This window comes from Balaenoptera acutorostrata, chromosome X, assembly GCF_949987535.1.
Source record: "Balaenoptera acutorostrata chromosome X, mBalAcu1.1, whole genome shotgun sequence".
NCBI lineage: Eukaryota > Metazoa > Chordata > Mammalia > Artiodactyla > Balaenopteridae > Balaenoptera > Balaenoptera acutorostrata.
This window is the reverse complement of record NC_080085.1, coordinates 114,273,389-114,345,477: the sequence shown is the minus strand read 5'-3', so window position 1 is coordinate 114,345,477 and position 72,089 is coordinate 114,273,389. Positions and strand designations below refer to the sequence as shown.

The following is a 72,089-nucleotide window of genomic DNA, read 5'->3' as shown; positions in this document are numbered from 1 at the left end:
TTTGATTGGGTCTGAGATAGGTTCATCTTTTATTCAATTCTTCTTTGTGGACAATTGTGAAAGAGCAAAAGACTGGTGACTCATTGACAGAGATGCAGGACAAGATATCTAAGGCCATCAGACCATTATCCTTCCTTTGACCTCCTTCATTAGGGCATCTTTCACATCCTTGTTTCTCAGAATGTAAATGAGTGGGTTCTGCATGGGTTTTACCGCCCCGTACAACAATGTAACGATATTATCCTCATCCTGGGAAGATTGAGAGTGTGGGCGCATATACACTAAGATTGCTCTCCCATAGTAAATTATGACCACAGTCAAGTGGGAGCCACAGGTAGAAAAGGCCTTGTGTCTGGCCTCTACAGAGTGGATCTTCAGGACAGCCACAGCAATACGGAAATAAGAGAGCACAATGCGCCCAAAAGGCAGGAACAGTACTACTACACCACTAGCAAACATTAGGATCTCCTTTACTAGTATCTGAGAGCCAGTGAGTTTGAAGATTACTTGGAGCTCACATTGTGGCCACAAAATTGGATTTGTGTGACTAGGACAGGAATCACAGCCATGAAGAAAGCACTGGCCCAAACTCCTGCCACCATCCAGATACAAACATTGTTGTGCAGGTGTTCTGAGATGGCAATACACCTGTCATGGCCATAACAGTAAGAAGGAAACACTCCATCACTCCCAAGTAAAGAGAGACCGTCATTTGGAAAAAGTAGTCACTATAGGATATAGTGGGAGAGTCCTTCCAGCAGTTCACCAGAACCATGGGTGTGGAGCTTGTAGACTAGCAGATATCTAAGAAGGATAATTGGCTGAGAAAGAAGTACATGGGGGGTGTGAAGATGGGAATCAATCCGGATAATGACAATGATCAGAATATACCCACCAAGGTGACAGATTAGATGAACAACATTGCCCAGAAGAAGGAGCTGAGATGCAGGCTGTCTGGAGAGCCCCATCAGAATGAATTCCATCACATTTGGATTATTTTCTTCAGTTGGGGAAATCATCATCCTTTCTATGTAGAGAAAAAGGAGGAAAGTATGACAAACGTGATGTAATGCTAAGAAGGCACTGGAAAAAGGGCAAGGCTGAATGATGAGGAAGAACTTCACTTCACCAGAGGGAGAAAAAAAATACAGTTTATGCCACTCTATAATCCTTTGGATCTTCTCATAGCTGTGGTTAGGTCAATGAGGCCTTGTTTTTAGCTCCTCATCCTCTCACTCAGCATTCAAACCTGAAGAGGCAGAACCACACCCTCCTTATAATTTGTATTACAAGGGAGTATTTTGTATAGAGATTTGTTTTGGGTGGCTATCCTTGATTTCATGTCTGTAATGAGTGTTTTCATGGTGAAGTGCAGCTCTTCAAAGGAACTTCTATACTTACTAAGGCATTTACTTGGCCCAGAATGATGATAGAAGCCATCAGACACAAGGGCAGGTATCTTAAACCCTAAACAGAACATTTCCCTTGCCTTTGCCTAGGTAACAAAATCAAAATTATTTTGCTTACAGTCAGATTTCAGGTCTTGAACATCTCTTGTCTTTTTTTTTTTAACATCTTTATTGGAGTATAATTGCTTTACAATGGTGTGTTGGTTTCTGCTCTATAACAAAGTGAATCAGCTATACGTATACATATATCCCTATATCTCCTCCTTCTTATGTCTCCCTCCCACCCTCCCTATCCCACCCCTCTAGGTGGTCACACAGCACTGAGCTGATCTCCCTGTGCTATGCAGCTGCTTCCCACTAGCTATCTTTTTTACATTTGGTAGTGTATATATGTCCATGCCACTCTCTCACTTCGTCCCATCTCACCCTTCCCCCTCCCCAAGCCCTCAAGTCCATTCTCTACATCTGCGTCTTTATTCCTGTCCTGCCCCTAGGTTCAACAGAACGATTTTTTAATTTTTAGATTCCATATATATGTGTTAGCATACGGTATTTGTTTTTCTCTTTCTGGCTTACCTCACTCTGTATGACAGACTCTAGGTCCATCCACCTCACTACAAATAACTCAATTTTGTTTCTTTTTATGGCTGCATCTCTTGTCTTTAGAGAAAAATTTCTTAGGTACAAGAGGGTAAAAGATACAGTAGAAATTAAAGATCTGATAATAGAATTCAAGGAATTTGAAAAAGGACTTGATCATGAAGAGAAGTCAAGAATGTGCCAAGGGCAGCTCTGTGCCAATTTTGGGTTTTGCTTTTTGCGAAATTGCATGCAACTCTTACCCAGGATAATTGTATTCTCCTGTAACTGAGTTATAACTGAAAGAACCAGAGTAAATCATAGGAAAGAATACTGAAGTAAGGGCATTTTAGTTTTGGTTTGACTATTTACTTGCTGTGTGACCCAACTGAGCTGCAGTTTCATTACCTATATAGAATGAGGAAAAATATATGCCTTTCCTATGTCACAGAAATATTAAGTCCCAACAAGACAATGGATTGGGAAATGCTGTGACAATTAAAAATGTATGAAAACATAAGTGATTATTGTTTCTGGAAGAGGGAATACAACCAAGATGTCCCCTTATCCAACCTTCTTGTCTCTTTTCAAGGTGTAAGGGAGACTAGGAATTCAGTAGTTGCATTTATAAACACCTTAGGTATAGGAAGCTTTTTCCTACTGAGGATAACTTACTCAACTCCCACATATCAGTCAGGGGCCATACATAAGTAAAAAGTAACTTCAAAATTTTTAATGGTTTTGTTTGTGAAGAAAAGAAGATGATTTTAAAATATTCAATGTAACTTTTTCTTTGTGAACTTAAATACACTTATTTTAAAATTTATTTATTTATTGAAATATAGTTGATTTACAATATTATATTAGTTGCAGGTGTACAACATAGTGATTCAATATTTTTATAGCTTATACTCCATTTAAAGTTATTAGAAAACAATAGTTATGTTTCCCTGTGCTGTACAACATATCCTTGTTGCTTATCTATTTTATACACAGTAGTTTGTATCTCTTAATCCCATACCATTATCTTGCTCCTCTCTCCTTCCCTCTCTCCACTGGTAACCACCAGTTTGTTCTCTATATCTGTGAGTCTGCTTCTCTTGTGTTATATACATTCATTTTATTTTTTAGATTCCACATATCAATGATAACATAGAGTATTTGTCTTTCTCTGTCTGACTTATTTCACTAAGCCTAATATCCTCTAGGTCCAGCCAAGTTGTTGCAAATTGCAGAATTTCATTCTTTTTGTTGGATGATTAATATTCCATTGTATGTATATACCACATCTTTATCTATTCGTCTGTTGATGTACACTTAAGTTGCTTCCATTATTTACAGTCTTGGATACTGTAAATAATGCTGCTATGAACACTGGGGTGCATGTATCTTCTCAGATTAGTGTTTTCATAAAAACACCTATTTTTTTTTAAAGAGGAAGCTTAATCCTCCTTTATATAACACTTGATGCACAAAAAACATAATTTAAAACACACATTAATCTAAGTTGTTTGCATAGCTAGAAATGTGGTTTTCTAAATCTCCTAAATACTGATATCTATACTTACATTTATGTATATTATTAAAAGTAAGGCCAATTTATTCAATAACTTGATGAAACTAAGGATATTAAACATAAAACTAATGTTAAGTTTGTAGTTCAGGGTAATGACTGAGAGATAGGAAGTGAGAGATGAAAATGAGGAATGGAGAAAAGAAGGCAGAGAGAAGAGAGAACATCAATGTTAAGAATGAGGTATAGAAGAGAATAATTTTGTTGTGGTATAGGAGGGTAGAACTATAACTGGAAGACAGTTAAAGAGAGGCAGATTTCAGCTGAGTAGGAGGACAGATTTTCTGTCTAGATCAGCGATCCCCAACCGTTTTGGCACCAGGGATTAGTTTCGTGGAAGGCAATTTTTCCACGGACTGGGGGGTGGGGGATGGTTTCGGGATGATTCAAGTGCGTTACATTTATTGTGCACTTTATTTCTATTATTATTACACTGTAATATATAATGAAATAATTATACAACTCACCATAATGCAGAATCAGTGGAAACCCTGAGCTTGTTTTCCTGCAACTTGATGGTCCCATCTGGGGGTGATGGCGGACAGTGACACCTGAAGTGTGTTGCTTATGTCCAGTCTACTCCGTGATCTCGTTTTGGTTGCTGTCACTGCAGAAAACCCTGCTTCACAAAGATAGGATGCTGGAAATGGAAGCAGGCTTTTCAGTGCTTTTGTGGCAATCTCAGGATATTCCACCTTGACTTTGATCCAGAACGTATGGAGATTTGAAGTTGTCTCAAACATACTTTTAAGGTCACCATCATTTGTGATCTCAAGCAGTTGATCCTCTTCTAGTGTGGACAAAGTCGATTCACCTGGCTTATTCACAAATGGGTCACGGATCCATTCCTTTCTAGTTCGGGGGTCTTTTGTGGTTGGGAAGTAATGCTCAAACTCTTGAAAGCTGAGATAGGTGATCGTGCACCAGCTGGGAGAAAGAAGGCCCTGGCTCAGTCTCTTCCAAAATCTCTGCTAATGTTTGAAACATGTCAAAAATCCCAATGTTCATTCATCGCCCCCATAATTCCAGTTTGGCTTTGAATGCAGCCACTTTATCTGCAGATTTGAACACAGTTGTAGTTCTTCCCTGAAGTGACAGATTGAGTTCACTGAGCAGGTTGAATATGTCACACAAGTAAGCAAGTTTTGCGACCTATTCTGTGTCACTGAAGTGTGCTGCCAGTGATGACTGTTTTTCTAAAAGAAATCTGTGCAGTGGCTCTTGTAACTCAAAAACTCTGGCCAGTGATCTACCTTTAGAAAGCCATCTTCTGCAAATAAGAGATGACATGTGTGCCCTGCGTCCATCTCCTCACAGAGCTGCGCAAACAGATGTGAGTTAAGGGCATGTACTTTAATGTGGCTGATAATTTTAATCACATCCTGCAAAACGTTGTTGAGTTGACATTTTTCAGCTAGCCAGTATTTTTCTATGGATGACACAGTGCGTAGGCTCACATTCAGAAGCGACCTCTTTGACCTGAGTAGTGAAACCAGAAAGCCGTCCAGTCATGGCAGCCACTCCGTCCATGCATATACCGACAGAAATGACTAATTCAGTTTTCTTGATATATAATCATTCAAAGACTTGAATAGTTCTGTAGCTGTGGTGTTGGTTGGCAACAAAATTGCACATAACATATCCTCATGCACATCCTCCTGAAAAATATATCACACAAAAACAAGCATTGTTGCCTCGTTGTCAACATCAGTAGACTTGTCAACCTGGATTGCATACCACAGTGACTCATTAATCTTCTCTAACAAGTGTGCCTCAGTATCCTCTGCTATTTCATCAATTCGTCTAGTTATGGTGCTAGCCGAAAGAGGAACACATGCCACCTTTTGAACTGCATCCTCTCCTAAAAGTTCACGACAAATGTCCTTAGCAGCAGGCAGGATCAGCTCTTCACCAATAGTAAAGGGCTTCTTAGCTTTAGCAATGTGGTTAGCCACTAAGAATGATGCTCTCAGTGCAGACACATTTGATAAAGTGGTGGCCTTCAATAATTGCTTCTGTTCTTTGTGTTCATGTTTTTTCTTTTGAAAAACTCCAGAGACTTGTCTTTTAATGCAGGGTGTTTGGTCTCCATGTGGTGAAGCAGTTTTGAAGGTTTCATGGCTTCGTTGGATAGCCAGTCACTACATATTATACAAGGTGGGCTTGGAGAATGTGAATCACCTGTTGCAATGAACTCATAATTTAGGTAGGACTCTTGGTATTTTCTTTTCAATGCAGCTTTCTTTTTTTTGGCAGTCTTAGCGTCTTCTGCTGTCTCATCATTGGGTCTTTCCCTCTTTTCAAAGAAGCTCTCCAGTGACATTTGTTTTTTATTCATTTTGGCTAGGGTTAGCTTGTGGGCTTAGCAAAACTGTGACTGAGACAAGTGCACAGTGCGGGAAAGAGGTGAGGACGGAAGTGGTAAATAAAATAATGGGCGGGCCACGCATGGACTAAAATAAGTGTCAGATTCTGACTGAAAGCTCGCCACCAGATGCAGCTGTACAATTGAAGTACATCAACTCATTTGTCACTATATTTGCCACCAGATGCAGCTTAATTTTCACTTGCCACTCATTGATAGGGTTTTGATATGACTCTGCCAGCAATTGATTTATTATGGTCTCTGTGCAGACAAACCTCTCTGCTAATGATCATCTGTATTTGCAGCCACTCCCCAGCGCTAGCATCACCGCCTCAGCTCCACCTCAGATCATCAGGCATTAGATTCTCATAAGGAGCGCACAACCTAGATCCCTCGCATGCGCTGTTCACAGTAGGGTTTGCGCTCCTATGAGAATCTAATGCCGCCGCTGATCTGACAAGAGGTGGAGTTCAGGTGGTAATGCGAGCGATGGGGAGTGGCTGTAAATACAGATGAAGCTTCGCTTGCTCGCCTGCTGCTCACCTCCTGCTGTACGGCCCAGCTCCTAACAGGCCACAGACCAGTACAAGTCCATGGCCTGGGGGTTGGGGACCCCTGGTCTAGATAACTAGAGTTATCTAATTTGATGGAATAAGCAGGTTCATGAATTAGTGAGCTCACTCCCTCACTGATGCAACACTCAATTTCAGCCTGGTTATCAGTACAGTAGGGGCATCTCCCATATTAGGCCATAGCCTGAACTAGGCCCAGTCTATACAACTGTGAGAATCTATAATGCCATAGTTATGAGAGAGAAGAAAGAAACAAGGGCATAGAGAAGACAGGAGAGAGAAGAGACAGATCTAGGAGAGGGACAGATCCAGGGAGTTAAACTAGGGGAATACGGAGGAAGAGAGTAAGCAAAGAGAGATGGAAAGCGAGAGAAAGAACCGTGCCCTCAAAGGGCTGCAGGGCACTGATTAAGTAACTTCCTCTCCTCACCAAGCTTCTAACTAGGGTTATCTTTACTACTTAGCTTCATTTCCACCCTTCCTGTTAACTCAATGCTGCTTTTTTTAAAAAAACACTTTATTGAGGTATGATCACTATACAAAAAGCTGTACATATTTAATATATACAACTTGATGAGTTTGGAATAAGTATATACCTGTGAAGCCATCACCACAATCTAAGCCATAAATATATCTATCACCTCCAAGAGTTTTTTCCTTCCCTCTTTATTATTATTATTATCAATTAGTATTTGTGATAAGAACACAAATTCTACTCTCTCAGTAAAGTTTTAAGTATAAAATACACTATAACTTCTATGCTGTACAGTAGATCTCTAGGAATGATGATCCAGCAATCTCAGTTCTGGGTGTATATCCAAAGGAATTTAAATCAGTATCTTGAAGAGATAGCTGCACTCCCATTTTCATTGCATCATTATTCACAATAGTCAAAACATGAAAGGAACCTAAATGTCCACTGGTGGATAAATTGATAAAGAAAATGTCATATGTACACATGATGGAATATTATTCAGCCTTGATAAAGAAGGAAATCCTGCCACTTGCGACAACATGGATGAACTTGGAGGGCATTATGCTAAGCAAAATAAGCCAGACTAGGAAGACAAATACTAGGTGATAATACTTATATGAGGAATCTAAAATAGTCAAACTCATTGAAGCAGAGAGTAGAATGGTGGTTGCCAGGGACGGGGGGCAGGGAAGGAGAAATGAGGAGGTATTAGTCAAAGGGTACAAAGTTTCAGCTATACAAGATTAGTAAGTCAACTCAGAGCTTCGATTTCCATCACACAACTGTACCTACTAGAAAGTGACCCAATGGACTACTAAGGACCAAATCCAGTGTTCTTTCTCTGTCTTTAATTTCATCTAACACTTCTTACCATTCCCACCTCTTGAAATTTTTTCTTCCTTTATCTTCTAAGATCCATTTCTCTCAATTCACCTCTCACCTCTCTGATTATCCTTTTACCATGTTAGCTTCTTCTTCTTTCTAACTTCTAAATGTATGTATTTCTAAAGTTTCTGTAGCATTCAAGGTAAGCTAGCTTGCTCTATAGCAACAAACAACCCTCAAATTTTGGGTGGCTTGAAACAACGAAAGTTTACTTCTTGCTCATGCTACTTTTTCATCTGTGGTGGGTCTCTGCTCATTGAAGTCACCCAGGGACCCAGACTTACTGAGGAGTCTCCTTTATGTATGCTTTAATGATTGCTGAGGCAGGAAAAAAGAGGCATATTGAATTGTGCATTGCCTCTTTAAGCTTCTGCCTGGAAGTCACTTTTACTCATGTTTAGTTGGCTAAACAATCATATGGCAATGATGTCATGTATCTGGAAGGAAATGAGAACTGGATTACTTGTGAAAGACTCTAATGACTACCATATATTCCTTCCTAATTTCTGTAACTTTATTCTGTCCATGGATAGTCATATCTAGTTTTATGACTTCCTCTAACTCTTTGTACTCATGACTCCAAAAGCTTATAGCTAGAGGCCAGATAGCTTTTTTTTAGCCCAAGAGTCACATGTCCATTTGGCTTCTGAAGCCCCAGACTATTGGAAACTAAAATTTAAAAAATTAAAATGTACTTGTCATCATCCTATTTAAAACTGTCATTGTTACTTCCCTACTTGTACTAATGGCATCTGAATTTTCCCAATAAAGCAGGTTGAGAAACTTAGTCATCATCCCTCTTTCCTTAAGTTTCCCATATCAGCCACTAACGTATCACCAAACTGCACTGTCTCTTTAATGTGGCTTTTCTGCTCCATCCCTGATAGAGATTCCCTTGTCAAAGTCTTTTCTGTACCTTTTGCATGGACTCTGTCAATAGGTTCCAAAATAGTTTTTTATCCTTTTCATCTGTCCTGGACATTTTTGCCAGAGTAATCTTATATTTTGATTATATCACTCCTTTATCCAAAACCCTTGTTTCATTCTCCACTGCCTATGAAATCAAGTCATAACTTCTTAGCCTGACATTCAGTACCTTTCATTATCCTTCATTATTTGTCCTCAACCTAACTTTCTTTCAGTTATATTCACTGATCCTTGGTTTTCCCTTTGTTTATTTGCTCCCTATGATGTATGTACTCAATGTCCTACACCAAAACTCTCTGCCCAGGACTAAGAGGGTTCCTGGAATGGAGGACTTCAAGTGCCCAAACCTGGGGAATCCAGGCAAACTAGGATGAGTTGGCCTCCATAGATTTTCCACACTCACCATTCCCCAGACATACCACTTTCTATGACTTTGGTCACACACCTCTGACCAGAATGGCTAACCATCCTATTCTCTCCATTAAAATTCTAGACATTTATTGATCAATCTCTTCCAAGAATCCTTTCTCCCAATTCAGAATTAATATTTTCCTCTAGTGTTCTCTCACAGTATTTTTGGTTTTTTCTTCCTCTGTTATAGTACATATCACTCTTTTCAATAAATTGTAGCTAATTGAGTATATATAGTACATGTTTATCTCCCTCTCTATGTTGTAAGCTTTTTGAGGGCAGAAACCATGTATCATTTATTTCCTTACCTGGTATAATGCTTTGTCCACAATAGGGGTCAATAAATACTTGTTTGACAGAAATTAGGGAGCAAAAAGAAAGATGAGGGCAAGGAAAGAAAGAAATGTGAGCACAGAGGGGGTACAGAGGGAGGAAGAGGGAGGAAGAAAGGGGAGATAGGAAAATCTCATACACGTCGAGCTCTTTTTTCCTGAGGTGATAGCAGATCCGTTCCTTTCCTACTGGTATGTCACCCAAACATTTTTCCTAATAACCATCCCCAAATAATCTATAATCTAGTTTAGTAATTGGTTTTCGTTACTTCAGTAAGATTACCTAGTCCTATTTACTGTTTACCTCTGCTGGAAACATCAATTACTTACTGTTCTCTACCCGCCAACATTATACAACTGTCTATTCCCAATTTCCAGAGGCTCTTACCTCCATATCACTTTTAGCTTGTTACTATTAATCCACCCATGGTAAGCATCCGTCACCCCACCCTCTCTAACCCTAAAGCTTTAACCAGTACTAACACAAGAAAGTTTGGGTTACATCACTTCTGCCACTACCATCAGTTCCAACCCACTCATAACTTATTTCTGGGCCATGTGATACTAGGATACTCTCCTTTAAGATTACATTTGCAGAGTGAAATGTTGGGGGTAAAACACTAAGGATAGAGAATTTGTTCTTACATTTTAATATCCTTAGCCTCTGTGTGCTTAATTCGGGGAAGTAAGTGGGAGGCAAGGAGGAGTGTATACTGAGAAACCATTGGTTATAGACACTTTTTTTGGCCTTGATCCACCTCATGGTTCCCCTCTACTGAGCTAAACTCTTCTTCTATTTAAGTAACTTAAATTTAACAAATGAATTTTGAGCATCTGTAATGTACATTCTGTGCTACCTGTTGTGTTCTTATAGGACTCTGCGTATACTTCTATTAGAGCACTCTGTGTATTAAGCTGCAGCTGTTTGTTCAGTTTGGTTTCCTCACTAGACTGAGAGAGAGATTATGTTTTTTAAAGTGTATCCAGTGCTTAGTACAGTGTCAAGGACAGAAAGGGTGCTCAATAAATGTTGGAAGGATAAATATGTAGATTCTTTAAAAGAAACAGAGGTAAGTGAAAGACATGGTCCCTGCTCTGTAAGTGGTCACCACCCAGCAGGTAGAAGAGGAGAGGACCTCTGAATACAAATAACTTTAAACAAGTCAGACAAACAAGTCTTGCCACTCTATTACAGAACCCAGTGAACAACTGAGAGATGTATTTTGACCAGGGGATCTTGAGTTCACTTGACAGATTTATATTTTGTTCCAAATTTCCTGTATTGTCTTCAATAGAGGCTTTTATTTTGTCTTGGAATTTCATGATTTGATGACCAGTTTCATTTTTCTGCTAGCCAATTTTTTTTTCTCACCATGAAAAGGGACTAATATTAAAAATCAAAGTAGAGTTGTTTTTGTTGGGAGAAGAGGAAAAATGAGAAGGTAGAGGAATGGTAACTGAATTTTCTGAATCTGAAACTGATATGGATGTTCTGACAATTTCCAGGTAACTTTCAGGAATATCATGATGGAGTATTAGAAGTTGGAGTTATCCTAGATAATTGAGTTATGAGGGACAATGTGGTGTTTAAGGGTATGGGCTCTGCAGACAGACATGGGTTTGAATCTTGCCCTTGCTACTTCATGTGACCTTGGCCAAACCATCTAACTTCTCTGAGTTTTAGTTTTGTCATTTATAAAATAATTTCTACTCTAGAGTGATGTTATGGATATTAAATGAGATGATTGATAAAACATTATCCTTGGTATACAGTAAGTATTCGATAAATTTACTTCTAGTCTATTAATATTACAGGGGCCTGAATATGATGCTCAAGTGATGTAGGCATTGACTAGAAGTTGGACAAAATGGCTTTTTAAGTTATTCCAGGCCTGAGACTCTGAGTTTATAATTCTTTGGCCGAGGGGCAAATAAACTTTACTTACCATTGCCTGTGCTGATCAGATAACCTCAAAGCCCAGACACACTGCATAATTCTCCGACAGCAATAACTCAGCTGGCAGTTCCCAGGCAGAGATGTAGGAGAAAGTCCAATATCCGGGAAGCGCTAGGATCTACAACTTCCTGTGGTCTGCCTAGTGAAATTTGACCAGATAAGAACAGTTAATAAGAAGCTCTCGAGATATAAAAGCTCCTTTTATCTCTGAATGTGAATATTATTGATGTTAAATACCTGAATGGATGAGGTTAATTTGAATAGTCTTCTATTGTTGCAAGAAATATGGAAAACTATTCAGGGAAACTTGAAAAACTCTTCTTCATACCTGTGGCATGAACTGAAAGAAATTATTTTCTTATTCTGAAAAAATGATGGCTCCACTGCCTGTGTGAGGTAGAAGCTTTTAAGGACTGGACCCAGAGACACCCCATTGTGGTATCTAAGAAGAGATCAGGTCTCATATTCTGGACCTGCCTTCTGTAACACTTTGCAAGTCATGCCAGATTCCTATCAAGGCCAAACAATTTACCTTGAGGTCCCCAAATATTTCCAACTGCCGTTAATGACTTGAATAAGAAAGCATTGCATTGCAATGAAAACATTTAATGGCTATAAATTCAATTTCCAAGAAGCTTTTCTCTTTTGGATACTCAAGGGGCAGGGTCTCTGGGCAATGACTTATTATTTCCCTTACCTGCTCTGCAATGATTACAGAGACTATCCAGGAAAATATTTTGATAACTTGATTCTCCTAGTAATCCTTCCCCCTTTTCATTTCTTGAAACAATTTTCTAAGTGTGATCACATACCCTCTTTTCTCCTTCCATCATACAGGGGTGAATTTACTATAAAATATCAAATGTTGCTTTCATGTCTCAAACTCCCTTTGTGAGCAAACCCAGGCTATGGGCCTGATAAATATTCAGCAAGAAAGCAGCATGGCATAGTATTTGAGTGAGAGCTCCGTTGTCAGGCAAACCTGAGTTGAATTTCCAGATCTGCCACCTACTAATTGTGTGACCTCTCTGCATCTCAGTTTCTTCATCTGAAAAATAAATATGAATATAGTAATACTTATCTAATAGGGTTGTTTTGGGGATAAAATATAACAATGCACAGCAGTGCCTGATTAAAGTGTTCAGTAAATGGTAGCTACTATTATCGAGAAGCAGATCTCTTCATCAAGTTCACAAGATGAGAGGATGTAGCTGAAGTGGTAAATGTGTATGCAAGTACTTTATGAAGTATTAGGTCATTCTGAGAGTATACCATCAATTATTCTGTTGAGTTGGCATATCCTAAGATTAGACGTATTTATGAAGGGCTGCAACGGTAGTCCCTTAATACCCCTTCAACTTCTGGGACTATAGCTATATCAGGGTATGCTTAGACAGTAGCAATCGGGAAACTAAAATCCTAGGTCATTAAAGCAAAACAGGTAGAAAAATAGCCTTTAGTTATGGTACCACAAGACAGGATAAGCACTGGGGTATAATATCTTGTGCCTATCTTACTGTTTCACTTCTCTAGCAAAAGGTTGACAGCTCCATATTTGGCTTTTCCAACAAACATAATAAACCCAATGAGGTGGTTGAAATGCATTTATACTTCTTGCTTTTGGGGATATGGCTTGGACAAGTTGGAAAGCAAAGTTGAAGTATTCTATGAAGAACTCCCATTCTTTTAGGAGTTGGAGACACATCTGAGACCTGCACCTGAAGGGAGAAAAAGGGAGGCTGGAAGACAGTGGGTTAGCTTCTCATACACCTGGGACTGGACTTGAAGTGCTAAGAGTATGGAATTGCTCATTTTTGTTGTTGGAGTATCAGTTGCCTACTATAAAGGTGTTTGCTGAGACAATGAGATCTAGATCTGAAGACACCTGCATAAACTTGAAATAAAACTTTAGGCAATCCATTAGCCTCTCTGAGACTAAGGTTATTTTTTCTTTTTCTTTCTTTAAAATTGAAGTGAGATTTACATATAGTGAAATACACTAAATGTAAAACTAAGGAATTATGAAAAATATATATACCTATGTAACCACAACCTCAGTAAAGATATAGAATATTTCTACCACCCCCCAAAATTCTTTTGTGTTCCCTTCCAGTCAATCTCTACTGCCACTGGCAGCCACTATTTTATTTTATATTCCCCCAGATTAGTTTTGCCAGTTCTTGAATGTCATATGCATGGAAGCATATAGAATGCACATTTTTGTATGTAGCTTCTTTTACTTAATGTAATGTTTTCGAGATTTATCCATGGTGTTTCATGTATTAATTGCTTATGATTTCTTACTATTGAGGAATAGACCATTGTATGAATATATCACAACTGTTTTATCTATTCCCCTATTGATAGAATTTGAGTTGTTTCTGATTTGGAGCTATATTGAATAATGCTGCTATAAACATTTATGTACAAGTCATTTTGCCGACATTTGTTTCCACTTCTCCTGGGTAAATACCTAGGAGTCTAATGGCTGTGTCAGAGTAGATATAGGTTTAATTTTAAAGAAGTTTTCAGATGTTTTTTGAAATTGTTTATAAAATTTTACATGGCCACCAGCAATATATGAGTTCCATTTGCTTCATATCCTTGCCAATATTGGTGTTGTTGGTATTTTTAATTTTAGCCATCTGGTGGTATGTGGTAGTATCTCACTGGGTTTTTTTAAAAAACTATTTTGAAATAACTTTATATTTAGAAAAATTATAATTATAGTACAGAGAGTTCCCATACACTTTTCACCCTAACATCACTCTCCTATTGTGGTTTCAATTTATACTTCACTAATGACAAATAATGCTGAGTACATTTCATATGACTATTGGTGATTTAGAATCTTTCTTTGTGAAGTATGTGCTCAAGTCCTTTGCTTATTTTTATTGAGTTGTCTTTTTGTTATTGATTTTTAGGAGTTTCTTATATATCTCAAATGTAGTATTTTGTCAAATGTGAACATTGTATTTTCTCACAGTCAGTGGTTTGCCTTTTCACTTCCTTAATTGTATTTTTGAAGAAGTTTTAAATTTTGATGAAGTTCAATGTATCCATTTATAAATGATTAGTGCTTTTTGTGATCTGTCCAGGAAATCTTTACCACTGCCAATGTCATAGAGATATTCTATATTTTCTTCTAGAAGCTTTACAGTTTTAACATTTACTTTGGTCTATGATCTATCTTCAATTAATTTTTTAGTATGGTGTGAGGTAAGAGTAGAGGTTCACTTTTTCCCCATATGGCATCTGTATTAGTTTTCTAGGACTGTCATAACAAATTACCACTATCTGGGTGGCTTAAAATAATAAAATTTGTTGTTTCACATTTCCAGAAGCCAGAAATCCAGAATCAAGGTGTCAGCAGGTCTCTAGGGAAGAGTCCTTCCTTACCTCTTCCAGCTTTTGGTGGCTCCAGGCCATCCTTGGCTTGTGATAGCATAACTGCAATCTCTGCCTCCATCTTCACATGGCCTTCTTCGTTATGTCTCTTGTTCTCTCCTCTTCTTGTAAGAACATCAGTCATTGGATTTAGGGCCCATTCTAAATCCAGTATGGCATCATTCTGAGCTCCTTAACTAATTACATCTGCAAAGAAACTTTCTCCAAATAACATCACATTCTGAGGTTCTGAGTGAAGATACTTTTTTGGGGGGGAGAGATACTAATCAACCCACTGCAATTTCCAGTTGTTCCTCCACCATTTCTTGAAAAGACTATCTTTTTACCACCAAATTACCTTGTAATCTTTGTCAAAATTCAATAGCTCTTATAGGTGAGGCTCCAGTTCTGTACTCTGTATTCTAATCTGTTGTTCTATTTGCTCATGCTTAAAACAGTACTTAGCTCTAGAGTAAGTCCTAAAATCAGATAGTGTGAGTCATCCAACTTTGTTTTCTTTTTCAAAATTGTTTGCCTATTCTAGATTCTTAGTTTTTGATATATATATTAGAAAAAAAATGTCAATTTCTACAATAACTCCTTTTGGAATTTTGATTAGATTGTGTGGAACATATAGATGAGTGTTGGGAGAATTAACATCTCATAGAAATGAAATTGATTTTTGTATATTGACCCTGTAGTTGGTGAAGTTTATAAATTCACTTATTTTTTCTACTAGCTTTCTATATTCACAAATAGTTTAGAATTTTCTACATACAAGATTATGCTATTTGCAAATAAGGACAATTTTCCAGTTTGATGGCCTTTATTTTATTTTCTTGCCATATTTTGCTAGCAAGAACCTCTAGTACAATATTGAATATAAAGTGGTGAGAGTTAACACCTTTAACTGCTTCCTAAACTCAGCTGGAAATAATTCAGTATTTCACCTGATGGTGGTAACTGTAAAGGTTTTGTCACTGTTCTTGTTTATTTATTTATTTATTTATTTATTTAGTGTGTTATTTTATTATTATTATTTTTAACATCTTTATTAGAGTATAATTGCTTTACACTGGTGTGTCAGTTTCTGCTTTATAACAAAGTGAACCAGTTATACATATACATATGTCCCCATATCTCTTCCCTCTTGGGTCTCCCTCCCTCCCAACCTACCTATCCCACCCCTCTAGGTGGTCACAAAGCACCAAGCTGATCTCCCTGTGCTATGCGGTTGCTTCCCACTAGCTATGTATTTTACGTTTGGTAGTGTATATATGTCCACGCCACTCTCTCATTTGGTCCCAGCTTACCCTTCCCCCCACCATGTCCTCAAGTCCATTCTCTAGTAGGTCTGCATCTTTATTCCCATCTTGCACCTAGGTTCTTCTGACCATTTTTTTTCTTAGATTCCATATATATGTGTTACCATAAGGAATTTGTTTTTCTCTTTCTGACTTACTTCACTCTGTATGACAGTCTCTAGGTCCATCCACCTCACTACAAATAACTCAGTTTCGATCCTTTTTATGGCTGAGTAATATTCCATTGTATATATGTGCCACATCTTCTTTATCCATTAATCTGTCGATGGACACTTAGGTTGCTTCCATGTCCTGGCTATTGTAAATAGAGCTGCAATGAACATTGTGGTACATGGCTCTTTTTGAATTATGGTTTTCTCAGGGTATATGCCCAGTAGTGGGATTGCTGGGTCATATGGTAGTTCTATTTTTAGTTTTTTAAGGAACCTCCATACTGTTCTCCATAGTGGCTGTACCAATTTACATTCCCACCAACAGTGCAAGGGGGTTCCCTTTTCTCCACACCCTCTCCAGCATTTATTGTTTGTAGATTTTTTGATGATGGCCATTCTGACCAGTGAGAGATGATATCTCATTGTAGTTCTGATTTGCATTTCTCTAATGATTAATGATGTCGAGCATTCTTTCATGTGTTTGTTGGCAATCTGTATATCTTCTTTGGAGAAATGTTTATTTACGTCTTCTGCCCATTTTTGAATTGGTTTTTTTGTTTTTTTTGATATTGAGCTGCATGAATTGCTTGTATGTTTAGGAGATTAATCCTTTGTCCGTTGCTTCATTTGCAAATATTTTCTCCCATTCTGACGGTTGTCTTTTCGTCTTGTTTATGGTTTCCTTTGCTGTGCAAAAGATTTTAAGTTTCATTAGGTCCCATTTGTTTATTTATGTTTTTATTTCCATTTCTCTAGGAGGTGGGTCAAAAAGGATCTTGCTGTGATTTATGTCATAGAGTGTTCTGCCTATGTTTTCCTCTAAGAGTTTGATAGTGTCTGGCCTTACATTTAGGTCTTTAATCAATTTGAGTTTATTTTTGTGTATGGTGTTAGGGAATGTTCTAATTTCATTCTTTTACATGTAGCTGTCCAGTTTTCCCAGCACCACTTATTGAACAGGCTGTCTTTTCTCCACTGTATATTCTTGCCTCCTTTATGAAAGATAAGGTGACCATATGTGTGTGGGTTTATCTCTGGGCTTTCTATCCTGTTCCATTGATCTATATTTCTGTTTTTGTGCCAGTACCATACTGTCTGGATTACTGTAGCTTTGTAGTATAGTCTGAAGTCAGGGAACCTGATTCCTCTAGCTCCGTTTTTCTTTCTCAAGATTACTTTAGCTATGCGGGGTCTCTTGTGTTTCCATACAAATTGTGAAATTTTTTGTTCTAGTTCTGTGAAAAATGCCAGTGGTAGTTTGATAGGGATTGCATTGAATCTGTAGACTGCCTTGGGTACTAGAGTCATTTTTACAATGTTGATTCTTCCAATCCAAGAACATGGTATATCTCTCCATCTGTTTGTATCATCTTTAATTTCTTTCATCAGTGTCTTATAATTTTCTGTATACAGGTCTTTTGTCTCCTTAGGTAGGTTTATTCCTAGATATTTTATTCTTTTTGTTGCAGTGGCAAATGGGAGTGTTTTCCTAATTTCACTTTCAGATTTTTCATCATTAGTGCATAGGAATGCAAGAGATTTCTGTGCATTAATGTTGTATCCTGCTACATTACCAAATTCATTGATTAGCTCTAGTAGTTTTCTGGTAGCATCTTTAGGATTCTCTATGTATGGTATCATGTCATCTGCAAACAGTGACAGCTTTAAGTCTTCTTTTCCGATTTGGATTCCATTTCTTTTTCTTCACTGATTGATGTGGCTAAAACTTCCAAAACTATGTTGAATAATAGTGGTGAGAGTGGGCAACCTTGTCTTGTTTCTGATCTTAGTGGAAATGGTTTCAGTTTTTCACCATTGAGGATGATGTTGGCTGTGGGTTTGTCATATGTGGCCTTTATTATGTTGAGGAAAGTTCCCTCTATGCCTACTTTCTGGAGGGTTTTTATCATAAATGGGTTTTGAATTTTGTCGAAAGCTTTCTCTGCATATAGTGAGATGATCATATGGTTTTTCTCCTTCAGTTTGTTAACATGGTGTATCACGTTGATTGATTTGTGTATATTGAAGAATCCTTGCATTCCTGGAATAAGCCCCACTTGATCATAATGTATGATCCTTTTAATGCGCTTTTGGATTCTGTTTGCTAGTATTTTGTTGAGGATTTTTGCATCTGTGTTCATCAGTGATATTGGCCTGTAGTTATCTTTCTTTGTGACATCTTTGTCTGGTTTTTTGTATCAGGGTGATTGTGGCCTCGTAGAATGAGTTTGGGAGTGTTCCTCCCCTGCTATATTTTGGAAGAGTTTGAGAAGGATAGGTGTTAACTCTTCTCTAAATGTTTGATAGAATTCGCCTGTGAAGCAATGTGGTCCTGGGCTTTTGTTTGTTGGAAGATTTTTAATCAGTTTCAATTTCTGTGCTTGTGATTGGTCTGTTCATATTTTCTATTCTTCCTGGTTCAGTCTTTGAACGTTGTGCATTTCTAAGAATTTGTCCATTACTTCCAGGTTGTCAATTTTATTGGCATATAGTTGCTTGTAGTAATCTCTCATGATCCTTTTTATTTCTACAGTGTCAGTGGTTGCTCCTCCTTTTTCATTTCTAATTCTATTGATTTGAGTCTTCTCCCTTTTTTTCTTGATGAGTCTGGCTAATGGTTTATCAATTTTGTTTATATTCTCAAAGAACCAGCTTTTAGTTTTTATTTATCTTTGCTATTATTTCCTTCATTTCTTTTTCATTTATTTGTGACCTGATCTTTATGATTTCTTTCCTTCTGCTAACTTTGAGGGGTTTTTGTTTTTCTTTCTCTAATTGCTTTCGGTGTAAGGTTAGGTTGTTTATTTGAGATGTTTCTTGTTTCTTGAGGTAGGATTGTATTATTATAAACTTCCCTCTTAGAACTGCTTTTGCTGCATCCCATAGGTTTTCTATCGTGTTTTCATTGTCATTTGTTTCCAGGTATTTTTTGATTTCCCCTTTGATTTCTTCAGTGATCTCTTGGGTATTAAGTAGTTTGTTGTTTAGCCTCCATGTGTTTGTATTTCTTACAGATTTTTTTCCTGTAATTGTTATCCAGTCTCATAACGTTGTGGTCGTAAAAGATACTTGATATGATTTCAATTTTCTTAAAATTACCAAGGCTTGATTTGTGACCCAAGATATGATCTATCCTGAAGAATGTTCCATGAGCACTTGAGAAGAATGTGTATTCTGTTGTTTTTGGATGGAATGTCCTATAAATATCAATTAAGTTCATCCTGTTTAATGTATCATTTAAAGCTTGTGTTTCCTTATTTATTTTCATTTTGGACGATCTGTCCATTGTTGAAAGTGGGGTGTTAAAGTCTCCTACTATGATTGTGTTACTGTCGATTTCCCCTTTTATGGCTGTTAGTATTTGCCTTATGTATTGAGGTGCTCCTATGTTGGGTGCATAAATATTTACAATTGTTATATCTTGTTCTTGGATTGATCCCTTGATCATTATGTAGTGTCCTTGTTTGTCTCTTGTAATAGTCTTTGTTTTAAAGTCTATTTTGTCTGATATGCGAATTCCTACTCCAGCTTTCTTTTGATTTCTATTTGTGTGGAATATCTTTTTCCATCACCTCACTTTCAGTCTGTATGTGTCCCTAGGTCTGAAGTGGGTCTCTTGTAGACAGCATATATATGGTCTTGTTTTTGGATCCATTCAGCAAGTCTATGTCTTTTGGTGGGAGCATTTAATCCATTTACATTTAAGGTAATTATCGATATGTATGTTCTTATTACCATTTTCTCCATCCACTAAAATAATCACAAGGTGTTTCTCTTTTATTCTATTTACATAGCTAATAACGTTTATTTATTTATTTATTTATTTCTAGCATCTTTATTGGAGTATAATTGCTTTACAATGGTGTGTTAGTTTCTGCTTTATAACAGTGAATCAGTTATACATATACGTATATCCCCATATCTCTTCCCTCTTGCGTCTCCCTCCTTCCCACCCTCCCTATCCCACCCCTCTAGGTGATCACAAAGCACCGAGCTGATCTCCCTGTGCTATGTGACTGTTTCCCACTAGCCATCTATTTTACATTTGGTAGTGTATATATGTCCATGCCACTCTCTCACTTTGTCGCAGCTTACCCTTCCACCTCCCTGTGTCCTTAAGTCCGTTCTCTACTAGGTCTGCGGCTTTATTCCTGTCTTGCCCCTAGGTTCTTCATGACCTTTTTTTTAAAATTTAGATTCCATATATATGTTAGCATACAGTATTTGTTTTTCTCTTTCTGAGTTACCTCACTCTGTATGACATACTCTAAGTCCACCCTCCTCACTACAAATAACTCAGTATCGTTTCTTTTTATGGCTGAGTAATATTCCATTATATATATGTGCCACATCTTCTTTATCCATTAATCTGTCGATGGACACTTAGGATGCTTCCATGTCCTGGCTATTGTAAATAGAGCAGCAGTGAACATTGTGGTACATGACTCTTTTTGAATTGTGGTTTTCTCAGGGTATATGCCCATTAGTGGAATTCCTGGGTCGTATGGTAGTTCTATTTTTAGTTTTTTAAGGAACCTCCATACTGTTCTTCATAGTGGCTGTATCAATTTACATTCCCACCAACAGTGCAAGAGGGTTCCCTTTTCTCCACACCCTCTCCAGCATTTATTGTTTGTAGATTTTTTGAGAATGGCCATTCTGACCGGTGTGAGATGATACCTCATTGTAGTCTTGATTTGCATTTCTCTAATGATTAGTGATGTTGAGCATCCTTTCATGTGTTTGTTGGCAATCTGTATATCTTCTTTGGAGAAATGTCTATTTAGGTCTTCTGCCCATTTTTGGATTGGATTGTTTGTTTTTTTGATGTTGAGCTGCATGAGCTGATTATAAATTTTGGAGATCAATCCTTTGTCAGTTGCTTCATTTCCAAATGTTTTCTCCCATTCTGAGTGTTGTCTTTTCATCTTGTTTATGGTTTCCTTTGCTCTGCAAAAGCTTTTAAGTTTCATTAGGTCTCATTTGTTTATGTTTGTTTTTATATCCACTTCTCTAGGAGGTGGTTCAAAAAGGATCTTGCTGCGATTCATGTCATAGAGTGTTCTGCCTATGTTTTCCTCTAAGAGTTTGATAGTGTCTGGCCTTACATTTAGGTCTTTAATTCATTTTGAGTTTATTTTTGTGTATGGTGTTAGGGCATGTTCTAATTTCATTCTTTTACATGTTGTTGTCCAGTTTTCCCAGCACCACTTATTGAACAGGCTGTCTTTTCTCCATTGTATATTCTTGCCTCCTTTATCAGAAATAAGGTGACCATATGTGCATGGGTTTATCTCTTGCCTTTCTGTTCTGTCCCATTGATCTATATTTCTGCTTTTGTGCCAGTACCATACTGCCTTGATTATTGTAGCTTTGTAGTATAGTGTGAAGCCCAGGAGCCTGATTCCTCCAGCTCCATTTTTCTTTCTCAAGATTGTTTTGGCTATTCGGGGTCTTTTGTGTTTCCATACAATTTGTAAAATTTTTTATTCTAATTCTGTGAAGAATGCCATTGGTAATTTGATAGGGATTGCATTGAATCTGTAGATTGCTTTGGGTAGTATAGTCATTTTCACAATGTTGATTCTTCCAATCCAAGAACATGGTATATCTCTCCATCTGTTTGTATCATCTTTAATTTCTTTCATCAGTGTCTTATAATTTTCTGTATACAGGTCTTTTGTCTCCTTAGGTAGGTTTATTCCTAGATATTTTATTCTTTTTGCAGCAATGGTATATAGGAGTGTTTTCTTAATTTCTCTTTCAGATTTTTCATCATTAGCGAAGAGGTATGCAAGAGATTTCTCTGCATTAATGTTGTATCCTGCTACATTACCAAATTCATTGATTAGCTCTAGTAGTTTTATGGTAGCGTCTTTAGGATTCTCTATGTGTTGTATCATGTCATCTGCAAACAGTGACAGTTTTACTTCTCTTTCAATTTGGATTCCTTTTATTTCTTTTGCTTCTCTGATTACCATGACAAGGGCTTCCAAAGTTATGTTGAATAATAGTGGTGAGAATGGGCATCCTTGTCTTATTCCTGATCTTAGAGGAAATGCTTTCAGTTTTTCACCATTGAGAATGATGTTTGCTGTGGGTTTTTCATATATGGCTTTTATTATCTTGAGGTAGGTTCCCTCTGTGCCCACTTTCTGGAGAATTTTTATCATAAATCAGTGTTGAATTTTGTCAAAAGGTTTTTCTGCATCTGTTGAGATGATCATATTCTTTTATTCTTCCATTTGTCAATATGGTGTATCACATTGATTGATTTGAGTATATTGAAGAATCCTTCCATCTCTGGGGTAAATCCCACTTGATCATGATGTATGATCCTTTTAATGTGTTGTTGGATTCTGTTTGCTAGTATTTTGTTGAGGATTTTTGCGTCTATGTTCATGTGATATTGGCCTGTAATTTTCTTTTTTTGTAATTTTTTTTCTGGTTTTGGTATCAGGGTGATGGTGGCCTTATGGAATGAGTTTGGGAGTGCTCCACCCTCTGCAATTTTTTCAAGAGTTTGAGAAGGATGGGTGTTAGCTCTTCTCCAAATATTTGATAGAATTAGCCTGTGAAGCCATCTGGTCCTGGACTTTTGTTTGTTGGAAGATTTTTAATCACAGTTTCAATTTCATTACTTGTGATTGGTCTGTTGATATTTTCTATTTCTTCCTTGTTCAGTGTTGGAAGGTGTAGGTTTCTAAGAATTTGTCCATTTAGTCTAGGTTGTCCATTTTATTGGCATTTAATTGCTTGTAGTATTCTCCTCTGATCCTTTGTATTTCTTTGGTGTCTGTTGTTCCTTCTCCTTTTTCATTTCTAATTTTATTGATTTGAGTCTTCTACCTTTTTTTCTTGATGAGTGTGGCTAAAGTTTTATCAATTTTATCTTCTGAAAGAACAAGCTTTCAGTTTCATTGATCTTTGTTATTGTTTTCTTTGTTTCTATTTCTGATCTGATCTTTATGATTTCTTTCCTTCTACTAACTTTGGAGATTGTATTGCTCTAAACTTTCCTCTTAGAACTACTTTTGCTGCGTCCCATGGGTTTTGGATGTTCATGGTTTTGTTGTCATTTGTTTCTAGTTATTTTTTGATTTCCCCTTTGATTTCTTCAGTGATCCACTGGTTATTTAGTAACATATTGCTTAGCCTCTGTGTGTTTGTGTTTTTTTCCTATAATTGATTTCTAATCTCATAGTGTTGTGGTCGGAAAAGATGGTTGATATGATTTCAGTTTTCTTAAATTTTCTGAGGCTTGATTTGTGACCCAAGATGTGATCTATCCTGGAGAATGTTCCATGTGCACTTGAGAAGAAAGTGTATTCTTCTGCTTTTGGATGGAATATCCCATAAATATCAATTAAGTCTATCTGGCTAACTTCTTACAGTAAAATATAGATAATTGATTTTATATCTTTCTTCTTTATAATATAAACATTTGAAGTTATAAATGTCCCCCAAAGCACTACTTTTGCTCCATCTCATGAATTTATTTGTTCTGTCTTCATGTTCACGTAGTTTGAAGTATTCTATAATTTTTTCTGTGATTTTCCCCTTAATCCATGGGTTACTCAGTCATGTGCTGTTTAAATTCCAAAAATATGGGAGTTTCTCAGGTATTCTATTATTGTTGATTTCTAACTAATTTTCATTATGGCTAGAAAAGAAATCCTGTTAGATTTAAATATATGATATTTATTAAGACATTTTATGGTCCAGCACTGATCTATCTTAAAATTCTGTGTATACCTCAAAGTATGTGTTTTCTGAAATTATTGCATGCAGTGTTTTATAAATGTGGATTCAGTCAACATGGTTGATAATGTTGTAAAAATTTTCTTTAGCTTTACTTTTTTCTCAGATGGGATAATTTGTATCACTCTGTCTCCAACTTTGTTGACCATTTTTTTTTACCATCTCCAAGCCATTGATTTTTTATTTCAAAGAGTATACTTTTCAGTCCTAGAATTTCCATTTGATTCTTTTTCATCGTTTTAGTTTTTGTCTTGGGATGCCAATTTGTCAGCTTATCTTGACCACCTTTTCTTTTAAGTCCTTGAACAAATTTTGACAGCTTTTAATAATCCTTCTTTGATTATTCAACATCTGGGTCATTATGGTATCTATTCCTATTCACTTATTTCTTACAAGTTTGTGTTACATTTTTCTCTTTATTCACACTTTTAGTAATATTTGATTCCATAATGGATAACACTGATGATATTTTAAGAGATTTTTGATTCTCTTATCTTCTTCCTAAAGATATTTTGATTTATTTTCTAGCTGACAGTTAAATTATAGCCAGATCATCTTGAACTTTTAGAGCCTTCACTTAATACTTTGTTAGTGAGTCTGATTCAGTTTTACCCTTAGTCTTAGGGTAAATCCTTGGACATAGTCTTTATTCCTGAGGCATACTCTTTTGGAAGTTTCTACAGAAAGCCTAAGATATTTATGAAGATCCTCTAACTTTATTGAATTCAGCCTCCAAACTCTGTTGCCCTTATGGTGAGCAATGGCTAAAATCTCTGTTCCAATTTTCCGCCTTATTTCTGTTGCTTTTTGTTTTCTTATTGTTTTTTTTTCTGTACATGTGCAATTCAAAGGTCATCTAAGTATTTAATGGGAGTTTGTACCTAAAAATTGGGGCTCACCTTTGTGTGATGCTCCTCTTTTGGGGACTTCATTCAAATTTTAGCCACTCTGGAAAGCCCCAAATCCATTCTCTGGTACCCTAAGCCAATATGATTTGAGATTTCTGCTTGTGTTTTAGCTACCTCACACCAAATTTTCTGGGTAATGTCTTCAGAGGAAAAACCATATAAATATGTATCTCACCTAGTGTGATTGTGTTCTTTTGACAGTTTGAATACTCTCCAGATTTTGCTTCCAAATAGTTCATTTCTAATATTTTCTCCAGATTTTTTTTTTAATCTGTGAGACAATTGGTCCAAAACAAGCCACTCTGCCATTACCAGACTCCAAATTTGTTCTCTTTTAAAAAATGTTCAAAAGAGAAAAAAAAATTGCATTACATATCACAGGCTGAATTGTGCCGATGCACTTACAAATGAAACTGAAAATGTCATACAGTTATCTGTGGTTCTATCTATAATATATATCTCAATTTCTGGGGAGGGTCTTGTGTAACCATGGGAACAATCACTTCTTCTCTCAGTAACCAATTTATTAAATGGAAAGTGATATCTATCTTGATTTCACTTCATAGAAAATACCAGTTTTCTGGTTAATTATCTGTTCTCATCTTACTTGGACTATCAGCAGCATTTGAAAGAGTTGGTCATTCTCTCCCTCTTGAGAACCTTTGTTTTTTTGTTTTCTGGGACAATACACCCCTGTAATTTGCTTTACAACTCACTGGCCTCTCTATGTTTATATCTTTTGCAGGTTCTTTTTCTCCATGACCTCTGAATGTTGGAGTTCCTCAGGTCAGAGTTCTTGGATTTTTGTCTTCTCCTGCTACTTCCTCTTGACAATCTCTTTCATACCATGGCTCTAAATATACTCTGTATTTTGAAAATTTCCATATTTATATTTCTAGTTTACCTCTCTCCTCTGAACTCCAGATTCATATGTTTAACTGTTTAGTGATATTGTCTCTTTTTTGCTTAATACACGTCTCAAAATTAACATATGAAAAACTGAAATCTTGCTCTCTCCCTGCACTTTCCATCTCCAAAATATTTCCTGATAACCTCCATCTCTATTATCCCCCATATCTAGTTGTTTAGAACATAATCATGTGAGTCATCCTTAACTCTTTCCTTCACACCCCTGATCCACCATCTTTGAATTCTGATGACCCTTCCTTCAAATATTTCCAAAATCCTATCACTTCTCACTACTTTGATTACCACCTTGTTCTGAGCCAACATCATCTTTTACCTGGGTTATTGCAATATCCTTCTACATAGTCTCAAAGCTTCTGTCCTTGCCCCCGTTAAAGTCAGTTTTTTCATTTAACAGTCAGAGTTACTCTTTAAAAATGTAAGTCAGATCAGGACTCTCCACTACCCAAACTCTTTCAAAGATTTAGGAATAATTATAAAAGTATGTTTATTGGCTTCTAAGGTATAAAGATATAATTTGTATGATAATATTACAAATAAGGGGGGAAGGAACTGAGTTATATAAGAGCAAAGATTATGTATACTGTTGAAATTCAAGTGTTATTTATCCAAACTAGATTGCTATATATTAAGATGTTAATTATAATTCCAAAAGCAACCATTAAGTACATAACTAAAAATATATATTAAAAGAAACAATTGAATTAAAATGAAATACTAGGAAATGTATATTAACACGAAAGAAAATAATAATGGAGGAATAGAGTAACAAATGAGATAAAAGACAAATGGAAAAGTAAAAGCAAAATGGCAGGTCTAAATCCTACCATATCAATAATTACATTAAATGTAAATGGACTAAACTCTCCAACCAAAAGATAGAAACTGGCCAATGGGATTTAGAAAATATCAAAACATGATTCAACTGTATACTATCTACAAGAAACTCACTTTAGATTCAAAGACACAAATGTATTGAAAATAAAAGTTTAGAAAACATGCAAGCAGCACCAAAAATAGAGCTGGTGGAGCTAAACTAATATTAGACATAATAGACCTTAAGACAAACATTGTTACTACAGACTAAGAAAAAAACTAAGAAATGCAACAATTCTCAAAAAATTGAAAATAATTTAAACCATACAAGTATGTTTATGGCCACAATGGAATAAAATTAGAAATTAAAAACAAAAATTAGAGTAATTCCCAAATATATGAAAATTAAACAAATACTTTAAGTAATCAATAGGTCATAAAAGAAATGAAAAGGTAAGTTAGGAAGTTCTTTGAAATGAGTGAAAACACATAAAATACCGAAATTCATGAGATACAGTTAAATCAGTGCTTAGAAAGTTTTAGATATAAACATCTATAGTAAAAAAAGAAATATTTCAATAATCTAAGCTTTTATGTAAAGAAACTAGAAAGTGAATATAAAACTAAACTCAAAACAAGCATTGAGAAACAAATGATAAAGATTAGAATGGAAATAAATGAAATAGAGAAGAGAAAAATCATATAGAAATGAATCAAAACTAAACATTTATTCTTTGGAGAGATTTTAAAAAATGATAAACTTTTAGCTTGATTGACCAAGAAAAAGAGAAAGAAAACTCAAATTTATAAAATCAGAAATGAAATTTGGGACATCACTACCAAACTTAGAGACATGAGAATAATTATAAGGGAATACTGTTAATCGTTGTATGCCAATAAATTTGATAAACCAAATTCAATGAACAAATTCCAAAAAATACAAAATTCCTCAAGAAGGAATAGACAATCTGAATAGGCCTATTATAAGTAAAGTGATTGAATTAATAATCAAACATCTTTCCGCAAAGAAAAGTTCTAACCAATATAGATTCACTGGAGAATTCTTCCAAACATTTGAAGAATAATTGACACCAGTCCGTCACAAACTCTTCCAAAAATAGAAGAGAAGGGAAAACTTCCCAAGTTATTCAATAGGGCTAATATTATCCTTATACCAAAACCAGACAGACATCACAAGAAAACTACAAACTAGTATCCCTTTTGGATATAGATCCCAAATCCTTAACTAAATACTAGCAAAGCAAATCCAGCATCATATAAAAAGAATTATTTGCCATAACTAAGTGATATTTATCCCAGAAATGCAAGGTTGGCTTAACATATCAATGTAATACACTATATTAATTCATTAAAGGACAAAAACCACATCATCATCTAAACAGATACAGTTAAATAACTTTACAAAATCTAATACCTTTTCATAATAAAAAAGCATTGGGGGACTTCCCTGGTGGAGCAGTAGTTGGGAATCTGCCTGCCAATGCAGGTGACACAGGTTCGTGCCTTGGTCCAGGAAGATCCCATATGCCGCAGAGCAACTAAGCCTGTGTGTCACAACTACTGAGCCTGCGCTCTAGAGCCCACGAGCCACAACTACTGAAGCCCACGAGCCTAGAGCCTGTGCTCCACAACAAGAGAAGCCACCACAATGAGAACCCCGTGCACCATAATGAAGAGTAGCCCCCGCTTGTTGCAACTAGAAAAAGCAAGTGTGCAGCAATGAAGACCCAACTCAGCCAAAAAAATAAAAATTAAATTAAAAGCATTGGGCAACTAGGAACAGAAGGAATGTTACTCAACCTGATAAAGGCCATAGATGAAAACTGCACAACTGACATTGTAATTAATGGTGAAAGACTGCAAGTTTTCCCCCTAAGATCCTGGAAGAAGACCAGGATTTCTACTTTTGCCACTTCTATTCCACATCGTTCTGTATTTTTTGCCAGGGCAATTAGGCAAAAATAAATAAATAAATAAAAATAAAAAAATAAAATCATCCATATTGGAAAAGAAGTACCGTTATCTCTATTCACAAATGTCATGATCTTGTATATAGGAAATCCTAAGGAACCCACAGAAAAAATTATTAGAACTAATAAGCTCTTTCAACAAAAATATACTAAATCAATGGTATTTCTATAAACTAGCAATGAACGATCAAAAATGAAATTAAGAAAGTAATTCCAATTACCATAACATAAAAAAGGATAAAATACTTAGGAATAAATTTAACAAAAGAAGTGCAAGAGTTGTCCAATGAAAATGACAAAAAACTGTTGAAAGAAAGTAAAGAAGACCTAACTAAATGGGAAAATTTCCTATTTTCATGACTAGGAAGACTTAATATTGGAAAATAGGAAGAGGGCAATACTCCTCAAATTGATCTATAGTTTCAATCCAATCTCTATCTAAATCTCAGCTGGAATTTTGTAGAAATTGGCCCATCAACCCTAAAATTCATATGGAAATGCAAGGGGCCCACAGTAGCGAAATCAATTTTGAAAACTAACAAAGTTGGAAGATTCACAAAACAAGCACATGAAAAGATGCACATCATTAGTTATTAAGAAAATGCAAATAAAAATCACAATGAGATACCAGTTTTACCCCACTAAAATGGCTATAAAAATCTAATTGTACACTAACAAGAATTAGCTAGCATGTGGAGAAATTGGAAAATGTATATTGCTATGGTGTGGATTCCCCTATTTCTGTAGTTTTGCAGACACATGTATTCACATCCTGAAGATTATTATTTCTGAAAACATAGGGACAAGCACCGGACGAATAGATAAACAAAATGTGATATATCCAATACAATGGAATATCATTCAGCCATAAAACATTATTCAACATAGATGAACCTTGAAAATATTTTGCTAAAAAGGTACATATTGTATGCTTTCCTTTATATCATATTCTATTATTTACATCATAGTCAACAAAACTATTGCAGGAATAAATGAACACTTTTCTGTGTGCCCCTTTCCATAAGATGAAAATGGTAGACTTCACAGTTCTGCTTTCATGAGTTATAGAAACTCAAGGGTCATTCTGCAGATAATTTTTTCTTATTACTTAGTACTGGTGTTGTTGACATACTCAAAAGCCAATGATATATTCTTAGCCTTCTTCAAATTTTAAATTCTTTCTTTTAAACACTTACAGGAAAAGTTGTTATTATGGCTCTCAAGTGCATTTTCTTCACTTTGCTGCTGCCAGTACACAGCACGAAGCTCTCTTCTCAGTGCTGTTGATTTTTAAGGGGTCAGTTCAACCTTTTAAGATGTCACCTTGTGATTTTGGCACACCTTATTGAGGAGATGGTGTGCAGGGAGGCAGAGTTGCCCATTATCAGCTGCAAGCCAAAAGTGCTGTTTGGCAGAGATAAGAAATTTAAACAAGTTTCCCAAGGCATAGGTAATTCCAAAGTATTGCCTGTTTATTATAATTCTAACCTGTTTACTTAGTAATACAAGGAAGGTTTTAAGAAAACAGCTCTCACAATAAACATTTAACATAAAGGCACCTTACACACATATCTCTGACTGATTAATTGTTCTTATAATCTCTTACATTTTCTATTCATCCAGAGTCTTTTTTTTTTTTCATCCAGTCTTGACTTCATGTCAGAAGTCTTCCTGCAGCTTGTTCTCCACTTCTAGATGTAACATATTTCTCACTCTAGAGAGAACCCTGTCTAACTTCTTCCTGAGGTAATCAAAAGGGAAGACATTAGTGTACCTGTCTAATTTTCTCTTGTAGCTAAAAAAGTCCCTGCCTCTCCCCAATAAATTTCTTTCTGTCAGCAAAAGGCACATCTCATTGCTTGTTCTATTCTACCTCTTCTTAGTCCCTAATGAAAATGATCAAATTCCAATAAGTATTAGGTTTGCAGTTTTACTCCATTTTTCCTTTCTTTTGAGGAATCACGTTTGTTTCCCCCCTCTAGTGTTTAACTTTATCTGCTTACTGTGTCTTGTTAGTTAGTTATTAGTACCTTCCCTTTAGTTTCAGGGGTGCTTTAGTTTAAGCGAGAAGTTTTAGAAACACCAGAAATAAAACTTACACAAGAATTTGTTCACATACACTACCAAACGTAAAATAGATAGCTAGTGGGAAGCAGCCGCATAGCACAGGGAGATCAGCTCGGTGCTTTGTGATCACCTAGAGGGGTGGGATACGGAGGGTGGGAGGGAGGGAGATGCAAGAGGGAAGAGATATGGGGACATATGTATATGTATCACTGATTCACTTTGTTATAAAGCAGAAACTAACACACCATTGTAAAGCAATTATACTCCAATAAAGATGTTAAAAAAAAAAGAATTTGTTCAAGGTTAAAATGGTAATGTTACAACGAAATTTGCATAATACCGTAGATTCTCTTTCTAAAGAGTTCTCTATTGGGATTCACACAGTTTTATTATTTTCATTTTCATTTACAACAGCTTCTGTTGTTGACTGATTAGGCATTAATTGCAGGAGTGCTTACCAGAGTGAAATAAAATGGCCCAAACTGGGGATCTGCCTGTCAGGATGTATCTGGAAACTGATGGAGTCAATCAATGTTGAAAGGAATTTTGTGGCTTTTTATTAGTCATATGTTACTGAGTGCAGCAGTTTGTTTCCAAAATTGGACTGGTTCATTGTCATTTTGAACCAGAAACAAAGACCCTGACTATTGAAACACAAATGACCAATGAACATGAGAAACATATTCAGTCTCCTTTCTAATAAGATAAATTCAAATTAAGACCACAGTGGGAACATATTTTTTCAGTCTATCCTATTTTCATGGATTATTTTAAAAATGATATAGTCATTATTTATATAGACATAAACAAACACTCAAAAATGGCTTTGTGTTAGAGAGTTATTGACAGTTTTTTTCTTTTTTGACTGATGTGTATTCTGTGTCCACCATGTGCCAGTCGTTGTGGTAGAAGCTAACGTGTATTATCCTATTTAATTCTCAAAACGAGTGTGTGAGGTAGGCACTCTTATAATCCACATTTTACAGATGAGAAAATTGAAGCTTAAAGATGGAAACTAACTAACTAAACACCACACAACCATGAGTACCAGACTTAAATACATGTCTTCCAGATTCTAACACCTATGCAAGCCTCATTGAGTGTTGGGATTATAGGTGGTATTTCATTTCTTCTCCCCCAATGTGTTTTAAAAAATGAACATTATAATTCTTATAATCAAAAGATACAGTACATGCTTGTTTTTTTTTAAGGAGTTCCTCCTGAGTTAAATTTGCTCTATGTGAGGTCAACAACTTTGGAAGTGGCATGTAATTATCCAGAAATAGGGTACACTGGCAGAGAAAATGTGGCCCTATCTACTGATCAAGACATGCAACTGTAGGTTCCGTAGAGTCATCAATTCTGGCCCTCAGTATGTACACAGTCTTGAAGGGCTCGTTGCTTCAGCAGAGGACTTTCTATGTGGAAGTCTTACATAGCAGTTGAGTAATTTTTCTCTCTCTACCCACTCACATCTATCATTTCTAAGCCTGGGTCATAATATACCTCATACAAAAAGTATTGAGTTAAGAATTGTCCATTTTACAAGTTTGCTTTTTATCATCTATAAAAGAGAATCTAGAATATTGAAATGTTTCTCATTTATCAAAACAAAATCAAGTTACTCAGGATTCAAATGTGCTAATTATTATTTTGTTTTATAAGCTCTCCCACAAGATTGTCCTGTATAATTTATTACTTAAATGGATGACATTGTAAATGTTTAATGTTTTTCTCTGTGGGAGTAAGTTCTTTATCACATGCCTGTTGGAAATAGAAAAAAACACATTTGAAAATAATTACGTTACTAAAATATTGTTTAGTATTTGGACCTTGTTATTTTTACAAGTCAATGTCAAGCTGTTGGTTAGATGAGCCTCTGTGGGCTATTCATGCCCTTTTTAGGATTATTTCTTCGTAATTATTTTTCTTAGGGCATCTTTCACATCCTTGTTCCTCAAGGTATAAATGAGAGGGTTCAACACAGGGCTTACAACACTGTAAAATACAGAGGTGACTTTGCCCTGGTCCTGGTACTCCCTTGACTGAGGTTTCAGGTACATGCAGGTGGTTGTCCCATAAAATATGGTGACCACAGTCAGATGGGATCCACAGGTGGAGAAAGTTTTGAGCCTGGCCTCTGCAGAGCGGATCCTCAGCATGACAACCACAATGCGAGTATAGGAGATGAAGATGAAGGTGAAGGGCAGTGGCAGTGTCAATATACCGAAGACCAGACCCAGAATAAGTCTGACTAGGGTGTCTGATCAGATGAGCTTCAACAGGGCCTGTGCCTCACAGGTAAAATGGTTGATGATATTGTGTCCACACAAACTGGCAAGAATTGCAGTGATTGGTATTACTGCTAAAAGGAAGGCACTAGCCCAGGTCACCACAGCCAACTGTATGCAGACCTGGTTATTCATAATGATGGTGTGACACAGGGGATTGGATATTGCAATAAGTCTATCATAAGCCATGACATCAAGGAGGAGGCACTCTGTCATCCCCAGAAAAAGAGCAATGGTCATCTGAGCATAACAGCTAGTATAGGAAATGGTGGGGTAGTCTCTTAAACCATTGAACAATAAAAAAGGCACTGAATTGCTAGAGTAGCAGATATCAAGGAAGGACAAGTTGCTTAAGAAAAAATCCATAGGGGTGTGAAGCTGCTTATCTACTCTAACCACAACAATGATGAGACTGTTAACCACCAATGTAATCAGGTAGACTGCTACCCTGGACTTTTGGATGATTGGACAAACCCACCAGGATGAACTCTGTCACTTCGCTGGCATTATCTGTAATCAGAATATCCATTTTGTTCTATCTGCTGAGGAAGAAGAAATTGAAATCATTTTAATTTGGGAAACATTTATTGAGTGTTTGCTGTATCCTCAGTAGTATATCAGGTGCTATTAGGAGGAGATGTCTATGAAACAAGTGATGCTGTTTGTAAGTTTGTGTTCTATTTTGGAAGATAAAGCACTCATACACAGCACAAGATTAATTTGCAAAGTAGCACAAGCCATTGTGAGTCTTAATCCCTTCATCTATAAAATGAGAGAGGTTGGACTCCACCTGAAGCATGCTTTGAACACTCCCCCTAAACGAAAATGTGCGAATTTACTGCTTAAATGTAATCAGATCCCTGAATCACAGAATTACTAATTGTTCTTTCCTGCTATGGATATTAGCCAGAGATTTATCCTTAGCTTGTTCATATGCTTGGCATAAAATGTGTGCCCAGTTCACTCTCATTTCTTCCTTAACCTGCACATGCAATCAATCACTAAGTACTATTGGCTCATCCTCCTAAATATATTTCAAATCTACCTACAAATCTCCATATCCACAGGCAACACTTATCTAGTAAGAGCCACCATCGTCTCACATCTGGACTAACACAAGAGCTGCTTAATACGTCTCCCTACTTCCATTCTTGCCTCTCTATAGTCTATTGTACACATAGCAGCCTTTTACAAACATACATAATTATGACTGTATCGTTCCCATGCTTAAAACCACTCTAGGGCTTCTAATTACAATTGGAATGTAATCTAACCTATTTACCATGACCCACAAGAGTCTAAATGACCTGACCCTAACCTTATCTTTCATAGTCTCTTCTCATGCTGACCTTGTTTCAGCAATATTATCTTTCATTTATTTATTGGCTGCTGCGTTGGGTCTTAGCTGCCCCACAGCATGTGGGATCTTAGTTCCCTGACCAGGGATTGAACCCGCATCCCCTGCATTGGAAGGCGGATTCTTTACCACTGGACCACCAGGGAAGTTCCTCAGCAATATTATCTTTATGAAGCACTCTAAGATTGTTCCTACCTCAGGATTTTGCACATTGTGTTCTTGCTGGGGGAAATATTCTTCCTACCTTTTTTGCTTGGTGAACTCCTAGTCATTCTTAATACCTCAGCCTAAAAGGAACTTCATTACAAAAGCCTTCCCTAACCCCACTAATTTAAATCAGATCTCTTTGTTAAAATTGTTCATAGTACTCAGAACTTTTCTTGTATGGCTCTTATCACAGTTTGTATTTATATATTTGTGTGATTATTTAATTTCTGCTCTCTTACTATAGCCCTAGGAGGAACGAGACCTTGACTGTTCTATGTACTACCTTATTTTCACTACCTCACACAATACCTGGTGTGAACCCACAAAATATGGGTTCAATATACGTTTGTTGAATGAATCAAGTCCAGTTATTTGGTTCTTCTCTCTTACCCAATGTCATGAAATTGATTTGACTGAAACTACTTTGAACTGGCTGAAGAAAGTAAATGTTTGATGGTAAAAAGCCTATGATGAGAAATAGTTAATATCTCATAGTATTCAGTCTTTTTTTTTTTTTTTGACTTTTTGGCCGCGCCGCATAGCATGTGCGATCTTAATTCCCCAACCAGGGAATGAACCCGTATCCCCTGCATTGGAAGCACAAAGTCTTAACCATTGGACTGCCAGGGAAGTTCCTCATAGTATTCAGTCTTATTAATGCCCTGTAGCTCAGAAATGATACTTTTTTAACCTTACAATTTGCCCTTTGCATGGAGGGAAGGTGTGATAGTGAAGAGAGAAAATGGGTTTATTCTAGAATCTGAAAGAAAAGTGTTTTCACCCTTTTTCATCCATTCAAAATTTAATTTTCTTTGTTTGTTCTAGTTCTATCAGATATGCATGCTATCACAGACCAGCTCATTATTAAGGTCAAGATCCTTTCCTGGATTGTCTGTAAAATTTCCAGGAAGTTGTTGTCACAAATCAGGATTTGGAGCATCTACAGTGTATAGTTTCAGACTCATGAGGCAGTTGTCAGGCCTTGGTGAGAACAGGCTGTGGATGGGAAGGTTTGTCTTAGGAACTAGGCAACAGAGAGAACTATCCAGGCTAATGATGTAGGTGATCTCTTTGGATTCTCTACTCAGGACAAACTCCAAATCTCAGAAGGTAGAAGACCTTTATGGACAAGTAATTCAGGAAGTAGAGTAAGAATTTATAACAAGATCCTCAATAAAACATAATACAGGATAAGGGTGTTCTGAAAACAAATCAGAACCAAGGGCCGAAAAACTGAAAAAATACTTAGCTGCTGCTAAACTTCTAATTACAGTTGTTTTTTTTTACTTATTAAAGAGAGTGATCCTACAAGGAGGCCCTTGACTACCTGTAATGAGAATTTAAAGGCTCCTTTTTGTTCTGTATACTCCCAGAATTAGAATCAGAAAACAGAATCAGTCTGAAGTGAAAAAGTCTTCTTGGAGTACAGTTATAGGATTGAGGCTGAAGCAGAAGTCAGGTAATCTAGTCTTTATTCAATGGTGACACCACAAGCATAGTTTCCTAACAGCATTACAAGAATGGGATTTTCGGGGCACAAACTTTTTCGAGGGGTACTAAAGTTTCACACTAGAATGGCAACATTTAAAATCATAAAGCCTTATTTTGACTTACAATATTCACCATGTTATAGTCCTAAAAATCTCAAAACAAATGTCAGTATAGATAGCTGAAAAACAAAGAACACATTTATGTGTTTACATGATTTTAGAGAATTTCACTAGACTAACCATATATATTTTTTATTGAATAATTCAGTGTTTTAGCACTGTGTAGGCCAGAATCTTCCTAAAGGAACTAGACATATGTGGAGATTCTCACATATAGTCACAGGCTTTTGATCTTTTGGAAACATGTTGGGTGTACTTTTCTTCACACAGATTTCCCAAAGAGGGCTTTCCTGGTCCCACTTACCATGTAAGAGCATGCTTCCCAGGAGGACTCATTTCATTTTTAATACTTAAATTAAGGGATGCTTGGAGTATCTTCCCTGTTCTCTGAGCTCTTCAGAAAGCTCCCAGGAGTTCAACATATACTAGAATAGATAGTGTGCACAGACAGGAATTTCTATTATTCATATCAGGCAGTGTAGACTGTTGGTTAAGAGCATGGATCCTGGATCAAAGTTTGAATCCTGGATCCATCACTGATTCACTGTGTGACATTGGTAATTTGCTTAACTTGTTTACACCTTAGTTTCCTCAATTATAAAATTGGGAAAATTATAGTAACTGTCTCATAGGGCTTTTGTGCCATATATATAAGCTATTATTATTTTTAAATGAATCCTCATTTGGGAAGTAGCACCCATGACAATATGGCCACATTTGTTATCTTTCTTTTCTGGAAGGGGGAAAATAATTAAATAAATGAGGACAAAAATAAGGCAATATGGTCATATTATACGGTGAGCCTTCTGAAAGAAGAATTTGCATTTCATTTCTATAACTTCAGGACTTGTCTCAATTCCTGACACATGGCAGGAACTTAATGAATAAATGATTATTTGGGGAATCAAATTGATTTTTCTCACCTGAATAGCATAAAACCCCCCAAACAAAAACGCCAAGGTCTCTAAGAGTTGTGCAGGGTCATTAGCTCGCTGAAGTGTTGGAGTCTTTCAAGGGGAGTGAGTTACAGGTGCATCTTGGAAGATCCATGTCAAGACTGACCATTCCATACATATATGTTGAATTGTTCCAACAAACAACTATGGCTTCTTTCCTCCTTGCCAGGGTGTATGTTCTTCACTTGCTCTTACAATGGGTTTTATCTTGATTCTGTTCAGCATTTTAGAAACCAGGGCTCCAAATGGTCCAAAATATGAACAAGAGAAGAAGGAGAGAAGAATCTTAAACATTCTCTGCTGTTACCTTCTGAGTTTATTCATTCTGGTTCCAAAGAAGTGATTTCACTGAAGAGACTTCAGGGATCAGATCCCTAAAAGGCAATTAAATCCTACTACTGAACTAAAGCTGTACATTCTTCTGGGAGTGTTATTTCTAAGTCATTAAAATACAAGTAGATTTTGTCTACTAATGCCAATACTTCATAAGTGACAATATGATAAAACTTTTGACTAACACCCTCAACTCCACTTTTGCTCTTAAGTTACCAGGGAGCAGAACCAACTCTAGGGTGATTACTCAGAGTCCTGTGTTTCTTGGGAGGGTTTCCAATACAGTGACTCAGAAGGTAATGAATGAATAGGAAAGGGGGAATGGCCACAATTTATTGGGATGCTATGAAAACTTCAATTAAGCATTCAGGTAAATAATGTTAACAGTGTTTACTGGAGGTTTCCTCTTCCTCTTCACTTTATCCTGACTTCCCCCAGCCCATCCCAGCCATCTTTGACTTGAATAGTTTCTGGAAATCCCACTTTTTCCTAAAACTTTGCTGGACTAATTTTGAGGTGCCATACAAACTGTCACTGTCTAAATATAATCACCTTCTCATTCACTGTCCCATTGATTTACTTCATTTGTGCACGTACCTAATTATAATAGTATTACTTTATTGATTTCTTGCCCAGTGGTGGCCTGAATATATGATGTAATTGTTTATTATTTTTACATGTATCCTTCTCAAAATTTCCAACTTAGAGCTCAAGATATTGGGGGCTAGGAATGAGGCATCTCAGCAAATGGTCTAGCTTAGTGCTACTCAAAATGTTTGCAATGACATAAGAACAGAATTGAGAGTAAACAGTAACTTTTAAAGTGATTTGACATTGCCATAATATTTTCATTGTATTTTATAAAATATCAGGCTGTGACAGCTTGGAACTTTAAAAAAAACAGCTGTGTTTTACCACAGATAGTTTGAGAAGTATTGGTTTAACACCTATTCATTTAAGCAATTCTTATTGTGCATGTACTCTGTGCCAGGAATTATGCTAGGGAGACAGAGATGAATGAAACAAACTTCTTGTTCTCAATAAACTTATGATCTAATTGGGGATAAACACTCCAAAACAACTGATTATAAAATAATATGGAAGAGGCTAAGTTTAGGGTTGAACAAAATGTTATTAAGCGAAAGAAAATGGAATTAAGTCACCTATCCAGGGTTAAACAGAATGGAATGAGCTCTGGGGAAGGCTTCACTGAAGACATGACATTAGATCTGACCTTGAAGGATGAGTGAGGTTTTGCCAGGCATGGAAGACAAGAAGAGCACTGCAGACAGAGAGAACAGTGTATATACAGTGGCATATGCGCATAAAAGGTAGAGAAAAAAGTATTGTTTTCCTGGAGCACGGGGTCTGTGGAGATGAGGTAGAGAAGGAGGATAAAGAGGTTACCAGGGTCCTCAGTTACTGTTGGCATATCCTGTAGGCAATAGGGAGCCACTGCAAGTTTCTAATCTTGGAGGGGAATTGTAGAAGAAGGTTTAACATGATGAGATTTTTGCTTTAGAAAATCATTCTGGAGAAGTTGATTGGATGGCTAGTTTAGAGAGAGATTGGACTAGGGAAAAATAGGAGCTTATTACAGTCATCCTGGTATGGGTTGAGTAAGCTGTGGACTAGGACAGATGCATTGAGGACAGAGAAGGGATGGATTTCAAAGACATTTCAGAGCAAGAAACAATAAGATTCAGTGAGTGAGTGGTCATTAAGGGTAAATGAGGAGAAGATGTAGAGGCTAATTCTGAGGATAATGAAAATACCATCATGTAGCATTTGTAACGTGCTTTTAACTTTTTAACATCTAACATCTATGATCTCATTTGATCTTCCAACCCTTCTGAGGTAGGTTAAAGAATATATTTTTCCCTGTTTGACAGATTCAGTCCAGAGAATTAAGTGATTCGCCCAGAGTTTCATAGCTCATTAATGGCAGAACCCAGACTAGAATCCAGACATCCTGACGCCTAATCATGTGCTTTTCTCACTCCATCGTGATGTTGTACTGAAAAAGTGTTTGACCTGCTCTCACAGTTAATCAGAAACATTTGCTATGCATATTAGTAGCGGGGGAAAAAAGAGGAGAGAAGGCACCCAGTGAGATGAACACCAACTACTTTTGAGTCAATTGAGACTTCAGTATTAGTAATAATAACTGTATAATACCAATAATAAAATAAGTTAATGCTTATTGAGGGCTTACTATGTCCCAGCCATAGTTCTCAGCATTTTATATAAAATCAACTGATTTAATCCTCTTAACAACCTTATGAGGTCAGTCCTATGATTGTCTTCCTGTTATAGATGAGGAAACTGAGGCAGGAAGTTGCCCAAGGTCATATAGCCAATAAGTGTCAGGGTCAGATGTTTTAGCTAGACAATCTGAAAACATAGTGTTTTTTCCTTTCTCTGTTCAGCAACAGTCTTACCTTCTTCCTACTTTTTTTTTCAAAGACTCCCTGAACCCATCAGGCTCCCATCAGAAAGAGCATCTAGGCATCAGGAGAATTGTATTTTTTTAAATTAAATTAAATTAAATTAATTTTTTATTGAGGTATAATTGACACATAACATTATATTAGTTTCAGGTGTACACCATAATGATTTGATATGTGTATACAATGAGAAATTACCACCACCATAATTCTAGGAGAATTGTATTCTCTTCCCAGTCATATCACTAACTGTTGACCTTGATAATATCACAGTCTCTCTACATCTTTTTATCACCTCTTAATGTCAGTTTTATAATATTAATAACAATATCTGTTTGCTTATCTCATTAAATTATTTAGAAGATGATATGAGGTAATATATGTTCAAGAATAAGATAAACTGTAAAGTGTATAAAGTGCTTTATAATCTTAAGAACTAGGAAGATATAAATTCACATAGTAATGTTGCTTGCGTACACATCTTTCTTCCCGCCTAGACAGTGAATTCTTTGAGGGGAAGGATCAAATATGCTTTTATTTGACCACCGCATCTCTGGCAATACCACAGTACCGGCTGTATAGTAGGTAGTTAATAAATGCATATTAATTGAATGATATATGTACAGATGCTTGAATGCATGGGTGAGAGAGCAACCTTGGAATGCACTATTTAAGAAGCAAGTAGGCATTTCAATCTGTGGCGTCTTAGGCTCACGTGATCCAGACTTCACAATGACAGCTAACGTTTATTGTTCTCTAACTATAGGCCAGGCACTTTTCTAAGTGCTTTACATGAATTGAGTCATACAGTTCTTATAACCAAGCTATGAAGTCACCTTCAACATATCCTTTTTAGCTCTCACCTGTATTGTAAAAGTGTGTAGACTTTGTAAACAGAGATTTAAATGGCTTCTGAGCATTCTTCTGTGAAATATCTACCTCAGTGACATCATTGGTAACAGTTTCCTACATAATATCCCTAAAACTTCCCAAGATTCCTGCGATTCCTGCAACTGTCTGAGGTTGTTGGCAATATTCCTTTACCTTCTCTCTCACAACCCTTCCAAAGGCTTCATAGGCCTCTAATTCTGTTTATTAAATCCCTTCCTGCCTGATATAACTAGAGTGGTTGTGTCTACATGATCAAACTCTGAACACTACAGTTAGTGTTACAAGTACTATTAGCTCCCTTAGGTGAAGAGATCAAAGCAGAGAGAGTAACTTGAAGTAAAAGTGGTAGAATGAAAGTCTGAATCCAAAAAGTTTGGCTCCAGGGCCTGTGCTCTAAATAGTTATACTTCACTGCCTTTCCTCAAGTGAAATCCCAAATCCTGTGAATGGGGTATGGCGTCTTTTTCTTAAATCCCTATTGGAAAATATCACTTGGAAACTGTTTTTCAGTTTGCAAACTTTCTCCTCAATTTCTAACAGAACTATCTTAGTTTCAAACCAGTCTTTATTTGCTTTCCAGGGTGAAGCAAAGTAAGCTTCACTACCCAGCTGCCTAGGATGAGGTGCACAGTGGAATGCTTCTCACAATGCCTGTGAGTGATCAGGTGGAGAAGCGATAGTCAACCTTAGCAGTTTTCAACAATCAAGAATTGATTTCATTCCACAGCACCCTCATAGAGTTCATTTTTATATTTAAAATGAATTACTATCAATGTTGAATTAGATTGTCTTTGGAGTTTAGATGCCTAGAAACAGAATGTTAGTGCTGGAAGGGCCATAGCTATGTTAACTAGCTGCTATGTGTGTCTACTTTTTCAGTCAAAGCTAACATTTAAAGTCAGGCAGATAGATCTATATATATTGATCTTGCGGAATGTCCATGATATATTGTCAAGTGGAAAAAGCAAGTTGCAGAGTAAATTGATGATATTATTCTATTTTTTTTAAGAAAATAAAGAAAATCTATATAACCCCTAGATGCAGAATGTTAGGACTAGAGAGATCCTTGGGTAACAAAACACAACCTTCCTATTATATTGATGAGCAAATCTGAGGGCCAAAGAGTGCTATAACTAAGGTCACACAGCTAGTTAGTAGCAGAATCAATTCTGCAACCCTGTCTCCAAACTCCACTATGTCACTCTGCCTATGCCTGTACCAACAAGTCAATAAAGAGACAAAGCATATAGTGACAGAGCTACCATTTTGTAGTAGGGGCACCATTAACAAAAATATGATTCTCATTTTAAGCTGCAAATAGAGAGCTGTAATAAGGAGTAGAATATTTCTCCCCCCAAAAGCAGGGTCATTAAAATGAGTACTCTATATATTTCTCCTAATTTCTGAATTTCTCTCTACCTGAAGGCTCTATTGTTTTTTCCTGTAAAATTTTATTGATTTCACCAACTTAACTTTATTTCACAATGTTAATTTGAAGTGTTTTGCATAATGTATGACACTTGCCCTGGCACCTAGTACCTAGTTCCTGGTTGAAAGTAGAAAGTTAATATTTGTTGAATGAATAAATCAAAGATTTAAATCACTTGGATTTTTTTCTAAATATTTTTTATTTCTTGATATTAAAACATGGTTTCAGTGGCTGAGAATACCATAATTTTAAAAAATGTATAATAGATGGAATTTGAATGAATGTTGCATTTATTTGAAAATTATGCTATTTTGATAAGTGATTTACTCATTCTATTTTTTTTTCTCATTGTTAACATGAGGGGTGGATTATGGTGACTTTTCTTACCAATTTTACAGAGATATTAGGAATACAGAATGAAATAATATATTTGCAAGAAGTTTAGAAAAAGAAAAAAAAAATGAAACACTCTACACTAATGTAGGAAATGTCTATGATAAAATTTTCTCATGATTCTGAGGTTAAGTAGAGTAAGGGATTGTGATTTCACAACAGGGTTTGCCTTCAGTAAAGTTGTAAAATTTCTGACATTTGTCTTCTGGCCTTTTATGACACCATTCTTTGTCCTATTTTCCAATTTCAGTTATGCCTCGCCTCCTGCTAACAGTCATAGGAGATTCTCTTGCTGCTTAAGTCTCTTCTGTCAGTGAGGAAATGGTTCTGATAAATTTATTTACCTGAAGTTGAGTAACTTAATGGGTGACCGACCACTAATGTGTTATATCTAAAGAAAGAGTAAAAAAAAAATGCCTGTAACGGAAATTCAAGTCTCAGTAAGAATAATACTTTGGGGTGGGAGCCCTTCCTGAAGCTTCTCATATAATGATCACCTACTCTACCAAGGGTAAAGTCAGACGTTTTAAACAGTTTTTTCCATCAGTGAAGATGTAGCTGAATGTTATTTTAGAAGTTTAGAAGCAAAGAAGGCTTATGCCCTTTTTGCCATAACTTTCCTTATTGCCCCTTTAACATCCTTATTCCTCAGGCTACATATTAGGGGGTTCAGCATGGGTGTCAAAGCCCCATGAAACACTGAGATAAACTTGTCCTTGTCAGGGGATGACTTGGACTGTGGTTTCATATACATGGAAATGGCTGCCCCATAGAAGATTGCCACCAACTCAAATGAGAACCACAGGTAGAAAAGGCCTTGAGCCTACCCTGGGCTGAGCGAATCCTTAGAACAGCAGTGGCAATTCGGACATAGGAGAGAACAAACCCAAAGGGTAGGAGCAGGGAAAATACTTGTGATGAAGATCATAAGCTCATTGAGGCTGGTATCAGAACAAGCCAGCTTAAGAAGGGAGAGAATTTCACAGACAAAATGGTTGATGACATTAGCCCCACAGAAATGAAGTTGCAGGGATAAGATGAGCATGGCAGTGAGCACAAATGATGCCCCCCATGAGGTAGCAGCCAGCCAAACACACACTGAGCCATTGATGACCACAGAATAGCACAGGGGATTGCTGATAGCAACCACACGATCGTAGGCCATGAAAGCCAGCAGGAGGCACTCTGCTGTGGCCAAGACCAAGGAGATACTTATTTGGGTCAAACAGTTGTGGGTAAGAGAGGTAGGGATGGGTAGAGAAACAATACACCAAGGCCTGGGGCATGGAGACTATTCCATAGCAAAGGTCTAAGAAAGACAGGTTACTAAGGAAGAAGTACATTGGAGTGTGGAGGTGGGGGTCAATGTGGATAAGAAAGATGATAAGTCCATTCCCCAATAATGTTCTGAGGTAAGTTATCAGCACCAATGTGAAAAATGTGACTCTCCATTCAGGATAGTTAGAGATTCCAATAAGAAGGAACTCAAATACTGCTGTAGCATTGTCCATGGCCATTCTTCCCACTTGCCACTATTCATTGGATGGGTGTCAATGTAGTTGCCTAATTTTACCTGAAAGAATGAGAATAAAGATGGAGGGATGGTATGAGAAGGTTGGAAATAGCTAGGGTGTACAGGATCATTCTCGTTGTCCTCTTCAAAAGTTATAAGAATACAAATGAGATATCTATAATGGAAACAGAGGCAAAGCTAAAAATCTACTCCCTCCCATGGAAAACAGCAAATTCCCCATCCTTTTGAAATGGTTATATGAAAAGTTCTGCAACCCACTTTTGCCAGATACTTTTTAGTATTATTTTTTTTCCAAGTAAGAAGAGAGGAAAAGGAGGGCATCTTCCTGCTTCTCTCACTTGTTCTCCATTTTCCAAGACAAATCTGATTCATAGAGATGGTTGAACCTCTGTCAGCTTGAGTTACTAATCTCCACCAAGAGGGTACCTTCTGATAGTCTTAGCTAAAATATTGCCTATTCTTGTGTCTGTCTGTCACTCCTAGATTGTTCATACCTCCATTTTCCCATTGTGCTAGTATCTACCACGGTGCTTGTCCTAGAGTCCTGCCAAGTATTTCTTTTTTATATATATAAATTTATTTATTTATTTTTGGCTGCGTTGGGTCTTCATTGCTATGCGTGGGGTTTCTCTAGTTGTGGCTAGCGGGGGCTACTCATTGTTGTGTGCGAGCTTCTCATTGCGGTGGCTTCTCTTGTTGCGGAGCACAGGCTCTAGGCACGTGGGCTTCAGTGGTTGTGGCACGCGGGCTCTAGAGCACAGGCTCAGTAGTTGTGGCGCACGGGCTTAGTTGCTCCGCAGCATGTGGGATCTTCCTGGAGCAGGGATCGAACCCATGTCACCTGCATTGGCAGGCGGATTCTTAACTACTACCACCAGGGAAGTCCCCAAGTATTTCTTTGATCTGACCTGATATTATGTAAATATAGTATGTCATGGAACCCTTGAGGTCTATGAAAACCCTCTGCTAATGTCTGTGGTTGGAGTTACAATTCCAGGTTCTCTGGTGTTTTCCGTGTTGTGATTGCTGAGCCCCAGTTAGCAATGTGAAAATCTAATGTGATGTTTCTAAAAGTATGAATGGTAAGGAGTGAACAGCCTACCTGAAAAGTCACTCTCTTCTCACCCTCATCACTCTCTTTTCCCTCACGCTGCTTAATTTTCCTTACAGCACATTCCAATATTTGAAACTACATTAATGATTTGATTGTTTCTTACTTCAGCGGTCCCCAACCTTTTTGACACCAGGGACCGGTTTCCTGGAAGACAGTTTTTCCACGGACGGGGTCGGGTGTGCGAGGGGATGGTTCAGGCAGTAATGCGAATGAAGGTTCAGGCGGTAATTCGAGCGATGGGAAGCAATGGGGAGCCGCAGATGAAGCTTCACTTGCTTGCCAGCCGCTCACCTCCTGCCATGTGGCCCGGTTCCTAGCAGGCCGGCAGACCGGTACCAGTCCACAGTCCAGGGGTTGGGGACTCCTGTATTACTCGATTACTTGTCTCCCACTCGAATGTAAATTTATTGAGAACAGAACCTTGTCTGCTTTGTTTACTGGCTTATCCCTAGTATCTAGAACAGTGCCTGGGGCATCATAAGGAACTGATATCGAATGAATAAATGAACGTATAAAGTACTGGGCTGGGCTTCCCTGGTGGTGCAGTGGTTGAGAATCCGCCTGCCAATGCAGGGGACACGGGTTCGAGCCCTGGTCTGGGAGGATCCCACATGCCACGGAGCAACTAGGCCCGTGAGCCACAATTACTGAGCCTGCGCATCTGGAGCCCGTGCTCCGCAACAAGAGAGGCCACGATAGTGAGAGGCCCGCGCACCGCGATGAGGAGTGGCCCCCGCTTGCCACAACTAGAGAAAGCCCTCGCACAGAAACGAAGACCCAACACAGCCATAAATAAATAAATAAATAAATAAATAAATAAATAAATAAATAAATAAATAAATATTAAAAAAAAAAATAAAGTACTGGGCTGTTACAGATATTATTCAGAATCTAACTACTCCTCTTGCCACCTGCACTGCCATCCTTTATTCCAAGTCATTGTCATTATTCACCTGGATTTTGTCAATAACTTCCTTATTGGTTTCCCTGTTTCTGGCTTTGCCTCCATTCAGTTCAAATGATTCAGTTATATTGTAAGTCAGGTCAGGTTACTCTTCCATTAAAAAATTTCAATAGCTTCTCATTTCAACCTAATTAAACACCAACCTCCTTACTATGACCTATCAGGCACTACATGGTTTGCCTCCCCTTTACCTCTCTGACCTCTGTTCCTACTACTCTTTTCCTTGCTCACTTTGTTCTAGTCACACTGGCCTCTTCACTGTTCCTTCAACACTCAGGGCACATCCCTTTCTCAGAGCCTTTGATCTCTTTGATCTTGCTGCTCCGTATTTCTGAAACCAAGATCCTTGTATGGCTTACCTTCTCACTTCTCTCAGGTCTTTACTCACAATGCATCTTTTTAGTCAGTTCTTCTTTGGCCACCCTGTCTAAAAGCTCATCTCTAGCCCCTGGCATTTTATGTTCCCCTTTCCAATTCTCTTTAGAATTATTATTTCTAGCATCTTGTATATTTTATCTATTAATTATGTTTATTGATTGTTTCTCTCAACTAGAATGCATACTCAGTGAAGTCACTGCTGTATGCCCAAAACCTAGAATGGTGCCTGGTGCATGGAAGGTGCTTAAGAATTATTTGCTGAATGAATGTGTGACTGGAACTCTTTAGCTTTTCCACATTGGAAGACTGCCTCGCTTTTTCCATCTGCCTCTTCCCTAGATATTGCTGTTTACATGGCAAGCACCTCCTAATGTGTATGTGCTCCTTCATGAGATTAACTCTCCCTTTTCTTCTAATCCCTTCCTTGAAGCTTCTGCTACTCACTGGCTATTTCTCTGGGTAAGTTTCTTCCCCTCATTGGCTTAGATTTTTATTTGCAATCTAGTTAAACTAAGTGATCTCTAAGAGCCCTTCTAGCTCTAACATGCTAGGATTCTCTGATTTCCCTCAATTAAAAGGAAGACAAAACAAAACTTAACACACCTCAGAATACGAGGAATCTACTACATTTTCCTCCATTGTTGGAAATTCATGTGGGCTACAGAAGGGGTTTACTAAGGGATGAAGTTTCTCTAACCATCTTTGAAATGGGAGACTCGCTTGTCCTTAAAAGTCTTTAGCAAAGAAGATTCTACAATTCTCCCACTTCCCTGTCCTGGAGTCCAAGTAACCTGTCCCTGTGTCTAGTTCTCTACTTTGTTCAGCCTCTCAGACAGGCTAAGTACATGAGAATGGTAAATTCATGGAAGTGAAAGTGTATGCCACTTGTGAAGTGTCAAACACATGTAAGGGAGGGAGAAGATAATAACCTGCCTTCACAGGGGTGTCCTCAGATCTTGAGAGACCTAATGAGATAATCATTTCCACAGAGGGAAAATGCAGAAAGATGAGAGTCACATGGCTATATGAAACAATACGCTGAAGCCTGTTATATTTTAAATTAGTACAATCATACCTTAAACTTCTTTGTGGTCTATGTTTAACTCCCAATTACCTATATATGGGCCATTCACAGTAGAATATCTAAAAAGGTGATGGACAAGCTGCAGATGGGAGGATGAACTGGTTTTGCATAGAAGTAGATGGCTGATTATTATGCCATTTAAAAGTCTCTGTTGCTCCTAGAACTCTATAAAGCACACTGATTTTGCTGTTAAATATTGATAAATAAATGTTTTCCCTCCTTATATGAACCTATAATTCTTAATGACCAGCAGGATGTATTTTATTTCTCCAGTATTGAGGTATTGTTTATAGAGTCTATACCTCAGTCTTTCATGAGCCTAGTTGAATAAATTGATGAGCGATTTGATTAAAAATTGGTGATCGGTCTATGGTTGCGGGAAGACTTGTTTTTAATGGTGTTAAGCTTACTGATAGAGATTGGGATCGAACCCATGACCTTGCCTCCATTAGTACTGTGTCTGAACCTATGGAATTAAAATTGATGACAACTTCCCTTTCACACTTAAAGGCTACTCAGCATCTAAACTGAGGGACTTATTTATCATTTAGTCTGGGCCCTGCTCTCCAAGGCAGTGCTGATGATTGTCTCATCCTAAAATTATCGTTAAAAGATTCCTGGAAAACTGGGCTTAGAATGTTTCCCATCTTAGTCTTGTTGCCTGCAATTATTTATATAGCCTAACTTTTCTTTCAACTAACAGCTGCCCTCTTGCCCTCCTGGAGGTCGCCCATGTCTGATAAATGGTTAGAGGTTAAAAAAAAAGTGGGAGGGGGAATGAAAGAAACTGGAGCATTTTCCTGTTACTGACTTACCATTGGAGGTTCCTCTCAAGTACCAGTAGGTGGAGCAGAATGAGACTGCTGAAAATATCAAGTTTCCAACAGTTGTCAGGTCTGGAACATGACGATCTCTGTGCAAACTCTCCTGGTGAGATTTCAAAAGCCTTCCCAGCTTCTCAAACTCTCAAAGGCCTGGAAACCTCTGAAGAAAAAAAATATTTTTTTGAATAGAGCAAATTACAATTGCCAGAAACTTTAATGTGCAACCCTTGGTGATGGTATCTGATTAAATTATTTAATTTCTTAGGCAAACATTTCTTTCACTGACCTTTGACTCATGTACATCTTTGTTTTTATCTTCCCTAGAAAAGTTATAACAAGGACGATTGAGGTCATTTGAATACTTTGCATCAAGACCCTTAGGTTATTTCAATTTTCGACCTGCTAGATTAGACATCTTTTGCCTCTTGGCAATATTTATGTATCTATTATCTTATCTTGATGAACTGGAACACAATTAAACCAAATTGTCACTTTCTTTAAAAAGAGGGAAATGATAATAAAACATGCTGCAGCCAGGGCTTTAAACTAAATTGGATGATTTCAAGGAAGTGTCCTGGGATTTGTGTATACCCTACCCAGTTTCCTACTCTTTCTCCACTACCTATTTTCAGTGCCAGAGTGTGAAAGTGTACAACCTGAAGACTCCAAGGTCCTGAGCATCCCTCGGTCAGCAAAAAGATCTAATGACAGTTACTCTACCCACTAAGGCTGGACAATAGACTCAGGCGCTTCAAAAGCATTAAACTGGAGTTGAAGCACAAAGCTGTTTGGTTACCCCTCACTTAACCAGAAAATATAACTACCAGAACCTGCCTTTCATTGAGCAGTTTGGTTTTTAGAAATTGTGCCGTTCCTCCCCTTCTCTTGGTCTAGGTTAAGAATCCATCGATATATGTTTACCCGGAAGCTGTCACCAGAGCTCTATCTCTGGGAGCATACTTTGCTCTGAACTAAATCTATAAATCCTACATCATCAGCATACTTATGATGTCTGGGGTCTGATTCTCTTCCAGATTCAATTCCAGATGCAGGGAGAAAGTTGATGAGCTGCTCAGTAACTTAAACAACTTGAAGTTCCAAAGTGCTACCAGACCATTTATCTCACGAGTACAGTTCAAAGTTTCTGGTCTTCAGCAGAAAGAAATAATTAGCTTGTGAGAGCTTCAGGGACCTCATCCCAAACAGGCAATTAAATTTTGCCAAACCAGAGCTGTTTGAAAAAAACGTAGTATTTTGTGTAGGGAAAACAAATAAAGAAAGAGAAAGGAGACTTTTGAGACCATGAGACTTCTGTATACCACTGTTGGGCTTTCCAGAGAACTAAGAAATAATTCTTTTTTATTTTGGTCCATAGTCTCTTCACATTCTTTCAGTATTAAATTGGTGTCGTGACAGAGCCTGCAGCTGGTAGAGAAATGTCTATCAGGGGACAGCTGGGATAGAGAGTGCACAACAGAGAGTGCATGTGTTATTGAGTCCCACGTTGAAATAGCCCTTATGTTTGCCTTTCCATTCCCACTTCCACCACCCCAGCCTGCTCAAAGAGCTTCCACGGGAGCTTTTTTTCAACTGTATCAAGTCTGTATTCCTTCATCTGACATGCGAGGCCAACTGTGGCAGTTCCTCATCTATCATTTAACATTCATTTGTTCGCGCATTTACACATTAATATATTTATTCTACAAATACTTAATGAGTACCCACTGTGTGTTAGGCAATGTGCTTTGCATTGAGGATACAACGGAGCAAAAAAAAAATTCTGACACAGTTCCCACTTTCATGGAGCTTGTTGTCTGGTAGGGAAAATTGACATTAACCAAACTATCAAGAATATAAATATGCACCTGTGGTAAGTGCTATGCAGACAAGCTACTTGGTGGTATTTGTTATTGATTCCCACATCCACCTCTGTCTCCTATGACTGCTCAACAAGTTCTCTCCACTTAAGTCTGGTTACTTTCTTCATTGCTCCATGAGTGCTCACCCCTACTCCTTCTACACCAATGATCCTGATGTTATACCAACTTGGAAAGCAAGATAGTACCTAATCCATCTTTCAACACTAAACCTAGTTTTTGGCTCTTTTGCTATCTATTTTGTTACATGGTTCTCTATGTTATCTGATTCTTCAGCTATATCATAGGTAACCAGAAGCCAGATACTTGTTTTTCTACTTCTTTAGGACTTTTTAGGGCAGTGCCAGTAGATAATAGGGTAGTGGGAAACAGTCTGTGGTAGTGGTTATGGCTGTGTACCCAGGGGCTTGCTAACTATGTGACCTTGTTAAAGTAATCCAAATAATCTGAGCCTAATTTTCCTTTTTATAGGAAATGAGTAAATACATGGATATGCTTGTAAGAGTGCCTGGCATATGGTAAGTTTCAATAAATATTAGAATTGTTAGCTATTTTTGCTTCTCCAAATACATTCACATAAATTGGTTCCTATATTTTATAAATGAGAAAATTGTAGCCTAAAGCAATGAAGTGAATTGACTAAAGGTCACACAATTAATTAGAGACAGAGATGGATAGAAAACTAAGGATTTATTACTTCCAGATCACTGACTTTTAGAAATTATCCATATGGTCTTTTGCTTGATGCTTGCTTTGAGGGCAAATGTATCAAAGCTAGTACTGAGCAGGATTTTGTCCAGGTCTTTGGGTAACTCAGAGTGACATGATATTGTTACCACTTTATTAAGACATCTATCTTTAGCTGGAGCTTGTTTCCCTGCCAATTAGAAAACAGTAATATTTAGGATAAAGAATGAGTTCTTATGAGAGTACTTAACTTCAGTCAGCCTTATAACCACTGAATGCATCCTTAATGTGTCATTTCTCAAATTGGTTAAAAGGGAGGACCTAACGAGAGAGTGGACACCTTACAAGCTGCCTGACTTTGGGCAAGTCACTTCAACTTTCTGGGGCTCAGTTTTTGTTTTTTTTTTAACTGTACAGACCATTTCTAAGACCCATTCCAGTTATGACATTCTTGGTTCTAGAGAAACTGTTCCTATTCAAAGCATTCTTTTTTGATAGTGGGTGATAAATATCTTTCCTGTATATGGAAGACAGCTAAGGAAGTTATGTTAAGTCCTAGTAAAACGGTGTCAGGAAAGATCTGGGTTAAGGTAAAAAAAGGAAACATTTGTGGATTCTGTAGCTTAGTGTAGGGAGGTATCCTAACAGTCAAATGAAGCCCTTTGAAGGCTGAACAGCAGGAGTTACTGTGGGCAAAGGGGAAGAGGCAGGGGTTGGGGACTAAGCTGGTGGGAATACATTTCTCTGTTTCGGAAAGATTGTGACTAGTAGAAGACCTCTTCAGTAACTCTGCTTCTGATGCACTCTTGAAAGATCCTTAATCAGAGGATGAGCAAAAGAAAGAGTGTGTAGTGGTTTCCAAAGGGCTAACTGTAGTATAAGCAATTCGTCATCATAGTCCTTGGGTGCCTGTCTGGAATTATGCACAAAATTATAATCTTCATTTAGCAAGTAACAATTCTGCCTTCTCCTTTTCCTTTATGTTACGAGGTAGACCTGAACCATGTGTTAGCAGAAAAAAAGGGAGATGAGGTTCCAGAGAGGACTGATTAGCCAAATATCTCATAATAGTCTTTAAACAGATTTATAAGGAAATTTGTCTTAACGTTGAAATATGATGTGCTCATCTTCAATTGGAAAAATGTTCTTCCCACCTGTGATTCTTTGAGGTTGATCCCAGACAAACAGAACACGTCTTTTTCTTTTTAAAAAATTCACACTAAATATTTATTTCCTGTAATTGCACAGTACCCAAGTGCGTCTCTGTATGTGGCCCTTGCTGTCAAATACAAAGGCAAGAACTGGCCTTTGAAAACTAGGGATCAGTAAAAGAAGAAATATAAGAAAAACACCTTAATGAATGATCACTAAAGGGAACCCACAACACTGCCTTATTAACTTTGAAAATATCTGTGAATACCAGATTGAAAAAATAAAGTAAGGTTTGAGACAAATGTCCCATCTTGCCTATGACAATACATTGGTAACAATATAAGCTGTAAGTTTAGAATAAAGGAAGGGAACCCTAATTAATGTAAAATGCAGTAAGATTATTAAATGCTTTATTCCAGGTCCAGCAGTGCCTAGGGTACAGCAGGTACCCCATAAATATTTGTTGAAATAAAGAATGAATCAGTGAATGCCTCCTTCTAGAGGTGGTTCAGACTAAATACTGTAAAATCATTCTTTCCCTCCAAATTCAAATATTTTCCATTTGAAACATATTAAAGAAAAGGGCTATGGTGTGACTACTAAGGGTCTAGGGTTTTAATTTTTGAATGGTTTATAAAGGAACTTACAGAACGCTTCTAACAGCTTTGAGTCTGGAGGTTTGTCCAGGCTCAGGAGGCGTGATTAGCCTCAGTGCATTGTTCAAAGTTGAGCAATTAAAAATTATTTCTTACAAACCCCCAAAGATGCCACACTGGGCATTGTTAAGAAGTTGGCAGACATGGCAGTTAACTTCACCTGAAACTTCCAGCTATATGATGACATACTAATTGTAAACAATGGGGAAAATGTAGAACTCTTCCTCAAGATGAGAGTGGAGAAACTTTGAAGGCTTAAAAACAAGAAAAAAATGTTCTGTATGAACAGAAGCCAAGCAGTGGGATTTAATTTCAAAAACTTTTTATGAGTTTCACACAAGAGAGTTGTACCAAATGTGCTCATTTAAATGACACAAATTTTAGAATATGAGACTTTATCATAAATGACCCCAATATAAAAAATGCAAATACCCTGTGGGGAGATCTGGGTTCTAGTCTTGGCTATGTCACAAACTTGCCTTATTATTGTAGTATGTCTATTAACCTCTTCCTGTTTGTGAAATAGTGAACAATAATCCCCACTCTAAGTACTGCATATGGGCATTGTAAGAACCAAATTATATACTGAGTATGAAAGACACTTGAAGATAAAGAAATATGCAAATTCATGGAATTATTTTAAGGGTTTAAATAGAATCAGAACAAGCCTATAGATCTCAGGATTAGGTCTAAATTTCAGGTAGAATACAATGTGCCTTATCTGTTTTTTTGGGGGGGGAATATATATCCATAGATATATAGATTAGCTCATTTACCTTTACAATAGACCTATGAAACATATAATAATTTTGTAGATTAAGAAATGGGCTTAAGGAGATAAAACAGTTTATATGGAAAGTGATAAGCAATGTGCCTAGAACATAAGAAACACTTAACAAAAGGCAATTAGTATTATGGAAATTCCTTTTTGTTTTTTTGTCTGTTTGTTTATACTGCAGGTTCTTAATAGTCATCAATTTTATACACATCAGTGTATACATGTCAATCCCAATCGCCCAATTCAGCACACCAACATCCCCACCCCACCTCGGTTTTCCCCCTTGGTGTCCATACGTTTGTCCTCTACATCTGTGTCTCAACTTCTGCCCTGCAAACCGGTTCATCTGTACCATTTTTCTAGGTTCCACATACACGCGTTAATATACGATATTTGTTTTTCTCTTTCTGACTTACTTCACTCGGTATGACAGTCTCTAGATCCATCCACGTCTCAACAAATGACTCAATTTCGTTCCATTTTATGGCTGAGTAATATTCCATTGTATATATGTACCACTACTTCTTTATCCATTCGTCTGTCAGTGGGCATTTAGGTTGCTTCCATGACCTGGCTATTGTAAATAGTGCTGCAATGAACGTTGGGGTGCATGTGTCTTTTAGAATTATGGTTTTCTCGGGGTATATGCCCAGTAGTGGGATTGCTGGATCATATGATAATTCTATTTTTAGTTTTTTAAGGAACCTCCATACTGTTCTCCATAGTAGCTGTATCAATTTACATTCCCACCAACAGTGCAAGAGGGTTCCCTTTTCTCTGCACCCTCTCCAGCATTTGTTGTTTGTAGATTTTCTGATGATGCCCATTCTAACTGGTGTGAGGTGATACCTCATTGTAGTTTTGATTTGCATTTCTCTAATAATTATTGATGTTGAGCAGCTTTTCATGTGCTTCTTGGCCATCTGTATGTCTTCTTTGGAGAAATGTCTATTTAGGTCTTCTACACATTTTTGGGTTGGGGTGTTTGTTTCTTTAATGTTGAGCTGCATGAGCTATTTATATATTTTGGAGATTAATCCTTTGTCCGTTGATTCATTTGCAAATATTTTCTCCCATTCTGAGGGTTGTCTTTTCATCTTGTTTATGGTTTCCTTTGCTGTGCAAAAGCTTTGAAGTTTCATTAGGTCCCATTTGTTTATTTTTGTTTTTTATTTCCATTACTCTAGGAGGTGGATCAAAAAAGATCTTGCTGTGATTTATGTCAAAGAGTGTTCTTCCTATGTTTTCCTCTAAGTGTTTTACAGTGTCCAGTCTAAAATTTAGGTCTCAAATCCATTTTGAGTTTATTTTTGTGTATGGTGTTAGGAAGTGTTCCAATTTCATTCTTTTACATGTAGCTGTCCAGTTTACCCAGCACCACTTATTGAAGAGACTGTCTCTTCTCCATTGTATATCTTTGCCTCCTTTGTCATAGATTAGTTGACCATAGGTGTGTGGGTTTATCTCTGGGCTTTCTATCTTGTTCCATTGATCTGTTTCTGTTTTTGTGCCAGTACCATATTGTCTTGATTACTGTAGCTTTGTAGTATAGTCTGAAGTCAGGGAGTCTGATTCCTCCAGCTCCGTTTTTTTCCCTCAAGACTGCTTTGGCTCTTTGGGTTCTTTTGTGCCTCCATACAAATTTTAAGATGATTTGTTCTAGTTCTGTAAAAAATGCCATTGGTAATTTGATAGGGATTGCATTGAATCTGTAGATTGCTTTGGGTAGTATAGTCATTTTCACAATATTGATTCTTCCAATCCAAGAACATGGTATACCTCTCCATGTGTTGGTATCATCTTTAATTTCTTTCATCAGTGTCTTATAGTTTTCTGCATACAGGTCTTTTGTCGCCCTAGGTAGGTTTATTCCTAGGTATTTTATTCTTTTTGTTGCAATGGTAAATGGGAGTGTTTCCATAATTTCTCTTTCAGATTTTTCATCATTAGTGTATAGGAATGCAGGAGATTTCTGTGCATTAATTTTGTACCCTGCAACTTTACCAAATTCATTGATTAGCTCTAGTCATTTTCTGGTGGCATCTTTAGGATTCTCTATGTATAGTATCATGTCATCTGCAAACAGTGACAGTTTTCCTTCTTCTGTTCCAATTTGTATTCCTTTTATTTCTTTTTCTTCTCTGATTGCCATGGCTAGGACTTCCAAAACTATGTTGAATAATAGTGGTGAGAGTGGACATCATTGTCTTGTTCCTGATCTTAGAGGAAATGCTTTCAGTTTTTCACCGTTGAGAATGATGTTTGCCGTGGGTTTGTCGTATATGACCTTTATTATGTTGAGGTAGGTTCCCCCTATGCCCACTTTCTGGAGAGTTTTTATCATAAATGGGTGTTCAATTTTGTCAAAAGCTTTTTCTGCATCTATTGAGATGATCATGTGGTTTTAATTCATCAGTTTGTTAATATGGTGTTTCACATTGATTGATTTGCATATATTGAAGAATCCTTACATCCCTGGGATAAATCCCACTTGATCGTGGTGTATGATTCTTTTAATGTATTGTTGGATTCTGTTTGCTAGTATTTTGTTGAGGATTTTTGCATCTATATTCATCAGTGATATTGGTCTGTAATTTTCTTTTTTTGTAGTATCTTTGTCTGGTTTTGGTATCAGGGTGATGGTGGCCTCATAGAATGAGTTTGGGAGTGTTCCTTCCTCTGCAATTTTTTGGAAGAGTTTTAGAAGGATAGGTGTTAACTCTTCTCTAAATGTTTGATAGAATTCACCTGTGAAGCCATCTGGACCTGGACTTTTGTTTGTTGGAAGATTTTTAATCACAGTTTCAATTTCATTACTTGTGATTGGTCTGTTCAGATTTTCTGTATCTTCCTGGTTCAGTCTTGGAAGGTTATACTTTTCTAAGAATTTGTCCGTTTCTTCCAGGTTGTCCATTTTATTGGCATAGAGTTGCTTACAGTAGTCTCTTAGGATGCTTTGTATTTCTGCAGTGTCTGTTTTAACTTGTCCTTTTTCACTTCTAATTTTATTGATTTGAGTCCTCTCCCTCTTTTTCTTGATGAGTCTGGCTAATGGTTTATCAATTTTGTTTATCTTCTCAAAGAACCAGCTTTTAGTTTTATTGATCTTTGCTATTGTTTTCTTTGTTTCTATTTCATTTATTTTTGCTGTGATCTTGATGATTTCTTTGCTTCTGCTAACTTTGGGTTTTGTTTGTTCTTCTTTCTCTAGTTCCTTTAGGTGTAAGGTTAGATTGTTTACTTGAGATTTTTCTTTTTTCTTGAGGTAGGCTTGTATAGCTGTAAGCTTCCCTCTTAGAACTGCTTTTGCTGCATCCCATAGGTTTTGGATCGTCGTGTTTTCATTGTCATCTGTCTCTAGGTATTTTTTGATTTCCTCTTTGATTTCTTCAGTGTTCTCTTGGTTATTTAGTAACGTATTGTTTAGCCTCCATGTGTTTGTGTTTTTTACGTTTTTTCCCCTGTAATTCATTTCTAATCTCATAGTGTTGTGGTCAGAAAAGTTACTTGATATGATTTCAATTTTCTTAAATTTACTGAGGCTTGATTTGTGACCCAAGATGTGATCTATCCTGGAGAATGTTCCGTGCGCACTTGAGAAGAAAGTGTAATCTGGTGTTTTTGGATGGAATGTCCTATAAATATCAATTAAATCTATCTGGTCTATTGTGTCATTTAAGGCTTCTGTTTCATTATTTATTTTCTTTTTGGTCGATCTGTCCATTGGTTTAAGTGAGGTGTTAAAGTCCCCCACTATTATTGTGTTACTGTCGATTTCCTCTTTTAGAGCTGTTAGCAGTTGCCTTATGTATTGAGGTGCTCCTATGCTGGGTGCATATTTATTTATAATTGTTATGTCTTCTTCTTGGATTGATCCCTTGATCATTACACAGTGTCCTTCCTTGTATCTTGTAACATTCTTTATTGTAAAGTCTATTTTATCTGATATGAGTATAGCTACTCCAGCTTCCTTTTGATTTCCATTTGCATGGAATATCTTTTTCCATCCTCTCACTTTCAGTCTGTATGTGTCCCTAGGTCTGAAGTGGGTCTCTCGTAGACAGCATATATATGGGTCTTGTTTTTGCATCCATTCGGCAAGCCTGTGTCTTTTGGTTGGAGTATTTAATCCATTCACGTTTAAGGCAATTATCGATATGTATGTTCCTCTTACCATTTTCTTAATTATTTTGGGTTTGTTTTTGTAGGTCCTTTTCTTCTCTTGTGTTTCCCACTTAGAGAAGTTCCTTTAGCATTTGTTGTAGAGTTGGTTTGGTGATGCTGAATTCTCTTAGCTTTTGCTTGTCTGTAAAGCTTTTGATTTCTCCAAGGAATCTGAATGAGATCCTTGCCGGGTAGAGTAATCTTGGTTGTAGGTTCTTCCCTTTCATCATTTTAAGTATATCATGCTACTCCCTTCTGGCTTGTAGAGTTTCTGCTGAGAAATCAGCTGTTAACCTTATGGGAGTTCCCTTGTATGTTATTTGTCTTTTTTCCCTTGCTGCTTTCAATAATTTTTCTTTGTCTTTAATTTTTGCCAATTTGTCTCAGCATGTTTCTCCTTGGGTTTATCCTGTATGGGACTCGCTGTGCTTCCTGGACTTGGGTGGCTATTTCCTTTCCCATGTTAGGGAAGTTTTCGACCATAATCTCTTCAAATATTTTCTTGGGTCCTTTCTCTCTCTCTTTTCCTTCTGGGACCCCTATAATGCGAATGTTGTTGCGTTTAATGTTGTCCCAGAGGTCTCTTAGGCTGTCTTCATTTCTTTTCATTCTTTTTTCTTTATTCTGTTCCGTAGCAGTGAATTCCACCATTCTGTCTTCCAGGTCACTTATCCGTTCTTCTGCCTCAGTTATTCTGCTATTGATTCCTTCTAGTGTAGTTTTCATTTCAGTTATTGTATTGTTCATCTCTGTTTGTTTGTTCTTTAATTCTTCTATGTCTTTGTTAAACATTTCTTGCATCTTCTAAGTCTTTGCCTCCATTCTTTTTCCGAGGTCCTGGATCATCTTCACTATCATTATTCTGAATTCTTTTTCTGGAATGTTGTCTATCTCCACTTCATTTAGTTGTTTTTCTGGGGTTTTATCTTGTTCCTTCATCTGGTATATAGCCCTCTGCCTTTTCATCTTGTCTATCTTTCTGTGAATGTGGTTTTTGTTCCACAGGCTGCAGAATTGTAGTTCTTCTTGCTTCTGCTGTCTGCTCTCTGGTGGATGAGGCTATCTAAGAGGCTTGGTGGGAGGGACTGGTGGTGGGTAGAGCTGACTGTTGCTGTGGTGGGCAGAGCTCAGTAAAAGTTTAATCCACTTGACTGTTGATGGGTGGGGCTGGGTTCCCTCCCTGTTGGTTGTTTGACCTGAGGCAACCCAACAGTGGAGCCTACCTGGGCTCTTTGGTGGGGCTAATGACAGACTCTGGGAGGGCTCACACCAAGGAGTACTTCCCACAACTTCTGCTGCCAGTGTCCTTGTCCCCACGGTGAAACAGAGCCACCCCCTGCCTCTGCAGGAGAGCATCCAACACTAGCAGGTAGGTCTGGTTCTGTCTCCCCTGGGGTCACTGCTCCTTCCCCTGTGTCCCAATGCACACAGTACTTTGTGTGTGCCCTCCAAGAGTGGGGTCTCTGTTTCCCCCAGTCCTGTCGAAGTCCTGCAATCAATTCCCACTAGGCTTCAAAGTCTGATTCTCTAGGAATTCCTTCTTCCGTTGCCGGACCCCCAGGTTGGGAAGCCTGACATGGGGCTCAGAACCTTTACTCCAGTGGGTGGACTTCTGTGGTATAAGTGTTCGCCAGTCTGTGAATCACCCACCCACCAGTTATAGGATTTGATTTTACTGTGATTGCGCCCCTCCTACCATCTCATTGTGGCTTCTCCTTTGTCTTTGGATGTGGGGTATCTGTTTTGGTGAGTTCCAGTGCCTTCCTGTCGATGATTGTCCAGCAGCTAGTTGTGATTCTGGTGTTTTCGCAAGAGGGAGTGAGAGCACGTCCTTCTACTCCGCCATCTTGGTTCCTCCTCCTCCTGGAAATTCTTTATCATGTAGTCATTTGATGTATTCAGGTCAGAAGCATTTTAGGCTCCTGAGGAAGAACATGATGATGAAAGTCTATTGACTCAGCATAGCTTGCAGAGGGACAATAAACTCCATGCAGAAGTCAAGTTTCCATAAAATTCACATTAATTGATCTATTGATTGATTCACTGATTGATTCATAGAAATTTAAATTACTTCATCTATTGATTGATTCATTTATTTACATATTCACTTGTTAAATAAATGTATATTGATTATACTATGGTTTCAGACAATATGTCAGAAGCTCAATGAACAGAAATAAATATGTCTAGGTCCCTAACTTCAATAATCTTATCATTTAGTAAGGAGATACAGATATCTAAAAGAGTTCATGGAAAAAAATATTGCAGGTGGTTTTATAGGAATACCAGCTATAATGGGAAAAAGAAGAGAGTCTGGTCAATTCTACTGAGAGATTGTCAGGAAAGGTTAACTGAGAAGGAAAGCTTGAAGTTGAGTCTTTAAGATATGTGCATGCTAGTCAGGAAACCATTGGAAGGTAGAAAGGAAAGTCAGAGAGAAGGCCTAGAGACATGAAAACTCCTTCCTAGTTTGGGAAACCAAAAGCAGCTCAGCATAGCTAGAGAAGACCATGTAAAGAGAAGGTGAGGCAAACAATAGGTTGCAGAGTTAGGTGGGGGTCATAAATGAAGGGTGTTGTTCACCATGCTAAAGACTGGGACTTTGTTCTAAGTGGAAAGTTACTGAAGAGTTTAAAGAGTATATGGTTGGTTTTAGTTCTAGAAAGATCAACTTGGCAGCATTGTGGAAGATGGAATGGGTGGGGGCAAGTTTGGAGACAGCAAGACTCATTGGAAAGTTGCTGCAATAGTCCAGATGAGGCTTGAATCAAGGCTTCAGTTGTATCTTCATATGTAAAATGGGAATAATAATACTTCATAATGTTTTGTGAGGACTAAAGGAGTTAATATTTGTTCTGAGGACAATGCCTGGCACTTAGGGAGCAGTTATATAAGTTCCCGCTAAACAACAACAAAATAATGTAAGCTCCTTGAAAGCAGGATATGACTGTCTTGTTTACTAATTTTCTATCTGGTACACATCCCTCTCTCTCTATTTTTTGAAGTGAATGAAAAAAATGTTAATTTGTTCCTTCTGGCTCTCTCTATTTTATTATTTTTTAATAGATCTTTATTGGAGTATAATTGCTTCACAATACTGCTTTAGTTTCTGTTGTACAACAAAGTGAATCAGCCATATGCATACATATGCCCCCATATACCCACCCTCTTGAGCTTCCCTCCCACCATCCCTATCTCACCCTTCTAGGTCATCGCAAAGCAACCAGCTGATCTCCCTCTGCTATGCTGCTGCTTCCCACCAGATAACTATTTTGCATTCAGTAGTGTGTATATGTCGATGTTACTCTCACTTCGCCCCAGCTTTCCCCTCCCACCCCGTGTCCTCTCTATGTCTACATCTCTATGTAGACATTTCTAAGTCTATTCCCTATGTCTACATCTTTATTCCTGCTCTGCAACTAGGTTCATCTGTACCATTTTTTTTTTTAGATTTCATATATACCTGTTAGAATATGGTATTTGTTTTTCTCTTTCGGACTTACTTTACTCCGTATGACAGACTCTAGGTCCATCCACCTCACACAAATAACTCAATTTCGTTTCTTTTTATGGCTGAGTAATATTCCATTGTATATATGTGCCACATCTTCTTTATCTATTCCGCTGTCAGATGGACATTTAGGCTGGTTCCATGTCCTGGCTATTGTAAATAGAGCTGCAATGAACATTTTGGTACATGATTCTTTTTGAATTATGGTTTTCTCAGGGTATATGCCCAGTACTGGGATTGCTGGGTCGTATGGCAGTTCTATTTTTAGTTTTTTAAGGAACCTCCATAGTGTTCTCCATAGTGGCTGTATCAATTTCCATTCCCACAAACAGTGCAGGAGGGTTCCTTTTTCACCACACCCTTTCCAGCATTTATTGTTTCTAGATTTTTTGATAATAGCCATTCTGACCAGTGTGAGGTGATACCTCATTGTAGTTTTGATTTGCCTTTCTCTAATAATTAGTGATGTGGAACATCTTTTCATGTGCCTCTTGGCCATCTGTATGTCTTCCTCGGTGAAATGTCTATTTAAGTCTTCCACCCATATTTTAATTGGATTGTTTGCTTTTTTGATATTGAGCTCCATGAGCTGCTTGTATATTTTGGAGATTAATCCATTGTCTGTTGTTTCATTTGCAAATATTTTCTCCCATTCTGAGGGTTGTCTTTTTGTCTTGTTTATGGTATCCTTTGCTGTGCAAAAGCTTTTAAGTTTAATTAAGTCCCATTTGTTTATTTTTGTTTTTATTTCCATTACTCTAGGAGGTGGGTCAAAAAAGATCTTACTGTGGTTTATGTCAAAGAGTGTTTTTCCTATGTTTTCCTCTAAGAGTTTTATAGTGTCTGGTCTTACATTTAGGTCTTTAATCCATTTTGAGTTTATTTTTGTGTATAGTGTTAGGTGGTGTTCTAATTTCATTCTTTTACATGTAGCTGTCCAGTTTTCCCAGCACCACTTATTGAAGAGGCTGTCTTTTCTCCATTGTATGTTCTTGCCTCCCTTGTTGTAAATTAGGTGACCATATGTGCATGGGTTTATCTCTGGACATTCTATCCTGTACCATTGATCTATATTTCTGTTTTTGTTCCAGTACCATACTGTCTTGATTACTGTAGCTTCGCGGTATAGCTTGAAGTCGGGAGCCTGATTCCTCCAGCTCCGTTTTTCTTTCTCAAGATTGCTTTGGCTATTCAGGGTCTTTTATGTTTCCATACGAATTGTAAAAATTTTTGTTCTAATTCTGTGAAGAATGCCGTTGGTAGTTTGATAGGGATGGCATTGAATCTGTAGATTGCTTTGGGTAGTATAGTCATTTTCACAATGTTGATTCGTCCAATCCAAGAACATGGTGTATTTCTCCATCACTTTATGTCATCTTTGATTTCTTTCATCAGTGTTTTGTAGTTTTCTGAGTACAAGTCTTTTGCCTCCTTATGCAGGTTTGTTCCTAGGTATTTTATTCTTTTTGTTGCAATGGTAAATGGAATTGTTTCCTTAATTTCTCTTTCTGATTTTTCATTGTTGGTTTATAGGAATGCCAGAGATTTCTGTGCATTAATTTTGTATCCGGCAACCTTACCAAATTCATTGATTAGTTCTAGTACTTTTCTGGTGGCATATTTAGAATTTTCTATGAATAGTATCATGTCATTTGCAAACAGTGACAGTTTTACTTTTCCAACTTGTATTCGTTTTATTTCTTTTTCTTCTATGATTGCCATGGTTAGGACTTCCAAAACTATGTTGAATAATAGTGGCGAGAGTGGACATCCTTGTGTTGTTCCTGGTCTTAGTGGAAATGCTTTCAGTTTTTCACCATTGAGTATGATGCTTGCTGTGGGTTTGTTATATTTGGCCTTTATTATGTTGAGGTAGGTTCTCTTTATGCCCATTTTCTGGAGAGTTTCTTTTATCATAAATAGGTGTTGAATTTTGTCAAAAGGTTTTTCTGCATCTATTGAGATGATCATATGATTTTTATTCTTCAGTTTGTTAATATGGTGTATCACACTGATTGATTTGCGTATACTGAAGAATCCGTGCATCCCTGGGATAAATCCCGCGTGATCATGGTGTATGATCCTTTTAATGTGGTGTTGGATTCTGTTTGCTAGTATTTTGTTAAGGATTTTTACAACTATGTTCATCAGTGATGTTTGCTAGGATTTTGTTAAGGATTTTTACATCTATGTTCATCAGTGATATTGGTCTATAATTTTCTTTTTTTGTGATATCTTTTTCTGGTTTTGGTATCAGGGTAATGGTGATTTTGTAGAATGAATTTGGGAGTGTTTCCCCCTCTGCAATTTTTTGGAAGTGTTTGAGAAGGATAGGTGTTATCTCTTCTCTAAATGTTTGACTGAATATGCCTGTGAAGCCATCTTGTCCTGGACTTTGGTTTGTTGGAAGATTTTAAATTATGGTTTCAATTTCATTACTTGTGATAGGTCTGTTTATATTTTCTAATTCTACCTGGTTCAGTCCTTTAAAATTGTACCTTTCCAAAAATTTGTTCATCTGTTCGTTGTTGTCCATTTTATTGGCATATAGTTGTTTATAGTAGTTTCATAATCCTTTGTATTTCTGTGGTGTCAGTTGTGATTTCTCCTTTTTCATTTCTAATTCTATTGATTTGTGTCCTATCCCTTCTTTTCTTGATAAGTCTGGCTAAGGGTTTATCAATTTTGTTTATCTTCTCAAAGAACCAGCTTTTAGTTTTATTGATCTTTGCTATTGTTTTCTTCGTTTCTATTTCATTTATTTCTGCCCTGATTTTTATGATTTCTTTCCTTCTACTGACTTCGGGTTTTCTTTTTTCTCTTTTCTGTCGTTATTTTAAGTGTAGGGTTAGATTGTTCATTTGAGAGTTTTCTTGTTTCTTGAGGTGAGATTGAATTGCTATAAACTACCCTCTTAGAACTGCTTTTGCTGCGTCCCATAGGTTTTGGGTCATCGTGTTTTCATTGTCATTTGTGTATTTTTAAATTTCCTCTTTGATTTTTCAGTGATCTCTTGGTTATTTAGTAGCACACTGCTTAGCCTCCATGTATTTGTGGTTTTTACAGTTTTATTCCTGTAATTGATTTCCAATCTCATAGCATTGCGGTCAGAAAAATTGCTTGATATGATTTCAATTTTGTTAAATTTTCCTAGGCTTGATTTGTGACCCAAGGTGTGGTATCTCCTGGAGAATGTTCCATGTGCACTTGAGGCGAAGTATATTCTGCCACTTTTGGGTGTAATGTTCTATAAATATCAATTAAATCTATCTTGTCTGTTGTGTCATTTAAAACTTGTGTTTCCTTATTAGTTTTCTGTTTGGATGATCCATTGGTGTAAGTGGTGTTTTAAAGTCCCCTACTATGGTTGTGTTACGTTGATTTCTCCTTTCATGGTTGTTAGCATTTGCCTTATGTATTGTGGTGCTCCTATGTTGGGTGAATAAACATTTATAATTGTTATATCTTCTTCTTGTATTGATCCTTTGATCATTATGTAGTGTTCTTCTTTGTCTCTTGTAATAGTCTTTATTTTGAAGTCTACTTTATTGGATATGAGTATTGCTACTCCAGCTTTCTTTTGATTCCCATTTGCATAGAATATCTTTTTCCATCCCTTCACCTTCAGTCCTCTGCTTTTCTTCTGCTCCTCCCGGAGGGCCCTTCCCACCTGCCTTTCCTGATCTTCCTGACCTCAGGGGTGCCAATCCTGTCTGGCCTCCACTCCTCCTTCCTGTGTCCTCCCACGTCCTACCGGTTCACTTTGGGGTTCCTCCCATTTTCTTGGAAATCAGTGTCCCCTGCCAGCAGCTGGCAGGCACCCTAATTGTGGGGAGATGCTAACTCAGTGTCTTCCCACACGGCCATCTTGACTCCACCCTCCCTGCCTCTCTTTAACTTCTACTCATTTACTCCAAGGAAAGGTTATTCTTGGAGAATTTCTGTAGAATTTTACCTTTTAATTCAAAGTTACAAGGCTGAGTTTTCTTTTCCTAAACAGCTTTATTGAGCTATAACTCTCTACCATACAATTCACCCATTTAAAATGTATAATTCAGTGCTTTTAGTATATGCATAGATATGTGTGACCACCATCATATTCAATTTTAGAACATTTACATCACCTCAAAAAGAAACCCCATACCCTTTACCTATACCCTCACTCACTTCCCAACCCTGTCCTAACCAATCACTTATCTACTTCCTGTCTCCCTAGATTTAAAAGTTCTGGACTTTCACATGAATGGAATAATATACTATATGGACTTCTATGACTGTCTTCCTTAACATAGCATAATGCTTTTGAGGTTCATCCAAGTTGCAGCATGTGTCAATACTTCATTCCTTCATATGGCCAAATAATATATGCATATATCGCATTTTGTGTATCCTTTCATTCAATGATGGACATTTGGATTGCTTCCACTTTTTAGATATTATGAATAAGGCTGTTAAAAACAATCATGTAAAGTATTTTTATGACATATGTTTTAATTTCTCTAGGGTACATACCTAGAAGTAGATTTGCTGGGTCACATGGCAACTCTATGTATACTCATTTGAGGCACTACCAGATTGTTTTCCAAAGTTATTACATCATTTTACATTCCTACCAGCAATGTATGAGAGTTCTGATTTCCCCACCTTCTCACCAACACTTGTTACTATCTGACTTTTCGATTCTAGTTATCCTAGTGAGTGTGAAGTGGTATCTCATTGCTCTATTGATTTGTACTTTCCTGATGACTAATTATGTAGAGCACCTTTTCATGAGTGTTTTTTTTTTTTTTGGCCAGTTGTATATCTTACTTGGCGAAATGTCTATTCACATTCTTTGCACATTTTTTTAAACATCTTTATTGGAGTATAATTGCTTTACAATGGTGTGTTAGTTTCTGCTTTATAACAAAGTGAATCAGTTATACATATACATATGTTCCCATATCGCTTCCCTCTTGCATCTCCCTCCCTCCCACTCTCCCTATCCCACCCGTATAGGTGGTCACAAAGAACCGAGCTGATCTCCCTGTGCTATGCAGCTGCTTCCCACTAGCTATCTATTTTACGTTTGGTAGTGTATATATGTCCATGCCACTCTCTCACTTTCTCCCAGCTTACCCTTCCCCCTCCCCATATCCTCAAGTCCATTCTCTAGTAGGTCTGTGTCTTTATTTCTGTCTTGCCCCTAGTTTCTTCATGACCTTTTTTTTTTCTTCTTCTTAGATTCCATATATACGTGTTAGCATACGGTATTTGTTTTACTCTTTCTACTTACTTCACTCTGTATGACAGACTCTAAGTCCATCCACCTCACTACAAATAATTCAATTTCGTTTCTTTTCATGGCTGAGTAATATTCCATTGTATATATGTGCCACATCTTCTATATCCATTCATCTGTCAATGGACACATAGGTTGCTTCCATGTCCTGGCTATTGTAAATAGAGCTTCAATGAACATTTTGGTACATGACTCTTTTTGAATTATGGTTTTCTCAGGGTATATGCCCAGTAGTGGGATTGCTGGGTCATATGGTAGTTCTATTTTTACTTTTTTAAGGAACCTCCATACTGTTCTCCATAGTGGCTGTATCAATTTACATTCCCACCAATAGTGCAAGAGGGTTCCCTTTTTTCTAGACCCTCTCCAGCATTTATTGTTTGTAGATTTTTTGATGATGGCCATTCTGACTGGTGTGAGATGATATCTCCTTGTACTTTTGATTTGCATTTCTCTAATGATTAATGATGTTGAACATTCTTTCATGTGTTTGTTGGCAATCTGTATATCTTCTTCAGAGAAATGTGTATTTAGGTCTTCTGTCCATTTTTGGATTGGGGTGTTTGTTTTTTAATATTGAGCTGCATGAGCTGCTTGTAAATTTTGGAGATTAATCCTTTGTCAGTTGCTTCATTTGCAAATATTTTCTCCCATTCTGAGGGTTGTCTTTTGGTCTTGTTTATGGTTTCCTTTGCTGTGCAAAAGTTTTTAAGTTTCATTAGGTCCCATTTGTTTATTTTTGTTTTTATTTCCATTTCTGTAGGAGGTGGGTCAAAAAGGATCTTGCTGTGATGTATGTCATAGAGTGTTCTGCCTATGTTTTCCTCTAAGAGTTTGATAGTGTCTGTCCTTACGTTTAGGTCTTTAATCCATTTTGAGTTTATTTTTGTGTATGTTGTTAAGGAGTGTTCTAATTTCATTCTTTTACATGTAGCTGTCCCGTTTTCCCAGCACCACTTATTGAAGAGGCTGTCTTTTCTCCACTGTATATTCTTGCCTCCTTTACCAAAGATAAGGTGACCATATGTGCGTGGGTATATCTCTGGGCTTTCTATCCTGTTCCATTGATCTATATTTCTGTTTTTGTGCCAGTACCATACTGTCTGAATTACTGTAGCTTTGTAGTATAGTCTGAAGTCAGGGAGCCTGATTACTCCAGCTCCGTTTTCTTTCTAAAGACTGCTTCGGCTATTCGGGGTCTTTTGTGTTTCCATATAAATAGTGAGATTTTTTGCTCTAGTTCTGTGAAAAATGCCAGTAGTAGTTTGATAGGGATTGCATTGAATCTGTAGGTTGCTTTGGGTAGTATAGTCATTTTCACAAAGTTGATTCTTCCAATCCAAGAACATGGTATATCTCTCCATCTATTTGTATCATCTTTAATTTCTTTCATCAGTGTCTTATAATTTTCTGCATACAGGTCTTTTGTCTCCCTAGGTAGGTTTATTCATAGGTATTTTATTCTTATTGTTGTAACGGTAAATGGGAGGGTTTTCTTAATTTCATTTTCAGATTTTTCATCATTAGTGTGTAGGAATGAAAGAGATTTCTGTGCATTAATTTTGTATCCTGCTACTAAAGTAGCTACCAAATTCATTGTTTAGCTCTAGTTGTTTTCTGGTAGCATCTTTAGGATTCTCTATGAATAGTGTCATGTCATCTGCAAAGAGTGACAGCATTACTTCTTTTCCGATTTGGATTCCTTTTATTTCTTTTTCTTCTCTGTTTGCTGTGGCTAAAACTTCCAAAACTATGTTGAATAATAGTGGTGAGAGTGGGCAACTTTGTCTTGTTCCTTACCTTAGTGGAAAAGGTTTCAGTTTTTCACCATTGAGGACGATGTTGGCTGTGGGTTTGTCATATATGGCCTTTATTATATTGAGGTAAGTTCCCTCTATGCCTACTTTCTGGAGGGTTTTTATCATAAGTGTGTGTTGAATTTTGTCAAAAGCTTTCTCTGTATCTATTGAGATGATCATATGGTTTTTCTTCTTCAATTTGTTAATATGGTGTATCACATTGATTGATTTGAGTATATTTAAGAATACTTGCATTCCTGGGAAAAACCCCAGTTGATCATGGTGTATGATCCTTTTAATGTGCTGTTGGATTCTGTTTGCCAGTATTTTGTTGAGGATATTTTGCATCTATGTTCATCAGTGATATTGGCCTCTAGTTCTCTTTCTTTGTGACATCTTTGTCTGGTTTTGGTATCAGGGTTATGGTGGCCTTGTAGAACGAGTTTGGGAGTGTTCCTCCCTCTGCTATATTTTGGAAGAGTTTGAGAAGGATAGGTGTTAGCTCTTCTCTAAATGTTTGATAGAATTCACCTGTGAAGCCATCTGGGCCTGGCCTTTTGTTTGTTGGAAGATTTTTAATTACAATTTCATTTTCAGTGCTTGTGATTAGTTTTTTCATATTTTCTATTTCTTCCTGGTTCCGTCTCAAAAGTTGTGCATTTCTAAGAATTTGTCCATTTCTTCGAGGTTGTCCATTTTATTGGCATATAGTTGCTTCTAGTAATGTCTCATGATCCTTTGTATTTCTGCAGTGTCAGTTGTTACTTCTCCTTTTTCATTTCTAATTCTATTGATTTGAGTTTTCTCTCTTTTTTTCTTTATGTTTCTGGTTAATGGTTTATCAATTTTGTTTAGTTTCTCAAAGAACCAGCTTTTAGTTTTAATGATCTTTGCTATAGTTTCCTTCATTTCTTTTTCATTTATTTCTGATCTGATCTTTATGATTTCTTTCCTTTTGCTAACTTTGGGGCTTTTTGTTCTTCTTTCTCTAATTGCTTTAGGTGTAAGGTTAGGTTGTTTGAGATGTTTCTTGTTTCTTAAGGTAGGATTGTATTGCTATAAACTTCCCACTTAGAACTGCTTTTGCTGCATCCCGTAGGTTTTGGGTTGTCATGTTTTCATTGTCATTTGTTTCTAGGTATTTTTTGATTTCCTCTTTGATTTCTTCAGTGATCTCTTGGTTATTAAGTAGTGTATTGTTTAGCGTCAATGTGTTTGTATTTTTCACAGATTATTTCCTGTAATTGATATCTAGTCTCATAGCGCTGTGGTCAGAAAAGGTACCTGATACAATTTCAATTTTCTTAAATTTACCAAGGCTTGATTTGTGACCCAAGATATGATCTCTCTTGGAGAATATTCCATAAGCACTTGAGAAGAAAGTGTATTCTATTGTTTTTGGATGGTATGTCCTATAAATATTAATTAAGTTCATCTTTTTAAATGTGTCATTTAAAGCTTGTGTTTCCTTATTTATTTTCATTTTGGATGACCTGTCCATTGGTGAAAGTGGGGTGTTAAAGTCGCCTGCTATGATTGTGTTACTGTCGATTTTCCCTTTTATGGCTGTTACTATTTGCCTTATGTATTGAAGTGCCCCTATGTTGGGTGCATAAATATTTACAATTGTTATATCTTCTTCTTGGATTGATCCCTTGATCATTATTTAGTGTCTTTCTTTGTCTCTTGTAATAGTCTTTGTTTTAAAGTTGATTTTTTCTGATATGAGAATTGTTACTCCAGTTTTCTTTGCTTTCCATTTGCATGGAATACCTTTTTCCATCCCCTCAATTTCAATCTGTATGTGTCCCTAGGTCTGAACTGGGTCTCTTGTAGACAGCATATATACAGGTCTTGTTTTTGTATCCATTCAGCCAGTCTATGTCTTTTGGTTGCAGCCTTTAATCCATTTTCATTTAAGGTAGTTATCGATATGTATGTTGCTATTAAGATTTTCTCAATTGTTTTTTGTTTATTATTGTAGGTCTTTTCCTTCTCTTGTGTTTCGTGCCTAGAGAAGTTCCTTTAGCATATGTTGTAAAGATGGTTTGGTGGTGCTGAATTCTCTTAGCTTTTGCTTGTCTGTAAATGTTTTAATTTCCCCGTGAAATCTGAATGAGATTCTTACTCAGCAGAGTAATCTCAGTTGTAGGTTTTTCTCCTTCATCACTTTAAATATGTCCTGCCACTCCCTTCTGGCTTGAAGGGTTTCTGCTGAAAGATCAGCTGTTAACCTTATGGGGATTCCCTTGTATGTTATTTGTTGTTTTTCCCTTGCTGCTTTTAATATTTTTTCTTTGTATTTAATTTTAGATAGTTTGATTAATATGTGTCTTGGCATGTTTCTCCTTGGATTTATCCTCTATGGGACTCTCTTCACTTCCTGGACTTGATTAACTATTTCATTTCCCATATTAGGAAAGTTTTCAACTATAATCTCTTTACATATTTTCTCAGTCCCTTTCTTTTTCTCTTCTTCTTCTGGGACCCCTATAATTTGAATATTCGTGCCTTTAATGTTGTCCTAGAGGTCTCTGAGACTGTCCTCAATTCTTTTCATTTTTTTCTTTATTCTGCTCTGCAGTAGTTATTTCCACTCTTTCATCTTCCAGTTCACTTATCCCTTCTTCTACTTATTATCCCTCTATTATTCTTCTAGTTAATATCCCTCAGTTATTCTGCTATTGATCCCTTCTAGAGAAATTTTAATTTCATTTATTGTGTTTTTCATCATTCTTTGTTTGCTCTTTAGTTCTTCTAGGTCCTTGTTAAACGTTTCTTGTATTTTCTCTATTCTATTTCTAAGACTTTGGATCATTTTTACTATCATTTCTCTGAATTCTTTTCCAGGTAGACTGCCTATTTCCTCTTCATTTATTAGGTCTGGTGGGTTTTTGCCTTGCTCCTTCATCTGCTGTGTGTTTCTCTGTCTTCTCATTTTGCTTAACTTACTGTGTTTGGTGTCTCCTTTTCGCAGGCTGCAGGTTCGTCATTCCCATTGTTTTTGGTGTCTGCCCCCATTAGCTAAGGTTGGTTCAGTGGGTTGTGTAGGCTTCCAGGTGGAGGGGACTAGTGCCTGTGTTCTGGTGGATGATGCTGGTTATTGTCTTTCTGGTGGGCAGGTCCATATCTGGTGGTGTGTTTTGGGGTGTCTTTGGCCTTATTATGATTTTAGGCATCCTGTCTCCTAGTGGGTGGGCTTGTGTTCCTGTCTTGCTAGTTGTTTGGCATAGGGTGTCCAGCACTGGAGCTTGCTGGTCGTTGAGTGGAGCTGGGTCTTGGTGTTGAGATGGAGATCTCTGGGAGATTTTCACCATTTGATATTACGTGGACCTGGGAGGTCTCTTTTGGACTAATGTCCTGAACTTGGCTCTCCCACCTCAGAGGCACAGCCCTGATGCCTGGCTGGAGCATCAAGAGCCTGTCATCCACACAGCTCAGAATAAAACGGAAAAAAAAAGAAAGAAAGAAGATAAAATAAAATTAAATTTCTAAAACAAAAAATAAAAAACAATTATTAAAAAAAATGATTTTTAAGTTATAAAAATAAAAG

General features: G+C 37.2%; 1 protein-coding gene across 1 annotated transcript; it reads right to left on the bottom strand.

The window, feature by feature from the left end:
• Nucleotides 1-43,328: 43,328 nt before the first annotated feature.
• On the bottom strand, nucleotides 43,329-44,250 carry LOC114238587 (olfactory receptor 13H1). The gene is given in 4 exon segments (XM_028167967.2): nucleotides 43,329-43,522; nucleotides 43,525-43,637; nucleotides 43,639-43,961; nucleotides 43,963-44,250. Coding segments are annotated over 4 exon segments (918 nt in total).
• Between the last annotated feature and the right edge of the window lie 27,839 nt (nucleotides 44,251-72,089).